Genomic DNA, 70,783 nt, shown 5'->3' on the forward strand with positions numbered 1-70,783 from the left:
CTGAGCTCCCTGTTTCTGACTCACAAAGACATGAGGAGCTGCCATCCTCCTGCCTCTACGAACTCCACTATGCTTAACCCACTTTGTCTTCTCCACTGTGATGGACTGAGATCCCCTAAACTGTGAGCCAGAACAACTTCCATCGATCTGAAGCTTCTCTGTAAGGTATTTTGTTGGTGATGAGAAAAGAAACTAATTCAACAGAGTATGTCTCCTCCTCCTCCTCCTCCTCCTTCTTCTTCTTCTTCAAATTTTAAATTTTTATGTATATGAGTGCTCTATCTCCATGTACACCTGCATACCAGAAGAGGACATCAGAGGACATTATAGATGGTTGTGAGCCACCATGTGGTTGCTAGAAATTGAAAGAACAGACAGTGCTCTTAACCACTAAGCCATCTCTCTCACCCAGCACTTACTCTAGACTAAGGAACCTGAAGAACCAGGCTAAGTGCAGGTCATGATCATTGAGCAGAATCCTGAGAAAATGATGTGTAATTGCTTTCAACCGATTCAACAACGTGCATGCATCTACATACATGTACATACATATGCACTATATGTGTGCATATAATATACACATATATACATACATACATACAAAGTGTGTGTGTGACAAATTGTTAATGACTGGTGACTCTTGATGACAGGTGTTTGAGTGTTGTAGCATCTGGGGAGAAAGCTCATTCAGGAGGAAGGTGCTTTCTGCGTCCTGAGTTTGATCTCTAGCAACCAGGTAAAAAAAGGCTGGATGTGGTGGCACACACTTGTCATCTCAGCACTGGGGAGGTGGAAATGACACAAGTGGATCCCCGGAGTTCACTGGACAACCAGTCTAGCCTACGTGGTGAGTTTCAGGCCAGGCTCTGCCTCAAAACACAAGGTGGACAGCTCCTGAGAAACAGTATCTAAGGTTGTTGTAACTCCGGAAGGCAGTTGTAGTCAACACTACACCACCAACAAAGGTTATACTCTGGTAACACACACACACACACACACACACACACACACACACACAGTACATAAATAACTTTTAAAATGCATGCTAGGCATGTACTTTATCACAGAGGTTTATCAGCCACCTAAACTTCTTTTCAAAATGATGAGTTGGAGGAAAAATAACCCCTTGCCTCTTTATTTGAGCTCCAAGGTGACCAGTGTTTCTGTTAACCCCACTCCTTGGCCTCAACCTGAAGGGATGTGTCCCCTTTCGTCGTCCTGTTACTGACAACTCAGAGCTCTTTTGCAGGTTCCCAGTGTTGCAGATTAAAAAAAAAAAAAAGCCTTAAAATGGACTCAAAGAAATTCAAGGACAATATTGTTGGTATTTGACAGTGAGAACAGCAGAGTTGAGAGTTGCCAGGGAGGGAGATGGATAAAAGAAAGAGAGTTAGACGTTCTGAGTCAGAGGCAAAGAAAGGCACAGCCATAGCAGTGGAAGTCTGTGAGCGGCTGCATGGGGGTAGAAAGGTAAGAGATGGGGGTGGGAACAGGAAAGAGGAGGGTTGGGAAGGGGGGAGGAGGAGGGAGAGAAAGTCCAGCATGTTAGGGCAAGAGATTTAGGATTTCAGCAGTGTCGGGAAAGTGGGGGATGGAAAAGAAAGGAGAGGGGGAAAGGTGCATTTCATGAGTTAGAAGGCATGAAGTCTTAACAGCCAGAATCTGTCCACAATACCTCAGGCTGCTGAGGCTGTATTAACACACACTCCCGGCTTCTTCTTCTTCTTCTTCTTCTTCTTCTTCTTCTTCTTCTTCTTCTTCTTCTTCTTCTTCTTCTTCTTTCTTCTTCTTCTTCTTTTTCTTCTTCTCTCTTCTTCTTCGTCTTCTTCTCTTCTTCTTTCTTCTTCTTCTTCTTCTTCTTTTTCTTCTTCTTCTTCTCTCCTTCTTTCTTCTTCTTCTTCTTCTTTTCTTTTTCTTCTTCTTCTCTTTTCTTCTTCTTCTTTTCTTCTTCTTCTTCGTCTTCCTCTTCTTCTCTTCTTCTTCTTCTTCTCGCTTCTTCTTTTCTCTTCTCTTCTTCTCTTCTCCTCCTCCTCTCCTCCTTTCTTCTCCTTCCTTCTTCTCTTTCCTCTCTTCCTCTTCCTTCCTCCTCCTCCTTCTTCTTCTTCTTCTTCTCCTCCTCCTCCTCCTCCTTCTTCTTCTTCTCCTTCTTCCTCCTCCTCCCCTTCCTCCCCCTCCTCTTCTTCTTCTTCCTCCTCCTCCACCCCATCTTCCTCCTCCTCCTCCTCTTCTTCTTCCTCCTCTTCCTTCTCCTCCTCCTCCTCCTCCTCCTCCTCTTCTTCTTCTTCTTCTTTGTCTTCCTCTTTTTTTAAGCGAGGATCTCTCTACATACCCCTGGCTGGCCTAACCTGGAACTCACAGAGTTCCACTTGCCTCTGCTTCCTGAGTGCTGAGATTGAAGGTGTGTGCCACTGTGTCTGGTAACTCCCATGTTCTTATATATTCAGATGTGGCATGCCGTTTCTCCATGTTATGGCTCAATGCTGATCCTCTTTGGTTTGTAAAACCTAATTCCTCCCCCTCCCTTCCTCCTCCTCTTCCTCCTCCTCCTCCTCCTTCTCCACAGTAAGGTTCTGTCCTTGCCTGGACATAGGTAACTCCTGCTGCCTATACCCAAGGGTACCATTGGCCAAACTGTAAAGGTATTACTGACCATCAACCTTGCTCTTTGTGTCAGAGGATGTTACCAAGTTGGTATTCATATACTGCAAAGGAGCATCCAACATGGGAGGCTGCAGCATTCATATTGGAAAGGATACTTTTGGCCATGGATCATGCACAATGTCTTAAATGGTGCCTGGCAAGGATCTGGCTGCAAATGGGTCTTTATAGATTCCCTGTCTGCCCCGGTCCCCCACCCCATCACATCCATCTACTTGTATCACCTGACTCAAGTTGTCCTAGAACCAGACAGCTTTTGTTGTGCCTGTTCCATCCACAGGCAATGAATACCTGGAGGGCAGTGACCGCAGAGACTTCAGGGCATAGACAGAGTGTAAAGTAAGCACTGCCACGTCTGGGCTTGGCTTGAGGTCAACCCTCTTACCTTTGGCCTGACCTCCAAGCCCCAGGGTAAGGTCTTTCCCTCTCCAAACGAAAGAGTAACAGTTCCAGAGAGGAATCTGTTTCAAGTTTGTCTCAGGGTCCAATTGGGGAGTCAGATCACTTTGAGTATTTTAGTAGGGTTGCCCATACATATAAAATATACATTACGTATACATATCCAATATTACAAAATTCATCAAACTATCAATGTTATGACTGGCCTTCCCATGTATCCCTCCTCCTATAGACTAGTATTATGGTTTAGGTGTGAAAGGATCCATAAAGGGGAGAAATTTTAAACTGTGTGTGTGTGTGTGTGTGTGTGTGTGTGTGTGTGTGTGTGTGTACATAGTCCTGTACATATTTGAGGTCAGAAAACAACCGTGTGAGAGTTGAGTCTCTCCTTTCACAAAGTGGATTCTCAGAACTGAACTCAGGTGTTTGGTGCCAAGCACCCTTACCTGCTGAGCCATCTCTCACTGAGGCCAAGAATGGATGTTTGTTTGTTTGCTTGCTTGCCTGCTTTTGCTGGAAGCTGGACTCACTCATCAGACAGTCTCGGTAAGGCCTCTGACACTGAGCTACATACACCACCCTCGTCCAGCAAAGACAGTTTTAAGGATTTGGCTCACGTGTCTGTGGCATCTCAACAAATCCATTCTGTAGAGAAGGCCAGCTGGTAGCACTACTTCAATATTCGGAGACCAAAATCAACACAGCTTTTTCTAAGATTTTAGGTGGTTTTTTTTTTTGTTTGTTTGTTTTTTCATTTCTTTTTTAGTTTTTGGTTTCTTAAGACAAGGTCTCACTAGATAGACCAGGCTGGTCTGGAATTCACAGAGATCTGCCTGTCTCTGCCTTCTGAATGTTGTGATTAAATGTGTGTACCACCACACCTGGCTCTATTTTTTATTTTGAATTTTTGGGGGGTAGTGGGGGGTGCACATGAATGGGAGTGCCCTCCGAGGCCAGAAGGGAGTGTCAGATCCTCTGAAACAGTTGTGAGTTGCCTGATGTCCATGCTGGGACCCAAAGGCTGGTCCTCCAAGAGCACTGTGCACTCTTAAACACAGAGTGTCACTTCTAGTCCCCAGATCAGCATATCTTATGTTACATGACAAAAGGATAAAAAACAAGAAGAGAAGGAGGGGCTGGACAGATGGCTCAGCAGTTAAGAGCACTGGCTGCTCTTCCGGAGGACCCAGGTTCAATTCCCAGCAGGCACATGGCAGCTCACAGCTGTGTGTAACTCTGGTTCTAAGGGATCTGCCATCCTCATAGAGATATACATGCACCAATGCACAAGAGATAAAGATAAATAATTTTTAAAAAAGAATCAGATGGAAACATAGGTATCATTATGCACAAACATAATGGACTACAAACCCATTACAACTACAGACTCGTCACTGGTCACGTGGTGGTGGCTGCCATTTACGACTCATTTACTATGGTTTCGTGTCCCCTTTGGCCTCAGGAAGCACCTGGGCTGAGGTGACTGAGCCTCCTTTTCTGAAGAGACCAACCTAGGTCACTAATTTAACCCAGCCTCACTTTCCACTGTGTTTAGTCACTTGAATCTTAGTGTGGCAGGACTAAGACATGCGCCCCCCCCACTCCCCCCCACCCCCCCACTCCCCCACCCCTCACTCCCCCACCCTCCACCCTGGCAAGGAATTCCCAGAATGCCAGGCATCCTCTTCCTTTCCCTGTGACACTCAAAGGGTATAATTTTGGCCCAACCTCCCTGCAAATGACCCTGTGCAAAGCTCCTGAAACCTTTAAAAATGCTTCCGGGATTGTACTTCCTGGTTGTACTCAAGGGGCCCTGGCTAGTTCTTACTCTGCTCAGCATAGTTCCTGCGCTGCTGACCTGTGTCCACATATGCCTGGCACGTGACCTCAATATGGAGCCAACTAGAGATGTCCTTTGCCATCTGTGGTGTGTGTGTGTGTGTGTGTGTGTGTCCCTTAGCGGCAGCATCTATCCTTGATCCCTGTTTGCCAGAGGGTCAAATTCATAGACATTTTAAGCTTAAAACAAACAGTAGCAGAGCTGAACTTTGCCCAGTCAATGACAAACACGCAGACATCCAGAAGCTTAGTGCAGTGTTTTAGCATTAGGTGGCTTTCCTGTCACACCTGTGTGGGAAGTTTTACTCCCAGGTAAATCTGCAGGCAATACATCAAGCGTGGACAAGATTTTCCTGGGCAGTTATTATACCCTGCTGGGGAGTAAGAGGGTTCCGGGTCATCTGGAGGTCGCTGTCTGGAGGGGGCTCCTGACGTGCATGCGCTGGTAGTGCTGTGGGACCTTGCTGCTGGCTAAGGTAAGTCAAGGCTGACCCTGGGAGCTGTCTGCAGAAGGAAATAAATGTCCCCGAATGTCCAGGGATGCTTAGAAGAGGGGAACAGGGCTGGGGACAAGTAAAGATGCTTTTAGAAAGAGGTCCTGGAAACTCCAAAAGAAAGACTCAGTAGCTTTGCAATCTGATAGATGAAAAATAAATAAATAAATAAAAACTAGGTTCTAATTCTGAAACCAAAAGGCAGAAATGAATGTGCACTCATTTAGGAAAAAATTAATTGAAATGAACATACACATTTGTACCTTGATTTTTAAATTTTATTGCAATACATTCAATATGCTTTAAAATATAGCCTTAGGTGTACAGAAATTTAAATCAAGTTTAATCATTGAGAATTGTGTCTCATGGACTGTAATTTAAGGTTTCTATAGGCCAGATGTGGTGGTATACACCTTTGGTTCCCGAAATCAGAAGGCTGAAGCCACTGGGGACTGTAAATTTAGGGGCAGCTTGTAGGACTCAGTTCAATCTTGTCTCAAAAACAAAAACCCAGTTAATATGATAATTTAGGTCAGTTACTACCAAAGTGGCTTCTCACTGAGGGAATAAGACATTGGCTGCCATATCAGAGCCACTGTAAGACATTTCCACGTAACCATGCAACTATAGAGACAAAGCCCAGCTTGTCATAGAAAAATCTTTAATCCAAAGTCCTCATAAATTGGGGTTATAGGGTTGAGGTAGGGGTCAGTAGTAGTGTGCACTCAGCATGCACAAGGTCTTGAGTTCAATACCCAGCAGCCTCCTTCCTCACTCCCCGAAAAACTGAAACTAGGGTGTATGTGTTTTGTGTGTGTGTGTGTGTGTGAACACATAACACATTGTACTGCAGAACAGGCCTCATATTGCTTTCAGGATGATGGCAAGATTGAGGGATATGATGTGCAGTAGTTGGTACAGTGATAGACCACTAATTGCTATTGTTTATTCAAAATGTTAAGTGTAAACTGGGCAGTGATGGTGCATGCCTTTAATCCCAGCACTTGGGAGGCAGAGGCAGGCAGATTGCTGTGAGTTCAAGGCCAGCCTATTTTACAAAGTGAGTCCAGGACAGCCAGAGGCTTTTTTAACACACACACAACACACCACACCACAAACCACACACCACACAGAGGAACAGAGAGAGAGAGAGAGAGAGAGAGAGAGAGAGAGAGAGAGAGAGAGAGAAAGCCAAGTTTTTGGAAAACAAAAAAAGCCAAATGTTATTGAAAGCAGGTTTTCCTCACCAGTTTATCAAATTTCAAAAAACAGCATAAGTCTGAGGGCATAAGAACTCAGCGTCTGTAAACTGAAGAGTGCAATGGGAGCATCTCAGAAGACAACTGCTTTTATTATCTGCCTGTTCTCTTCAAAGATTCCAATAAGCCCTGGTAGGATGGCACACCGCTGTAATCCCAGCACCCAGGAGACTAGAAGGAAAATAAAAAATAAAAAAGAATGCTGTTTGCAGGCTAGCTTGGGTTCTAGAATGAGTCAGAACTCAAAAAAAGAAAAAGAAAAATCCAATGACTCCAAAAGAACTTTGCTTAGGTTTAAAGACTATCCAGTACCTCCCCAAAACGCTAGTCAGGAGGCAGGAAAAGGCTGAGGCCATATCTCAGTGGACCAGTGCTTGCCTAATGTGCACAAGGCCTTGGGCTCAATTTCCAGAACTGAAATCCTTAACAAGCCCAGCTATCCGCACCTGAGACAGAAATGAGGTGGGTGGGTGTGTACCTTGCCTGAGTCTACCCCTCCCCCTCCCCGTCAATCAAACAGCTTGCTCTGTCCTGCCTGTTCATTGTGGGGACTAGGAAGTGCCCTCCAGTTCTCTTTGATGTGCAGTCACATTAGGATCAACTTTCTAGGTTGGCCCCCAACACACCACCTGCTGAGCCCCACAACTGGATTCAGAAGCAGATTTATTGAGTTTTTTGTTTTCACTACCAATTGTAGAACAAACTATTGATACTTGTAAAATTCCTAAGATTAAAAGTCTCTTTTTTTCTCTCCCCTTCCCCTACCCCGTGTGTGTGTGTGTGTGTGTGTGTGTGTGTGTGTGTGTGTGTGTGTGTATGTACACTTGTATGGGGGTCAAAGGCCAACTTTCCGGAATCTGTTCTCACAGTCCACTGTGAGGTAGGGTCTTTATTTTGTTTCTAAGCAGCATATTCCAGCCTAGCTGGTCCACGAGCTTCTGGGAAATTCTCCTGTCTCCGCCTTCCAACTTGATAAAGAATGCTGGGATTACAGATGTTCAACCACATTTGACTTTTTATGTGAGGTTTAAACTTGGTCATCAGGTTTGCGTGGCTTTACCACCACCCCACCCCACCCCACCCCCCACGCCACCTCCCCAAGCTTCCAGTTAAAAAACACCCAATTGCATCAAAACAAAAAGTCCGTGGCATCTGGGCTAGCGGGTGGTACCACTGTCTTCTAGACCCGTCGGTCCTCATCACGGAGTACCTGCCACACACTCGGGTTGTTAGGAACTTGCAGGTGGCTAAGAGTGGGGTTTAGTCTGCCGCAGCCTTTTCTGAGAATCTTTCAGAAAGCTGATTCTTCTAGGTAACGTTTCCTGAGCGCCCCACTCCCTACTCCCACCTCACCGTTTCTGCCCCTCTTTCAGAAGACTTACTGTAGGGTTCCTGATGACTCACTTAGCTTTGGCTCGCGTCTCTCTTGGCAAAGATTGTTTCCCAAACCTATGCTGGGTATTTGTAACAGCGCCCTCTGGCGGTTCAGATGAAATGTACAGGTGCTAAAGCGCCTTCTGCCTGGGCAGTGAGGTGCAGGAGGGAGATGGAATCTTGGCACGTTTCTTGTTTAGAGTGACCTTGTTCCCACAGGTTTCTGTTTTATTTGTTCAGACTCATAGCCAGGCCTTTTCTCCGGTTCTCAAACTGGCAGACAGACTGTACCGGGAACAGAATGACTTGAGATGGGGCTGGGCCCAATTATGTCTGTTCTCAGTCAATGACTTTCTCCTGGGAGTCGCCATTTTCTGACTCTCTCTCAGCTGTTAGCGATGCCCTCCAGAGAAGAGCATTTGGGAAATGAAGGCACGAAGTCTCAAACCCAACAAACCAGTTCTTCATTAGCAGGGGTGGGAACAGTCCGTTGAAAGAGCCTGAAGTAAGGGCTGGAATGCCTCTTTGGAGCTATCGTTGCCTTCACCTGGATCCCACCACCCGCCTAAATGGAAACAGAGGAAGACATGTATATAGACTAATTTTGGGAGTGAATCTCCTTTATATGGTTAACAAGGTGACAAGAGATTCCGAAAGGCATGGTGGGGGAGGGTCCCTGCTTCCTAGATGGCAGTGTCCTGGTGGATGAGGCTCCTCAGACTGGCCTTGCTGGTGACCTGTCCATGGGTACATCATCTTGCGGGTTCTCTGTGGCTTGGGAGCCAGTAGGTGAGCTTGATAACTCAATGCATGTGCTCTGATAACGTGTTAGGGGGAACATTCTCTCTGGGAAGAGGACTCCTTTGCATGTCATTGTCACAGCAAAACAAGATACCTAGTCAGCCACTGCCTAAGAAACCTCTGGGAGAGGTGGCTTAGTGGTTAAGAGTACCAGCTGCTCATCCAGAGGTCCTGAGTTCAATTCCCAGCAACCACAAAGTGGCTCACAAGCATCTATAATGTGATCTGGTGCCTTCTTCTGGCCTGCAAACTCTATGTGCAGATAGAGTATACATAAAATAAATAAATCTTTAAAAAAGAAAGAGAAAGAAAGAAAGAAAGAAAGAAAGAAAGAAAGAGAAACCTCCAGAAACAGGAGTGGCTGGCTGTAGTCAAATGGAGAGGATGGAGTTAGAAACGGTGTGCTGTGGAGTTGGGGGGGGGGGCTCTGTCTGCCACTACCACAGACCCCATGGGTATTGTCATTTCAGGATGTACACTAGACTCGCTTCAGCACTGCTGAGGGGAATAGGGACAGAGTGGCCGACTTGCATCTCAAGGGGGTAATATTGGCCAGAGAGAGTCCCAGTGGTGTTGGCTCCTTCACACTAGCAGGAGTACTCGGTGTCAGAAAGCAATGACAGGGTCGCTGCAGGGTCCTGGGATGCTATGGTAGGGACAGTTGAGGCAGGGGCTTCTCGGGTTACATCTGCAAAGTTGCACTGGAAAGAAGCCAGCTGAGCAAGGCTTGTCTAAGGTGACGGTGACGTCAAAGAGCTCAACTAATTATCTAAGTCTTCTATAAATCTTTACACACAATTATTAGTCCCAAGTCCCAAGTTAGAATCTATGGCTTTCCTAGGTGAGAAGATTAGCTCTCTTCCAGCATGACATAATCCTCAAGTGTAATGTGGTGACGCATTATACTGATTAGGATCTTTACTTGTTTGTTTGTTTTTTTTTTTTTTTTTTTTGGTTTTGTGTGGTTTTTTTTTTTTTTTTTTTTTTTTTTTTTTGAGACAGGATTTCTCTGTGCAGACCAAGCTAGCATCAAACTCACAGCGATCCGCATGCCTCTGACCCCCAAGTGCTAGGATTAAAGGCGTGCACCACCACACCCAGTTTACAGTATTGAGATTTATTGTTATGGGTTATGGCACCCACCTACCGAGCGACATTCTGAGTCGTTGAAGCAAGAAGTCTGGCTTGAGTCTGTGGAACGGGCACATATTCTCCCGGTCTTCAGTCCTCTGGGTGGCAGAAACGGGGGAGCAGGGGCATTAAAAAAAAAAAAAGGGTGGTGGAGAGGGAACACGTAGCATCAGCCCTCAAGAAGATCCAGAGCCTGGCTGGCAGGTTTCTCTCAAGCCTCGGTGCTTGTCGATCGGCACTTTCCTGGGGCATTAATCTTTCTAGTCCTTTTCTACGCAGTCCTTATGCAATTTATCTAAACGTATCTCCATCACCGATAGGTCCTGGTGCCTCTCCTCAGCCTGAATTTCATCCTGGAAACAGGCGTCTGGGATTTGAGAGGAGTTCACTTATGGCTGGCTGTCCCCGCAGATAAGTAGACGTACTATAGGTGAAACGCTGGGAAGCTGCGATACGTTAAAGACCCTCAGGATAAAAAAATTTTAAAATGGCATTTGGTTACATGGCATTTAAAAGTTAACTAACCACTTAGCCCCGGTAAGCTTTAAAGACAGCAAACGCACAAAAAACCTGAAAGGAGTCTTGTCCTCTGCAGGTTTGTTTGTTTGTTTGTTTGTTTTTCTCTCTTCCCTCTGCCTGGAGCGGCACCTTCTCTCCAGTTTGGGGGGTGGGGTGGGGTGGAAGCTGACACCTTGCACCGTCTGCCTCCCCGGCACAGGGTCCAGGAAGCGAAGATCAGATGGCAGCGGGCATCTGTTCAAGGCTAGGATCGGGATGGATGGCAGAGAGCAGGCTTACCTCCGGGGTGCCTAGAGACTAGGGGCACCCTCGACTGGAACAGTGCCAGGCCCGGATAAGGAGGGCTATGGAGGCTGCGCCTGAGCACTCCCCGCCTCCGCGCTGTCTGCCGTCGGGCCCCGCCCGGCGCAGCACTAACGCACGCACCGGAGTGTGTAAGACACATCCGGGTGTCAGAGGCTGGAGGCCGCGTTGTTAGGGGTGGGAGAGGGTCTTGAGAAACTGAGGCAGTGCGCCAACTCCAAGCCAGAAGCGCGAGCACCTGCATAGCACCAGGTTGAGACAGGCGCGCCGGTCCAGCCCTCGTCGCGGAGCCCCCTGCCCGGTCGCTTTAGGGTAAGAGGGAGGGTCTTCATCCCAGCTCCGGTGCTGCTCGACAGCGCCATCTGCTCGGTTTGGGTTAGCCAGGCAAGGTTACTAAGCCGGGTCCTTGGAATACCGGTGGGGAAGGGGACATCGTGTCCTCTAGACAGCCCTGCAGCCGAAGAGGAACCATAGATGGACTGATTGATCTCCCAGCCTGGGCCTCAGGTGGTCTGCACACGCCATCCTCGGCTAGCCTCCGTGCGCGCCTCCAGGAACAAAGTCCTTTATTAACGCAACGGGAGGCCCGGGGTTGATCACGCGGCCTCGTGGGCCCTAGGTGGAAACCTTCCTCACTCATCGTTCACTGCCGGCGCAGTTTCACAGAGGGGAACTGAGGCCCCTGGAGTGGAGGGAACTAGCCCAAGGTCACTTCGTAGTCCAAGGCCGAGCCTGGGTCCAAGTCATTCATCCAGCCTTCCAGCTTTGGAAGGCGTTGCAAGGTTCCGACCCATCTCCCGACCTTGCTCTACGTCTGTTCCCCCTCTTCCCGTGGCCTTCACTGGGCTCTGTTCTGGGGTTCTTGGCAGCGTCTCCGTGCCTGCTACGCTCCGAAAGGATGCTGGACAGCGGTGAGGCCGCAGGTCCAGCCACTTGAGCGGAGCCTGGGTTGGTAGAGACTGAATGGGCCTCGGTACTGGGGGAGGAGGAGGAGGAGGAGGAGGAGGTCTGGACAAGGTGGCGGCGCCGCGGGGGTCGGCTGGGGAAGCCCGAGTGGCGGGGGCCAGGCAGGGCCAGGCCGGCGGCCTCCCCAGCGCCACGGCTGGAGGACAGTGCAGCTTTGTCTAGGTGGTGCCGCCTCAGCCAATGGGAACGCGGCCTTGGCCGAGCCCCCTTGGTCCCCGCCCTCTTGCCGGTTGGAAGGGACCGCGGCTCTGGGATTGGCTGCGCAGTCCAAAGCGACGTCAGGCGCGGCTTGGAGGAGGAGGTGCCTGTGCGACTTCATCGTACCCCTTGCTTGCTGGAGGGCGCCCGGATTGCGTGGGTCCGCACATCTGGGTGGGGCCCCGATGTCCTTTTCCTTACCCATGTGGCCCCCCCTTCCAAGAGGAGGCGGCATAACACCCACCGCGTGTTTTTCCAGCCAGTGAGCCAAAGTCGGCCCATAATCAGCAGGTGCAGAGTCACTGTCTAGCCCAGAGGTTCCCATTTGGAAGAGTTGCGGAGGCTTCCTCTTGCCAGGATCCTTTGTGACGCAGCAGATGCCTTTCTTTCGACATCAGATTCGTCCTGAAACGCTGAGCATATACACCCTAGGAGGCCAGGAAGCCGAACGGAGCGGAGACATTTATGTATCGTTCATGATTTCTAAACAATACATATAGAGGAAGCATAGAAGTCAGTGATTGACCTCACTTCTATTTGTGGCGTGTTCACAGTGCGGGTGGGAAAGGTGCTTAGATAGGGCTTGTGAGCGGTTATGAATAGACAGACATAGCTCCAAAATACCCGACTGGGTGACTGTAATTACAAAGGTCCAGAGGGAGACTGGGCAGAGAGGGAGAGGGTAGGGTTTTTTTGTTTGTGAGAAGGGTTGAAACTAAGGCTTCACGCACAATATATAAGTGCCACTGAGTTCATCCTGAACCTGATTTTTATTGAGTCGATGTCCCACTAAATTACCTAGGCTGACCTTGGATTTATAGCCCAAGAAGGCTTTGACCTTCCTGCCTCGACTCCCCGAGTAGCTGGGATTACAGTTCCCCATTGAGAGACCGGTATTTGGTGTAGGCAATGAGAAAAGGTAGCTTGGAGGAGGTGGCATTTGTACCAGTTGGATGTGAAATAAATCAGACTGGGTATAGGATAAGGGAGACCACAGAAGTTAAGAGTGATGGCATAGTAAACAGTTGGTAAGAGTTGCTAAGGGCACAGACACCTGTGGACTGTCTACAGAAGATTCAGTTCCTTCAAAGTCAGGCATGGATAGAGGAGGAGCTCAGGGGCCCCTACCCCTCACAGGCGAAGCATTTGGTCCTGATTCAGGGAGAGAAGGAGTCGCTGTCTAAAACTGGGTATTCACTCTGATGGACAGTTCCGACGTAGTGGTCACTCAGCTAGCCCTGGTTAAACCGAGTGGGTCAAAGAACAAAGCCAAAAGTCAGGAATCTGAGAAATGCCTCCTGAGTGCTGGGATTAAAGGCTACCACGCCTGGCTTACAACCCTCTTAGTCACTCAGCTGGGCGTCTTCAGTGCGCGGGGCACTGCTGTAGGGCTCCCCTTTACCCCAGGAGCTTGCAGTTGAGTAAGAGTCAAAGATGGAAATAAGATAAAAGTAATGTGCAGAAGGTTGCAGCGAGCTGAGTACCAAGAAAGAGAGCAGGAAAATGGAAGCAAGGAGAGAGACAGAGAACGTGACAGGCTGGGGCGGGGCATAGGAGGGAAGAACCATAGATGCGGCTAACTTGTGAAGAGTTTCCAGGCAGAGGGACGAGAAAAGCAATGACTCTGAAGCTGCAGTGTGCCAGGAAATGTTCCAGTAATAGTGAGAAGGCCACTGTGGCTGAGACACAGGGAACAGAGATGAGGTTAAAAGGATGCTGGGGCCAAGAGCATGGAAGGTTTTGGGCAGCTTGTACAAATTGGGGGCTTTAACAGTCACAGGAATTAGATGCAAGACTGTGTCTTTTGCAGGCTTGAACCACCCACTTGGAGACCTTGATGGACTCAGAGCCTGCTCTGGAAGCTGTTGCTGTAATCCAGGCAGTGAGGGATGAAGGCTGAGATGGCAGAGGGGGCAGAGGATCCTAGCTAGCTTGTGGAGGTGAGGCCAGTAAGAGCTGCCAACAGCTGGGCCGTGGAATGTGCAGGGAATCAGAACACAAGCACACTTTGGAGAAGTTAAATGACATATATACCCAATAAAACCTTCAAAGGGACAGTTGTACACCTAAGGCTAGAGCTTGAGACAAAGGCTGAGCTGGAAATAAACCTTAGTGTTGTAATAACACGTAAATAATATATGTTAACTATATTATGTCGATAACATGTTAATTCATAACAATAATAGCATATAAACAATACATCTATGAAAGCTCACTGTATGGTAAGAACAGACCAGAAATGGAACTCTGGGACAGCATGAGTAAGTTGGCCTTGGCAACTGTTCTCCTAGGCATGGAATGTTCTCTTGGTCTGGCAATTGTAATTATAGTGATTTTGACAGCTCTGCTAACATTTCTTTTGGGGAAGCACAGAAGAGTGATGGAGTGAGGGAGGCATATGTCTTCCTGTCATTATAAGGTCAGCAAGGAGGCATTCTCTGAGTGTGAGGCAGATGAATTAATGACAGCATCCAGCAGACTCTGCCTCTGGCTACCTACCCTCAGCAGCTTAGGTCTCCAGCTTACAGAGACCTGTTTTCATTCTTTCCTGGGGGTCATCTTGGGTCATCTAAATCCTCCAGGGACAATGACAGCTCTGGAGACTGTGGGCTGGAGGAGCCTGGGGGAAAAAAGAGGTGAGGAGTTTACGGAATACCCTCACGGCAGTGACTACGTACAGTAATTCATCTGTGACCAGGGTCTCTGGGCAGATCAAGAAGCCAGCGTAGGTGTGTCTCTGCAGAACTGGGCTGTACAGCTAAATCCTTGGCTTTATTGACCTCATTGCAATTAGTTATGACTTACTGTGCACTTGTGATTGAAGTAACGGTGAGAATGTAATGTGTGTCCTCTGACGTCCTGTGCACACCCTTTAGGCTTCCTTTCCAGACGATTCCCTCTCAAAGGGCATCTCGATAGAAGGTTTTTAAAAACGTGTTTGCCATCCCGTCGGCATGACTTCTGGGACATGCTCATTATCCACAGCCTGACCAAACAAAACTGCTAAATGATTTGAAGGAAACTGTTCAGAGCCTAATTTGTGCCTTTTTGCTTCCAAATCCTATAACTCAGATTCCTATGGTATCCAGGCAAACTCAAAAGGCAAAAATTGTACCCTTTTAAGGTAGAAGTTGAGAAATGTTTTTACTGGGTTCAAGCAAAGCTCACCTACCTCACTGTGTTAACTTTTCAAATACTAAGCTGGCCTAAGAGGGCGTGGCTCGGTAATAGAGCATGCGCAATAGCATGTGCCAGGCCCTAGGTTCAGTCTCTAATACCCCAAAATGAAACGAAACACAGCAAACCGCTGGACTGAAGCAAATAATAAAAATAAAATGCAAGGGAAGCTGAAAGTCCGAGTTGGCCAAATTCAGCGGTGGGCTGCCACTTTTGGACGTTAGCGTTTGACAGATATTCGTTGTCTTGGGTACTTCAATGTGGGGAACCTGCAGAGGGCGCAGCTTGCGCTCCTGAGTGGGACAGGGCTCTCCTCTCCCATGTTGCAGGGCTACATCCTCCCCAGAACAGTGAGACCTTTCCTGCCAAACCCCCGTCTCCAGTATTCCTGTCGGTGCAGGTGCCCTTCTTCTTCTGAGAATGACTTACTCTAACGAGGTTAGGACAGACCTAGCTACTGACACACTAGACAGCGGCCAGCTACGGCCTCTTACTTTACAGTGTCGCATGGCTGGCCCTGTAGCCGGTTCTTGCTTAGCTGCCCTCTCCTGGTGAAGAGAAACGGGGTTCATCTTGGCCTCCCCTCTGATTATGCACAGATTATGCATTTATCTCGGAGGGAGGAGCTCTTGAGAGGAGACTCAAGTTTTCCCCACATTTTTGCTGTCTGACAACATCCTCTGGATTTGGTCCTTCCAAGTCAAACCCCTGTGCCTTTGTACTTTGAGGCATGAGTTTCAAGGCTGAAGGAAGCTCTGGCCCTTGAGAGCTCTTCTTTTTTTTTTTTCCTGGCACCCACCTGTTTCCTGTAACCATTTCTGTTTCCAAAGCTGTAGGCAAGTCCAAGAACTTCTTGTTCTTTTACAGAGTGAAGTCCTGCCAGAGCCATTAAGATAGCTACCGTAACCTAGAAAAGTCCTTAGGTGTGCCAGTGTAGACGCATGTTCCATAAACCTAGTCAGGCCTTGGGGAGTAGCTCAGTATGAGGCCCCGCTTTCAGATGTAAATGCTACTTTGTGTATGAGAGACCATGTTGTAAATAGGCATAATTCAAAAGCCCCCATTTTTCATGCACTATAAGCTACTTTGACTATAGCACTTTACATTTTGCTGACTCTAAGGAAAACTAAGTTGAAAGCAACCCTCTATTTGGAGATTATATTGAGGCATTTTCTTGCCTGGGCAGTGAGCCAAGGGATGGGGAAGGTCTTTAATTACAGCATGCATTTGAAATCACCCAGCTTCAGTTGTGGTGGGAGGAGGTGGAGATTGTGTGTGTGTGTGTGTGTGTGTGTGTATGTGTGTGTGTGTGTGTGTGTGTGTGTCTGTGGGTGTCTATGTGGGTGTGCCTGTGTGTGTGTTTGTGTGTGTATATGTGTGCCTGTGTGTGTGTGTCTGTGTATCTGTGGGTGTCTATGTATCTGTGTATCTGTGGGTGTCTATGTATCTGTGTGTGTGTGTGTCTGTGTGTTTGTGTCTGTGTGTCTATGGATGTCTGTGTGTGTGTGTGTGTGTGAGAGAGAGAGAGAGAGAGAGAGAGAGAGAGAGAGAGAGAGAGAGAGAGAGCTGGCTATTTAGCACAAGGCATCCTGTAAAGAATGAGACCTCCTCTGGCTTGGGTCTTCCCCAAGGGCCAAGTCAGGTTCTGCTCTGCTGCTGCCTGCAGGGACCTGCCACAGAACCTGACTGTAGGTCACAGAGCCTTCCTCCCCTCAAGGCACTCCCTGGCTAGTCTGCATTCACTCAACAGAGACTTGCTTGTGCCGCCTCTGGTTGTTGGGTGGGCGGGGCATTGATAGTAACTGAAAGTGGCCAACAAGATGGGCAAGGCCTCTAAGGTTTTGTCTCATAGAGGAAGATTAAAGAAATGAAGGGTAGAGCTGGGATCAAAGGAAGTGGACCTACAGGGTCATGCTGTGTGTTGCTTCAGAGCTCCTTAAAAAGAGAGAGTGACCTTGCCTGGTTCTTTTGCCGACAGAATACCTGACATTGATACCTTTGAAAGAAAAAGAGGTTTATTTTGATTCGTGGTTCTGGAGCCCTGGAAATCCTAAGCACAGCTTCTGAGTGAGGGTCCCATGCTGTTCATAGCACAAGAGATGGGCACTGGTTTGAAGGTGGCAGAAGGCAACAGACAGCAGACAGATTGTTTCATAATGACCCCGTCTTAACAGTAACTCATCCAGCCCCAGGAGAGTGACATCTCCTTGGGGACAGTCACTACTTCCTCCTATTACCAAATCACTTTTTTTTTTTTTTTTTTTTTAAGTCAAGGAGAAGGCCCAGGCTGGTTGGTCTCAAATGTGTGTTCCTCCTGCCTCAGCCTCCCAAGTGTTGAGATGCTAGGTCCTACCATGCTTGGCTCCTGTTCACCTCTGCTTCCTTGCTTCTGTTTGGTCTTATTTTCTTATATAATCTCATGCAGTCCAAGCTGCCCTTGAGTTCTGTCTGTAGCTGAAGGTGATTTTGAACGCCTGATCCACCTGCCACTGTGCCCAGGTCCTAAGGACCCTATGTCTCAACACTGCCACAATGACAGTCAGATGCTGGTCTGATTGACTTGGGGGTGAGGGAGGATAGCTCAGGAGAAGAACATTTGCTTAAATGCATGGAGTCCCTCATCCTCATCCCCACTACAGAGAGTGAAGGACAGAAGACCACTGAGAGAGAGAGAGAGAGAGAGAGAGAGAGAGAGAGAGAGAGAGAGAGAGAGGAGAGGGCGCAAAGGCTCTGGGGCTGTCAAGAACTGCCTCACCAGACATGCACGAGACACTGTTGAAAAGTGAGCAAACTGGGCAGAGAGGAAAGGGAAGTATAGCTAGGTGGTGGTGGTGCATGCCTTTAATCCCAGCATTCGGGAAGCAGAGGTGGGCAGGTTTCTGTGAGTTCAAGGCCAGCCTGGTCTACAGAGTGAATTCCAGGACAGCCAGGGCTACCCAGAGAAATCCCATCTTGAAAAATATCATCATCATCATTTAATAAAATAATAATAATAATAGTAATAAACTTATAAAACCCAACAGAGCAGGCTTGGGAAAGCAGGGCAGAAAGCATGACCTGCCTTCCAGCTGCTGGAAAGATCTTTCTGGCTGAAGTTCTCAGAATGGTAGTGGTTCATAGGAGCAAGAATGCAAAAGAGATCAATTCCAAGTTCAAGAACAGTTAATAACACAAGTCAAAGGGGCCCTGTCTGCCTGCCCTGAGGATTCAACAGCTGAATACCTCTGCCTGCCCCACCCGGGTGAGCAAGGTCTAGGCTGGCCTAAGGCTACCATGATCTAGATATGCTTTAAGTCTTGGCTCTGAATTTGAAGCTTGAAGTGGGTAGACATTTAACCGGCTGCCCTTATTCATTATGGAAATTAGTAAACGTTTGCCTTCCTGCATGTCTTTTCACCACATCCAGGCCTGGGGCCTGGAAGCGTCAGCAGAAGGGTTCTTCTTCTTCTCTGCACTTGGAGTTAGCTGCCCTGTGGTGCTGGGAATCGAACCTGGGTCCTCTGAAAGAGCAGCCAGTGGTCTTAACCACTGAGCCACCAGCTCTTCAGATCCTAAGTAAACTATTTGTCACCTGCAGAGGAGGGGCCTTTGGTTGCTGATCCAGGTTAGATAATGTCATCAAGGTGGGGCTCCTGAGTTGAATCTTGGTGGCTTTATAAGAAGTCTGTGTGTCACATGTCTCACGTGACATGCCTTTAATCCCAACACTCATAGACGGAGGTGGATCTTTAAGAGTTCAAGGCCAGCCAAGGCTATGCTGACTCAACAAAGAAAGAGAGATAGTCAGAGAGCAGTATAGTTGTTGTTACTGACTTTTGACTTACAATGTCTCGTGACAGTTTGATACTCTGCCAGCAGGAAGCCCATAATGTGTCCTTTTTCTTTTCTTTTCTTTTCTTTTCTTTTTTTTTTTTTTTTTTTTTTTTTTTTTTGTCTTTTGAGACAAGGTTTCTCTGTGTAGCCTTGACTGGACTCCTTGTAGACCAGGCTGACCTTGAACTCACAGCGATCCACCTGCCTCTGCCTCTGCCTCCCGAGTGCTGGGATTAAAGGCGTGCGCCACCACACCCATAGCTAGATGTGTACTTCTAACTTTAGAATAGAAGTGTGGGCTAAACAAAAACAACAACAAGACCCCCCAAAAAACTCAACCTGTTTTCTTTATAAAGTTCCCCAGTATCTAGTATTTATTGATAGTAATAGGACATTGACTAATATACTGGCCTCATGGCCTAGAGATCCCTCCCTGTGGGGACCCTATCGCTAACGGGATGGGTGTGACAAAGTCCCCAGTCCCCTGGACTCCAGCCTTGAGGGCCACCTCCTCCTAGCCCTTCAGCCAGAAGATGTCACTGTTTACCAGAACAGGAAAGCAGGGGCATTCTTGCTGACCAACACTTAGTTACTAATGGAAACAAGCCGCAAGCTGAGGGACTTCTTAGTCAGCCATCTTATCACTGGCCTGGTTGTCGCATGTGACATTTAATCACCATGATGCTAGCCGACCTGAGAGGACACCAAGAAATGTGTGACCTAGTTGCAGTGGTTTGATTTTTACCTTAAACGGGTAAGAATGAGAGTGTTTGCATGGCCTTTGTTTTCTCTTTGTGTGCAGTTTTGTTGTTTGTTTGCTTGAATTTTTGGCAGAGTCTTATAGCCCAGCCTGGTGGGGAACTTGCCGTACAGTCTAGGCTGACTTCCAACTTGCAATTCTCCTGCCTCAGCCGTCTGAGTGCATGTACTACCCTGCCTGGAATAGTGTGTGTGTCTGTGTGTGTGTGTGTGTGTGTGTGTGTGTGTGTGTGTGTGTGTGTTTTAATCTTTTAAATGTCTCATCTCTCATCTTGTAGCTCCAGACTTCACGCTCTAGGCCCTAGAGTCTAATGGTTGCTGATGAATTCAATCTGGCAGCCTCAAGTTTGCTGGAGTAAGAGGGAGGAGGAGTACTGAGGCAGGTGGTGTGTGGTACAGGGCTGCAAACGCCACCTCCAGAGGGCGGGGCTACACTGTGAGTGAAGGCTGGGGTCCTGACCATCAAGATGGATGTTTTGCTTGGTATCAGACAGCTGGATGAGGGAACAGGGCTCACTCAGTTAGGAGCCTCCCCCCTACTCCCTGCCTCTCCTGCCCCCTACCCCCTGCCCCCACCCCATTCAGGAGGTTCAGTGGTTAAGTGCTGCTCTCACAGGTAGGTCAGACCTCTGGCCTGCAGGTCATGCACAACTGAGGACAGCTACAAATGTGAGCCAACACAAAGCCATAAGCTCACTTAAAGTGTTACAGTCTCTTGTGACTTTCAAACCTCAACAGTTGCTGAGCGTTAGCCTTTTGCAGATGATATCACAAGGTTAGGTAAACTTTTATCTGGTCACGTCGCCAAGTCGGTTCCCCCAGGAGCTGCTGCACAGCCAGATTTGAGGGACACTGGTCTACTTCTGGGCTGTCTGTCACACATGGGTGGCTGCTCATCCATGGTTGCCCTGTGAGCTGCGGGTATACCTTGGCTCCTGATTTTCCATCTCATGAGGCTGCAGTTTGAGCAGGGCCCAGTTGCTTAACTTTAATAACCTGGAGAAAATGGCCACTCCTGACCAAACTCCCAAATGCGAGACGCTGACCGTCCATTTTGTGTCTCAGAACCACCAGAAGGAAGCAGATCGTCCTACAACTTGCTGTCGTGATGCTGGCTGCCCGTCTCTCCAGACCCCTGTCCCAGCTCCCAGGAAAAACCCTAAGTGTCTGTGACAGAGAAAATGGCACAAGGTAAGCAACCAAAGGGAGAGGTGGCCTTGAAGACCCAGACCGGGCGCTGAATGCCCTCGCTCCCTGCCAGACCCCAACGATGTCAGCCTTGAGTGCTCGGAAGTCCAGCCTTCCCAGGGCTCCCAGGGCAAAGAGGAAAAGCTTCCCAATGGTTTTCTAAACCCTTTGCATGCGCTGGGGCCGTAGCTCAGGGAAAGAGCGTGTGCCTTGGGTACACATAGTCCCTAGTGACTGCAAAACTAAACAAATCCCTTTATCTGAATTGTTGTTTTTTGTTTTTTGAGACAGGGTTCATTTCGCCATGTAGAGCCCCCTGGCTGTCCTGAAACTCACTCTGTAGACCAGGCTGTCCTCAAACTCACAGAGATCCTCCTGCCTCTGCCTCCCAAGTGCTGGGACCAAAGGTGTGCGCCACCACCATGCAGCTCAGAGATGCTTTTAGACTTATGTAAAAACTGCAAAAACAAAGGGCACCTCAGTCAACTTCCTTGGCCATTCGCATCATGTAAAGTCATAGTGTAGTGATGAGCACTGGGAAATTGTAGTGATTATGACACTGGTGACCGAGCTACAGACCTTATATGGCCCGTGGTGAATCTCTTACACAACACACAATTTCTCCCTTGCCACCGCCGTTGCATTTAGTTGACGTGACTCCTTAGCCTTTTCCCATCGGGAACAAGTCTTCTTCACCATTGATCATAGTCTTGACACTGGAAGACCACTTGCCAGCTCTTCTCAGGAATGTCTCTGCTGATGTAGGGTGTGTATATGTGTGTGCACATTAGTAAGGAGTTTGCAGAAGCGAGGTGTGCCTTTCTTAGCTTATCACCAATGTCCGTGTGACTCTTTTCTTTGGTCTTTTTACACTTATACTTTTAAGTAAGTGGCCTAGACATCCCTGGACTGCTCGTGTGATTTAGAAGAAATACTAAATAGGTACAGACTAAATAAGCAGATCTTTGGTTGTTTGGAGACGGCATCTTAGCAATGTTGCCCACCTAACTCCTTGGTTCAAGAGTCCTCCCACATTAGCCTGTGAGCGGTGGGTCTAGGTGTGTGTGGCTTCACCTAGTAGATCTCGCCTGTCCAAAGGGGGATTCTTCGGGCAAGTAAGAGGTACTTCTCCTGGTTATATTTGAAGGATGAGAAACAGAGTGTCAGAGCTTAAGTGTTAAGCCCCCGGAGCAAGAAAATTGGCTTTTCCTATGCTAGTACATTTCTTTAGAACATACATTGTGCATTTCCTCAGCATTTGCTAAAAGCCATTTGTATGGGATCCAGAGAAAGAAGCGGTGCTGGAAATTGGACCTCAGCTCTCCACTGTTGTCACGTGCGGGATTTAAAATTCACCCCCAGGCAGAGCGCTGTCCACTGTAGGAAGGAGACATGGATCCTGGCTGTTGAAGGCTTTTGGGAAAAAGTGACTTTCTTTTTTTTCTTTTTTACCCTTCTTTCTTTTCTCTTTTTTGGGGGGTTGCTTAGTTGTTTTGTTCCTAAATTTTATTTATGAATTAATACAAAACATTCCAGACCAACTTGTCTTAATCCTCATTCTCCTCCTCCTCACCCTGGTTAATCTGGAAGTGACGCAACTCAGAACCCTCGTTGTGGTTGGCGACAACACGCAACCACTCTTGGGGTTTGCTCTTCTTCATGTTTGTTTGTTTGTTTTTTATTTTTTGGTTTTTTGGGGGGTTTTTTTGTGAGCTATTTCAGGCACCTTTTGGAAAAAGCCACCTCGGAAGTGATAGTAATCTTGCTTTTGTGCCTTTCTATTCGCCTTGATTCTCTCCCAAAGAAACTGTTCAGCATTGGCAGCATCCTGATTCCATGTTCTGCAGGCTGGGTGCAGTCATGGGTGAACTTAAAAACCCACTTCTTTCTGCTCCCCTTCACCACAAGCTTTCTCCCCGTGGCATGGCAACAGAGGAGGCAGAACTTGTCTTTTTCTTTTTAATCCATTCGTGTTTGTTTATTTATTTTGTTCAAATCCTTGAGTGTTTCAACATCAGGAATTCTGTGGCCAGTGGCCAGGAAGGTTGCCAGGGAGCCTGGCGGGAACCGTGCCACTGTTTGCATGGGCACAACATACCCTTCTTAGGTCACTGCTTTTGTGCAGCTTGCTGTCAGGGCTGTGCATGGTTCTGCTTTGTTGCCCATGACTGCAACCCTTGCCCAAGGAGAAGTCACCTCTGGCTCTGGTATCAGTGCTGTGCATTCAGGAAGAGCTGTGTTCCCTCTGCGGATCATGCCTCATGCTTGCTGCCAGGGAAAATGGCTTGTAGCACAAGCTCTGGGCTTTCTTATCTTTAGATGCCCTGTCCCAGCAGGCCAGGATACCCCATTCTTCAGACGTCAGAGACCTAGCACCTCCGTGGCGCCTCCCTCCTGTCTTCTTTCCTTCTGGAATCTATAAAAACCACTGGCCAGAAGAGTGTCCATGCTGGACTGGTGCCTTGCTGAGGGGGAGCTACCCAGTTATTGGTCCACTTCTATTTTTTTTTTAAGCAAGTGATTCATAAAAATAGAAAAACCTGGGCCTGGAGACATGGCTCAGTGCTGAAGAGGACTGCCTGCTCTTCCAGAGGACCTGGAGGCTCCCGGGGAAGCCTCCACATGGCACCTTACAAAGGTCTACCTCCAGCTGGAGGGGACCTGATGTTCTCATCCGGCCTCTGCAGGCACTGCACATACATGGTGCACATGCATATGTACAGGCAAACATTCATACACATAAAATTAAAACAGAAGCCAGGTGTGCTAGCGCATGCCTTTAATCCCAGGACTCGAGAGGCAGAGGCAGGCAGATCTCTGTGAGTTTGAGGCCAGCCTGGTCTACAAAGTGAGTCCAGGACACCCAGGGCTACACAGAGAAACCCTGTCTCAAAAAACCAGAAAGAAGAAAGAAAGAAGGAAAGAAGGAAAGAAAGAAAACATGTTATAAGGACATTCTCCTATCTGATTACGCGAAGAGTTACCTGGTTATTTCAAGGAGCACTGAGGGGAGAGGGGGCTGAGTCAATGCGTTGCATGCCCCCAGGTTATGGTATTAGTAGAGGCCCAGAGGGACAGCAGGTCCAAAGGAAAGCTAGCACAGAGGGTGACCTGTGCTGAGAACCAGACGCGGGGTCTGTAGGAAAAATCAGTTTGCTTGAGTCTTGGTTGCCAAGGGCTTCAGGCTCCAGTGCACCCTGCTGTTCTCCCAGCATCCTTGAAGAGTGACCTTCCAGCCTTGGTGCATTTGAATGTGTCCATTGATGGGAATGTGTCCCGTGTGTCCATTGGTGTCATTACCTCGCACCGCAAGCCTCGTGCCTTTGGACAGCTCTCTCTATAGTCCTTTATAGTGAGTGGAACTTATTTCTCCTGTAAATGCCAGCCTTTGTTCACAGTCACATGTCTCGTTGGACACCGTGCCACCCAGTACCCATCCACTTGTCACCTTTTATTCCATCTGTATGCTTCCCTCCCTAGTGGGCTTTCCTTGGCCTGTGTTCCTTCTTAAGGTCTCATGTGCAGTCAGCACTGCCACCCAGGTCTCAGGCCTCAGGCCTCAGGTGGGGTCCCACAGGACACATTCAGGTGAGAACTTCCCAAGGAGTGGCTGGCTATGGTCCCTGCCATGAGACCTGGTAGTCTGCTCCACGTAATGGTCCCCGTAGCCTTTGGGTTTAGGAGTACATAGCTGTGCCAGAAGACACTGGTGCCTCTGGCAGACAGCTTATTGATGTGTTCCCACCAGGACACTACCACCTATACCCTGCACTTGTGATCTGCCCAGGCAGGCAGGAGACACAACTGCCCATGGCTCCGATCCAGCAGTGTAGACGTGGGTGTTTTCACCTGCCCACCCTGGGTTCAAATACCTACTTTTGGCAGTTATGTGGCACTGGAGAGGACTAACAGAATCGCCCTGCCTCCCCCACCCCCACTCCCACCCCCGCCCTGTCCTTGTCCCTGATCCCCCCCCCCCACCCTACCAGAGGCCATTGTGAGACTGTGTTTCTCCCAAGCTGCACTTGGTGGGTAATTCTATGCAATCTTCTAAAATGATCTTAATTAGATTCATCCCACTACGCTGACTTGTGGCTCCCCTTGGCGGAAATTCGAATTACTGGTCATCGATGCTGGGTCACAATGGCAGCTATAACACCGCTAGAAACTCTGACCAGTAAGAAAGGGTAGAAGCCAGAGCAAATGCCTCCCTGGGTTGTCCCAGAAGGCCTCTCCTTATACGGTCTGGAGTTTCTGGATGCACGTGTTCAGATGAGCAGCGCATCAGCCACAGGCTGTGCTTGTGTCTGCCTCACCCTGGGGGGTCTGCTTTAACTGGGGTTGAGCAAGAGCCCCTCCTCAACGAGAAACCGCCCTAGGCCAGGGATCTCACACAGGTGTAGGAAGTCTAGAAAGACATAAAATTGACATTGGAGCAGATGAAGCTCGGCTGGCAGGGGTGAGAGGAGGTGGCAGGGAGCCAGGCAGAGCCCAGCAGGACACCCATGCCAGCTGGAGCTGTCCGCCTGCACAGAGGCTGAATCGCCATCTGTAAGGCTCTGCCTTTCTGGGTTGAGTGCAGAGGGTTTGAGCCTGTGAGTTCTTTGCAAATGTAAAACTGTGCCACCAACAGGTGTGGATGGTAGAGCCCAGTGTCACATACTGGGCAGGACACAGGGAGTTTGACCAGCTCCAGTGAATGGATATAGATAGATAGATAGATAGATAGATAGATAGATAGATAGATAGACAGATAGATAGATATAGATAGATAGATAGATAGATAGATAGATAGATAGATAGATCAAATACATAACAAATTGGACTTGGGTTTGTGTTGTTTGTTTTGTTTAGTTGTTTTTTAATTTTAGTTTTTAAATTTTCTTAGTGAGGGCTAGGGGTGGACATGGAAGGCCTGGGAAATGTGTGTGATCAGGGTGCATGATGTGAAATTCCCAAAGAATCACTAAAAGTATTATGTTGTGGGGGAAAAAAAAACACAAAAAGGAGGATGTTATAGACTAACAGAAAAGATTTTTATGCTACATGGGTCACATCTAAAGGGTTTTCAAAATTCACCAGTGAAAAAAGAGAGTCCCACATAGCACGTGGGCAAACACAGGATGTGTGTACCCCGTGCCGTAGTCTGAATGCTTGTGTAATCTCCAAAGGCATATGCTGAATTCTGCTCACCAGGATTGTATTGTATTGTATTGCTGCATTGTGATTCTGGGAGGACTTAAGAAAGGGCCTATTAGATTGGCTTACACAGTAGAGGCCAGCCAGTCTCAACAGTGCCTGTGTACACACCATGGAGCTAGAGACCCCAGGAACCACTCAGACCATAAATCTGGGTGCCTCGGCAGTCTCAAACCAGTGCTGGAGGCCTGGAAGACCCCTGGATCACCACTGGCTTTCAGTCTACGTTGGAAGGCAGAGGAAGCTGGCATCGGATAGCACAGCTCAGGATAAGCGAGGGCAGGCGGACAGATGTGCTTTCCTCTCATGCTTCTTTGCCCGTGAGCCCTCCATTAGACACTGCCACTGGCTTGAGGATGCTTCTCTGACCCTGAATGAATCCTCTCTGGAAGCGCCCTCACAGACAGAGCTTGTGTCTCTTGGGTCGCTTCCAAATCCTGTCAAGTTGACAGTTCAAAGCCACCCACCATGCCAGCTGGGGTAAGAAGGTCAGGCCTTAGGAGGTATTGTGTTATAGAGGCCACTTTCATCAGCGGGTTGGTGCTGTTGTGCCAGATGACTAAGACACACCCACAATCCCCTTCTGCCAAGTAAAGTCACAATAAAAACTGTCAGCCTAGGAAGGGGCCTCACATCTGCCAACACCTTGATTTCTAGCTTCCTAGCTCTCCAAACTGTTAAGTTTTCACCCTTTATAATCCACTGTGTTGTTTACAAGTCACACTTACTATGGTCTGGCCTGAGACAGGTGGTAGAGAAACAATAGAAGAGATGTTCAACGTCATTAGTTATTAGAGAATTGAGAATTAAACCCATGGTAAGATAATCATGCATGGTTTTCAACACGGCTAACATTATAAAGCTGTGGCCCGGCATGAAATCACATGCCTGAAATCGCAGCACTTGGGGTGCTGAGACAGGAGGATGCTGGCCAGTTTGAGTTAGGCTGATTTACATAACAAGTTTCATGCTAGCCTGGCCTGCATGAGATCCTATCTCAAAACAAAAACCAAACCAAAACAAACCAAAACAAACAAACAAACAAACAAAAAACCCAAACCAATAACAAATAAATAGAATTTTTAAAAATAGGGATAACATCAAATTCTGGGGAGTATGTGGAGAAACTGGGTGCTCATACATTTCTGCTGCGGATGCAGTATGCTGCCATGGCTCTAGGACTATAAACAGTGCCCCAGTTTCTTTAAAAATCAAATATTCACCTTCCATATGACCCAATGATTGCACTCCTGGGATCTTATCCAAGTGAAGTGTGTTTATACAAAATCCTGCCCAGGAATCTTCATAGAAGCTTTATTCACAATAAATCTAAACTGGAAACGACCCAGATGACCTCCAGAAAGTAAATAGTTTCCCTATTGCCCAATTTGAGGAGCTCGACTTAAACACAAAAGGAAAGCCTGTCTCCAACAGTCTGGACGGGTTTCCAGAGAGCAACACTGAGTGTGGAAAGCCAGACCCAGAAGGCTATGCACTACACGATCCATTTTATAACATTCTCTTTGGTCTTTTTGTTTGTTTCTTTTGTTTTGTTTTTCGAGACAGGGTTTCTCTGTGTAGCCTTGGCTGTTCTGGACTCACTTTGTAGACCAGGCTGGCCTCGAACTCACAGCGATCCACCAGCTTCTGCCTCCCAAATGCCGGGATTAAAGGCATGCGCCACCGTGCCAGGCTCATTCTTTTTGTTCTTACTGTTTTGTGTTTTTGAGTCAGGATTGTACTCTGTGGCCCAGGCTGGCCAGGAACTCCCAGGGTCTTCCTGCATCAGCCACCTGAGTATTGGGTTGCAGATTAAGAAACCATGCCTGGCTTAGCATTGTTGGAAAGCTAGTTGTAGTGGTAGGGAGCAGAGGAAAGGGAGTGTGTGGGTGGGTGTGGGGTGTGTAGATGTGGCTCTAAATCAGGTAAAGAGAAGGATGCAAGAAGCGCTGGAAACGCTCTGCATTGTTGCTGTATCTTTGTCAGTGTCCTGGCTATGATATTGCACAGTTGTGCAATGCTACCATTAATGGACACTGGGCAAGTGGTACCCAACATTTCTCTGCTTGCTTGCTTTTCTTTTCTCTTCCCTCTCCTCATCCTTCCCCTGACCTCCTTTCTCTCCCTTCTCTCTCCTCCGGCTCCCCCTCCCTCTTTCCCTAGTACTGGGGTTCAACTCTAGGGTTTTGCCTGTGATAGGAAAGCACTAGACCATTGAATTGCATCCGCAGCCCTACTTTTACTTTTTATGATAAGGCAGGGTCCCACCAAGCTGCCCAGGATGGCCTTGAACTTGCGATCCTCCTGATTTACGTGCCTGCCTCCCCCAAGCCCAGCTCTGCACATTGTATCTTAACAGTGTGTATATCTGTAATTATCTCCAAATAAAAATCAATTATCAGGAAGCACCATTGACCTTATGGAGAGTTAAAACATTGAGGTTTTACTTTTACTTAGAGAGAGAGAGAGAGAGAGAGAGAGAGAGAGAGAGAGAGAGAGAGAGAAGAGAAGAGGAGAGGAGAGGAGAGGAGAGGAGAGGAGAGGAGAGGAGAGGAGAGGAGAGGAGAGGAGAGGAGAGGAGAGAGAGCACACGTATGGAGATCAGAGGACAATTTGCAGAAATCAGTTCTCTCTCTTAGCATCCCACACCTGGCAGGCTTGGCAGCAATAACCTTTACCCTCTAAGGCATCTCAGCAGCCTGCAGAAGGCTCTTTTCTGAAAGCATATGCACACTGTGATGACCCCGGATCACTGATTGTCTCTGTACCCTGGGAAGCAGAGAATGAACATTACTGGAGTAGGCCACGGGCCAGTCAAATTTTGACGTGGCCTCTAAGAAAAGGAGCCTTTGGGTTGCCTTTCTCAGGAAGGCATCTCCTGTATCGCGGCTGAGATGGCTGCTGCAGTGGCTAGCTGCTGGTGGAGAGGGGTCTCTATGCAGGACAGCAGTCCCCAGAGCCTGGAGTGGAGAGAACACCAGTGCTTCCTTAGCCTGGATGGTGGTTTAAAGTGTTTCAAGGTGCTTCTGCCCAGGAGTGGGGTCTGGAGAGGGACGAGGACCTTGCATTCATGGTTTGCTGTTTTCTTACAGACACACACTGTTGTTTTATCCAGTCACCCCTGTCACCCGCCGGACTTACGCCAGTCAGGCAGATGTGGTGAGTGGCAGCTAGCTCCCTAGGAGTGGGTTGGGGTGGGCCGTGTGGGACCTTAGGCCTCAAGCTATGCTCTGAACCCTGTTCTTACTTACCCCTCCTGTGAGGCCCTCCGTCAGTAGGGAGGCCCTCTCCCCATACATAGGGGAGCAGTAATGGCATACTCTAACCCTCCCAGTCAGGGAGTTTGTGGAAGGCCTGCTGGGAAGCAGAGATCTGGGGGTTCAGAGTAAGGCTCTGGAGTCTTCTGCTTCAGTCCTGTATCAACTATAGTGAACACTTTGAAAGCATCTCTGTTTCCTTCTTTTGGGGTCAACCGACCTTTTCATAGGAATCCCCTAAGGCCATCAGAAAATGTATATATTTACATAATTATTCAGAACAGTAGCAAAATTACAGTTAGGAAGTAGCGACAAAAATGATTTTATGGTTCAGGGGGGCGGGGGAGGTCACCACAACATGAGGAACCATATGAAAGGGTCACGGTTGAGAACTACAGATCTATGGGGTTATGGTTGGGGGGTGGGGAGCAATATGAAGAGAGCACCGTACACTCAGGAAGCCTAGCTTTGATGAAGGTGACAAGGACAGTGAGCATCAGGGTGACTGTAGAAGACGACACTGAAGTCCTCAGAGTAGGAGTCATTTCCCCAAGGCAGCATTGGTGGCAGCGACTCCAGGTTGGATTTTGGCTTCCTGACGCTGAGTCCCAGAACACCTTGGTGCTTGCAGTTCTCCAGACAGCAAAAACCAATAGGAGGATGAGGCCTGGTCACCCAGAGTGTGTTAATATTACTACCCAGAGGGGTCTGGGGAGGGCTGGCTACTCCACTGCAGGATCTGGGGTTCCTAACATGAGTCTAACCATCTAAAACAGGGCACCGGCAAAGCTGTCCTGGTTACAGGTTGTGACTCTGGATTCGGGTTCTCTTTGGCCAAACATCTGCACTCAAAAGGCTTCCTTGTATTTGCTGGCTGCTTGATGAAGGTAAGACTGGGGCCATTTTCTTCACCATTGTCCGAGCACAGTTACTGTGTGTGTGTGTGTGTGTGTGTGTGTGTGTGTGTGTGTGTGTGTGTGTGTGTGTGTTTCTAACACCTGTTGCTAAAATGGCCTACACCTTTTCCACTTCAGTCTTATTTGTTTTACATAATCTTTTACATGTGTGCATGTATGCATCCATCCATCCATCCATCCATCCATCCATCCATCCATCCATGACTCCTTATGTCCATCCATCCACTGCTCCGCCATTTATTCACTTGCCAGATGATAACAATGGGCCTGACACTTTGCTACATGTTCTGGAATAAGACTGGTCCAAGATCCAGTATCTTAGTTAGGGTTAGTATCGTTGTGATAAACACGATGACCAAAAGCAAGTTGGGGAGTAAAGCCTTTATTTTGCTTACACTTCCTGCATCACAGTTCTTCAGAGAAGGCAGTGAGGGCAGGAACTCAAACAGGGCAGGAACCTGGAGGCAGAAGCTGTTGCAGAGGCCACGGAAGGGTGCTGCCTCCTGGCTTGCTCCTCATGGCTTACTCAGCCTGCCTTTTGATAGAACCCAGGACCTCCAGCCCAGGGGACTCATCCCTACCATATCAATCACTGATTATGAATATTCCCTGCAGCTTCCCTACGGCTTGATCTTTCGGAGGCATTTTCTCGGTTGTGATTCCCTCCCCTCAGATGACTCCAGCTTGGATCAAGTTGACATAAAACTAGCCAGTGCACCCAGGGAGCTCTCTGTACAGTGTGGAGGACACGGTGCATAGACACAGCTGGGGAGCTAGGATGAAAGTGTCTCAAGCTTGTTCAAGTTTGCTCAGGGAGAATGCAGGGAAAGGAAGGGGTTGGCTCTGATTGACAGGGGAGGTGACGTTTGTTCAGGGCTGTGGGGAATATAAGTAAATATTGCTGTCATAGGTGGAGACGTGGAGCGATGACCTGACAGACAAGAAGGGACGGCCCAAGCTTGGAAATGTAGAGCTCGCTGCTTCAGGACGTCAGGTGGCATTTAGGGTACAGGAAGGGAAGTACTAGGACATGTGACTGCAGATATAAGTAGGGGACTATCCCCCAGTTCAGAGAGCTATGTGGCCCCCACGGTTCACTTTTAGAACATTCCTTGGCTCAGTATTTTTCTTTTTGGTTCTTTTTAGTTATCCTCCAGCGCACGCGCGCGCGCGCGCACACACACACACACACACACACACACACACACACCCCTCAAGCTTTGGGCAGCCACTAATTTCCATCCCCCAGACTTGTCTTTTCTGGTGGTTTCTCACATTACACTCAAGGTTGCTGCGATTATTTATTTTGCTTTTTAAGATATGTGTCTTTCATGGAGCACAATGTTTTGTTTGTTTGGTTTTAAACAGAGTTTCACTGTGTAGCTCTGGTTGGCCTGAAACTCACAGAGATCCCTTTGTCTCTTCCTTCTAAGTGCTGGGATTAAGGTGTGCCCCGCCACACCTGGCTTTAGCATGGTTTTGAGAGTCACCTATACTGCAGTACGTGTCTTATAGTTAATTTCTTTTTCTAAAGAATATTACTTGATTATATGGATAGACTACAGTATACTTTTGCTCATTTGTACAATAGATCAACTAGATAAAATCCTTAGAGGTTTTGTTTTTTTTTTTTATGTGTATGGATGTTTTGTCTGAATATATCACATGTATGCGTGCTGCCCCCAGAGGCCATAAGAGATGTCAGATCCCCTGGTTGTGAGCCACATGTAAGTGCTGGGAACTGAAGCCAAGTCTTCTGCCAGAGCAGCAAGAGCTCTTAATTGCTGAGCTATCTTTCCAGCCCCAAAATGTATTTTAAAGGCTTCCATAAAAATAAACCTTCATTCATGATATTTATTTAAAAAAAAAAAACTAGATGGAGTTTGGCTGTTTTGAATAAAGTCACATGCATGTGTTAGTGTAAGCCTCAGGCTTTGCAAGGGATTGGAGTCACTCCCTACCTGGGCTGGGTCCTCAGTTCAGAGCCCGCCCCAGTGTGGGACAGACAGAGGTGACTGCATCCCTGTCTCCCCCTAGGACAAAGGTGATGCTGGGGTCAAGGAGCTGGACAGCTTGAAGAGTGACCGACTGAGGACCGTCCAGCTCAATGTCTGCAACGTTGAAGAGATAGAGAAAGCAGTGGAGACCGTCCGCTCCGGCCTGAAGGACCCCGAGAAGGGTAAGAGCCTCCTGAGACTGCTGGGTTGGTATGTGGCGCTATTCTGGGGTTCCCGCCCAACGCTGCCCTCCATTTGCTGGCACCGTGGCGAAAAGGCTTCTCTTTTTGTCCTTTAAACTCTTCCTCCTCAGTAAAAGGAAGTGGGTTAAATTAAACATGCCTGTGCAACAGGGCAATAAAGCATAGCCAGAGGCAAGTCTAAAATCTGTAGAGTGACAGAAGGGCATACTGGTTCAGGCCAGTCCATCCAGTGCTCTTTGTGTCCACTTTGGGCAGGCACTGGGCTGAGTGGTGGGGACACAAAGATAGCTAAAACACCCTCTGTCCCTGGGGACTGTACAGGTCAGTGAGTGGATTGATTTCTCTATCAGGGAGCATGGCATGGACGGGGTAGAGCAGGGAGAGGGGGCTGAGTCCAGTGCCAGGGTTATGGCGTGGATGGGCAGTGTGGTAAAGAGTTAGGGAGGTCATGCTGGAAGGAGGGCCGAGCATGTACAATGATGGGAGCAGCCATGGTGTGCTGGAGTGTGGGAGGTGGCCCCATCCCATGGTGTGCTGGGGTGTGGGAGGTGATCCCAGCCCGTGGTGCGCTGAGGTGTGGCAGGTGGTCCCAGCCCATGGTGTGCTAGGGTGTGGCAGGTGGCCCCAGCCCATGGTGTGCTAGGGTGTGGCAGGTGGCCCCAGCCTATGGTGTGCTGGGGTGTGGCAAGTGGCCCCAGCCCATGGTGTGCTAGGGTGTGGCAGCTGGCCCCAGTCCATGGTGTGCTGGGGTGTGGGAGATGGTCCCAGGCCATGGTATGCTGGGGTGTGGCAGGTGGCCCCAGTCCATGGTGTGCTGGGGTGTGGGAGATGGTCCCAGGCCATGGTGTGCTGGGGTGTGGCAGGTGGCCCCAGTCCATGGTGTGCTGGGGTGTGGGAGATGGTCCCAGGCCATGGTGTGCTGGGGTGTGGCAGGTGGCCTCAGCCCATGGTGTGCTGGGGTGTAGGATATGGTCCCAGGCCGTGGTGTGCTGGGGTGTGGCAGGTGGTCCTATCATCAGGTTAAGATTGGTGGTGGCAGTAAATGAGGTAGGGGACTGTCTGATTTGCAGAAGGTGCCAGAGAGTAAAGGAACTGTCCTGAGCCTGAGATAATGGCCTGGTTGGACTTGTGAAGCGCTCTCTCTCTCTCTCTCTCTCTCTCTCTCTCTCTCTCTCTCTCTCTGAAGCCTGCATCTGGGTGGGGACAGGTGGGTTTAAGAGGAATATAGGTGCTGCAGTCCTGAACATAGTAGCAGGCAGAGCTTGCTAGCCGTGCTGAGAGAACAAAGCTGGCAGGCTTGATTTGAATGTGGGGATGATGAAGAGGCAAGAGGTGTCTTTTTGTCCTGCATAGCCAGTGTCCACAACTGCAAAAACAAGATGAGGAGTGAGAAGACATGGAGGTGCTCATGGGACACTGTGGGGGAAGGCGGTGTCCAGAGGGGAGGTAAGCAGTTAGGTCCAGGGGACACTGTGGGGGAGGGAGGTGTCCAGAGGGGAGGTAAGCAGTTAGGTCCAGGGAGGATGGAGACAGGTGCTACAGAGGTTGGCTACAGTGCCTGAAGGCTAAAGGCATAGAAAAGCTGGTGGTCAAAAGATCTAACATTACAGAGGCTCCCTGAGGCCTGAGTATCTTGTATCTTCCTCTAGTTCTGGGGTACCATTCAAGTGGAACCCTGTGGAAGGGCCAGTCTGTGTTGTTGATCTTAGAGCCCCTTGGCAGGCCAGGAAAAGAGGGAAGCTCCCTGCCCACAGCTGCTGAGTGGGGGTACCTGTGCTATGCGGCTGACCAAAATTTGCCAGGCTGAAAAATGTCACCATCTCTGGGAAGGGCCTGTTCCACGTGGCTGTTTGTTTGTTAGGGAGCCTGTCACTGGTGTCACCTCAGCAGTTCTGTGCTGTGTTCTTCAGGAACAGCCTGTGTGTCGTGGACCCACTAAGCATCTCTGTTTAACAATTAGCAAGGATAGTTGGTGTTCCTGGAAAAAGGCAGCTTGGGTCCCAGTGGGATGATTGCCAGCCACATAGCCTGCCATTCTTCCTCCCAGCATGCACCCAGAGCAGCTAGGGTGTTACCTTCACACACTCAGAGGTAGGAAAGTAAGCAGCAGCACCAAAAGGCCCCCAGAGCCACAGCTTTGGGACTTGTGATTGACAGATCACAGCTGGGATCTGTAGCCACTGCTCTGCCACTCATCATATCCCGCCTTAACCGTACTGCAATTTGCAGGGGAAAGATTTGGAATGTTCAGGTTCTGAGCCAGAAAATAAAAGTCAGGCAGCATTTGCGTGCCTGCTTCTTGCCACTCTTTCCCATCATCTCAGTCTACCTCCTCCCGCCGAGCAGTGCTGACTTTGACCTCCAGGTGGCGCCCTACCAGAACTTCCCAGCAGTTGTGTTTAACTTCCCACCCAGACAGGATAAGGACAGGTGTGCTAGTCAGGCACACGCCTTTAATCCCAGCACTTGGGAGGCAGAGGCAGGCGTATCTCTGTGAGCTTGAGGCCAGCCTGGTCTACAAAGAGAGTCCAGGACAGCCAAGGCTATCACAGAGAAACCCTATCTCAAAAAACAAAACAAACCAAACAAATAAAAGGACAGGTGTGCTCCTATCTTGGGCACATTTTGATACTGATTTTTATTCTGGCTCCGTAGAACAGTCTGGAAGCCAGCCTCAGGCACTGAGGTAAAGGGGACTCTCTGCTTACAGTGCCCCGCCGTCTTCCATTTGTCCCACCTACCCTGCTTTGTAGGACTCCAAGGGCCTGGACATCTGGAGCTTTGGCCAGCTCAACCCACTCCAGAAAAACATGTTCACACATGCTGAGAGGCTGAGAGGCTGGAATCATTGTTTACCAATCAGTAAGCATTTATTGAGTCCCTGCTGTCTACTTGGGTCTATGCTTGGTGCCTGGAGGGCTCTGACCTGTGAGGAGGAGCTTGGAGCTGGACACCAACCTCGTGGCAGTTATGCTGTGGGCAGGAAATACCTCACATTGAGCATGTCCCTTGGTCTGGGACGGGGAAGATTATTTACCCAGATCTTCGCCTCTCCAGAGAAGTGTGACTTGGGTGTGAACCAGGTCCTGTGTGGGCTTCAGTTTGTCCATCTGTGAAATGGAAACGTACGTCTAGTCATCCCTTGACTGGTCTAGACCTCACCACTGGCACCTGTGGCAAGGGGCCACAGGAATGGGAGGTACTAGAAGGAGAAGGGACTAGCCTGGCCACAGGTCCACAGCAGAGGTGAAGGATAAAGGCTGAGGCAGGGAGACCTGTAGGGGTCTTCTCTGACGGCATGATGCTGAGGTAAAAGAGGACATGAGCTAATACAGGAGGAAACAGAACTGACTCTTTGCCACAGGACAGAAAACCGACAGCTATGTGAGGCTAAGTATGGGGGCTTGTCCTCAGACCTGGGTCCAAGTCACACCTCTCTCACCAGGTCCCTGGTGACACTGAGCACAGGCCAGCCACTCGAAGCTTCAGGTGCCTCATTCAGCTATGCGCTGGATTAGCACATACTGTGTAAGTTAGTCATGAGGGCCAGGTGACATCAACAAGTGGCACTTTGGGACCTGGTAGTTGTCCTTTTGAGCATCAGCCACTTTCCCAGTCCTGGGTGACGACGCATTGGGTAGGAGGAGTGTATGCGATAGCCCAAATGGGGAACAGAACAGACCTGGAGACTCAGTGTGTCACTTGGGTTTAGGGTGAGTTAGCACTATGGCGCTCAGATGGGAGGGGCTGGAGGAGGAGGGGTGGGTGGATTCATGCCTCCCGAGGGCACAGGGGAGGTGATGTTGAGGCCCTTCTGGGAAAGCAGCTGCGCTGTTGTGGTTTGTTTAGGACACTGACCGGCTGGGGATTCTGGAGAGCTCCTAGGTCGACCCCTGCTACTTGTCAAGTCAGCAGGCCTATCACGCAGTGTACTTTCACAGGTCACATTTAATTAATCTTTATTGGATAGTGGTGCCGGGTAAAATTGTTCTTTTTAGGTAGAGCATGCACGCAGGCGTTTTTATAGGTCAAGTGATACTGCCCCATCTGAATCAAACTCGGTGCCGATGGAAAATTCCATAAACATGAGGTAGAAGAGGAGATTGTCCCAACATTCAGGAGAGCAGAGAATGGAGATGGGGACAGGGCCATAGAAGAACAGGGTGAGCAGTGGATAGAGGTTGGAGTCCAGAGTGGCGTCACGGGGTAGAGAGGGTAGGGTGGCCTTGATCTTGCTGGGTTTTTCCTTTGATGAGTATGAAGTGTCCTTCCTCGCCTCTTTTGATTAAGTTTGGCTGACATTCTATTTTATTAGCTACTGGGATGGTTCCTCCAGGTTTCTCCTTGGTAGGGTGGTCTCGCGGGAGCTCGGTTTAAAGAAGGTTCACAGTTTTTCTGTGTCGCCCAGGCTGTCCTGGAAGTCACTCTGTAGATCAGGCTGGCCTCAATCAAACTCAGAGATCTGCCTGCCTCTGTCTCCCGGGTGCTGGGATTACAGGTGTGTGCTTTGCCGCCACGGTGGCTTGAAGACGGCTCGTTAGGACATGGGGATGCCATATTTGTAGACATTCACTCTGGTTTCAGCTCCTAATGTAGACTGTTGAAAGGCGGCTTCTGGGGCAGGGGACAAGTTGCAGCTGCATAAAACAAGAAGGGCGGACAGCTGTGGTTGGGGGGGAGGGGTTGGGGCTGGGGCCTAAGACTCTTAGGCGGTGGCTGCTAGAGAGGCTTCGGGCTCTGGGAAGCCAGAAGATAGACCTGGGAGTGTGGAGTTTTCTCATATGCCTCGGGTTGTGCCTCGGGGTCACAACTTCAGCATGATGAGCTGCAGGCAGGAAGCCCCAGCAGGCAGGAGGCGGCAGGAGGATGCTCTTTGGACACTTAGTTGAACCAGCAATTTCCTCTCCTTAATAAATGCCCTTAATTCCCCATAATTGAAGGAGAAGGCACCAGAGGTCAGCTGACCAAGCTTTAATTTGGGCAAGACGGAAGGAAAGCAACTTGGAGGCCAATTATTTGGTCACTTACACACTCATTCCCATGATGCCCTGGGAGAGTGAGGCTTGGGCCTCACAGGCAGTGAGCAGTCACTGTGTCTGCTGGAGGCCCTGCAAGGAGCACTGGGCTTTTAGTGACAGGAGATCAAAGACAGGATCTCCACAACAAAGGTTCAGGACCCCACTCTGCCCTGAGGCTCTGGCCCATCCACTTTTTACACCCCCCAAAACCAACTCAAAACAGGCCCTGAAAAAAAAAAAAAAGACCATATTCCTTTGGCTCAGGTTCAGCTCTGCCTCTGACTTAATAATGAGACTTAAAAATCTGTCTTTTCCCTTGACAGCTTTGGTTTCCCTTCCTGCAAAAATAGTTTACAGACAAAATAAACTCTAAGAACTTTCCAGAACCAACACTGTCTGAGGCTACAAAAGCCAGCTGTCCCTTAGTGGCTCTTGTGTAAAACAGTCAAGTGCAGAATGCTGGGAGAATAGGTATCCTCTCAGAGCCTGGAGGAAGAGAGGCACCCACAGAGTTGGGGTGGGGGGGCAGTGTTAAATATGTGACCACCAGCAAACAGCCACAGGCTCAGAGAAGAACAGTATTGTTAAGAGTCCAGAGGCAGAATGGGGTGGGGCAGGGCCTGGTCATGAACAAGGCTTGCCAGCAGAGCCCATAACTTAGTGGGTGACCTTGACAGTTCGTGCCCTTCTGTGAACTTGGCTTGGAAAATTCCCGAGGTTTCCCTGGCTGCTGGCAAAGGAGGGACAGCAGAAACAACAGCAGAGTCGAATGAGTAGACGAGGGGTGTAGACTTGAGGTCATAAGGAGAGGGCGATGCCTACCTTCGTGACTTCTCTCTTGCCGTGACAAGCACCGTGACCATCGGGAGGGAAGGGTTTGTTTGCCATATAAACTTAAACATCCCAGTTCATCGCTGAAGGAAGTCAGGGCAGGAACTCAAAACAGGAGCCTAGAGGGAAGAACAGAATCAGAAGGCATGGAGGAGTGCTGTTTACTGGCTTGCTCTATGTGGCTTGCTCAGTTTGCTTCCTTATGAACCCCAGAACCACCTGGCAAGTCATTGTATCATCCAGGGAGGTCTGGGCCCTTCCTAATAGAAAACACCCTATAGACTTGCCTACAAGCTGACCTTATGGAGGCATTTTTTTTTCCCCAATTAATATTACCTCTTTTCAGAATTGTTTAGGTTTGTGTCACGTTGACAAAAAAAAAAAAAAAAAAAAAAAAAAAAAACCCAGCCAGTACAGTGTTGGAGTGATGCAAGACACAGGCTCAGTGACGAAGGGCTGAGAATTGATTCAGCCAGTGGTGACGTGAAGCCTGCATGTTCTACCGCAGGGACATTCTATGCGCGTGGCCAGGGTGTTGGGTGTCTCTCACCTTTAATTCTTTGGTTAACTCTAGAAATGTTTTCTGAGAGCCTTGTGCAAGAGGCTGGGTAGCCATGGAGAAAGAGATGGAAGCAGAAAGGCGGCAGCAGGCTGGTGGCTGGCATTGGAGCCCACATGGTGACAAGCTGTGTCCTCTCTTGTCCAGGAATGTGGGGCCTGGTTAACAACGCAGGCATCTCCACCTTTGGGGAGGTGGAGTTCACCAGCATGGAGACCTATAAGGAGGTGGCCGAAGTGAACCTTTGGGGAACAGTGCGCACCACAAAAGCCTTCCTCCCCCTTCTCCGAAGGGCCAAAGGTGAGTTGGGAAGACTGTACCTGCCAACACGCATAATAATAGCGAGTCTCAGAGCCATGGTGGGCTTGGGAACGATGGTAGGCTGAAGCACACGGCCAGGTAGGGGAGAGGGGTCTGGAGCTCTCAGAAGTGGAGCGGATGAACTGGGCCTGTTGGTGTATGTCTGTAAACCCACGTGGGAGACCGAGGCAGGAAGATCTTAAGGCTAAGGTCCATCTGAGCTAATAGTGAGACCCTGTCTTATAAGTGTGCGCGCGCGCACACACACACACACACACACACACACACACACACACACACAAGCTTTGGCTGTCCTGGACTTGACGTGGCACATACCTTTAATCCCAGCACTGGGGAGGCAGAGGCAGATGGATCTCTGTGAGTTCGAGACCCACCTGGTCTACAAAATGAATCCTGGACAGCCAGGGCTACACAGAGAAGCCCTGTCTCAAACCGCACCCCACACCCCACCAACACCAACAAACACACACACACACACACACACACACACACACACACACACACACACACACTGCACACTTACTTAGGCCTTGGGGACAGCAGCAGCTTCCCCTCTAAGAATCATTCTAGGGACAAGGTGACCTGTGCTCCAGATATGTCTGTGTGCTGTTAAACACATTTTAGCTTAAAAAAAAAAAGAGAGACATTGTGCTGTTCAGTCCAAACACGAGACAAGAAATTTGGAGGACTGACAGCCTGCCCGAATCATATAAGATAGCCAACTATGATCAAAACAGCCTTGAAAGTCATAAGGTCCAGATTTTCTCCCTGGAGCAGCAAGCTGCTGTGACAACAGGGACCCGATCCCCAGACCTGGCTCAAGGTCTTGGCGGCACAGGAATGAACAGGGTGCTGCGGCCTGTAGTCTTTAATAGGCAGTTCAGCTTTTCAGTGACGTCACGCTTAGTAGTGCATGTTTCTTCCTGGGGACACACCTTAAACAGGCTGGTCTCAGGTCAACCTGGACTGAACTCCAGCTATGGCCAGAATAGGAGAAGTTGCGATGGGCCCCTGCACTCCCAGGCTGGGCCCGTGACAGAACACTTTTGAAGTCCCCATTCTCTCTATGCCTGAGTCAGTCAATGGCCCCTCATGTCCAGCTTTGAAATCAGCCTTGGAAAACATGTCCCTGCCTCTCCCCCGTACCCCCCAACTTCCCTCCTGGCCCTCTGCCTCCCCTGCCCCTGCCCCTACCTCCCCTGCTTCCCTCCCCCACCCCTCTGCCCCTGGTCCAGCCCACTTCTTTCCAGATCTGGTATTGGAATGAGCCCACCAACCCAAGTCTTCCTCTATTCTGGGGCATTCTAGACCCCCTCTCATCAGCCTCGTCCTGAGCCCTCTGGCTTCTGCCCTCTATCTCTGCCCCTGGCCATGGCAGCAGTCAGTAACCACCTGGACTCAGCGTCTTCCTTCTCTGTGTGTCTGACTGAGGAAGCTGAACTTTAAGTTCCCCAAGAGGGAGGAGGAGTGGTTTGTGTTTCTACCTGACCAGCATCAGCCTCTGCTTAGGATGAACATACAGGTCACATGGCCATGACCACACCATCGCCCACATGCTGCCATGCTCCCATGCTCTCAGTGTGTGTGTACACCATGGTATTATCACAAGGCAGGCTGTGGCGAGTTATCAGTTAGCTGTGTGCTGCCTATTTCACTCCCCAACCCCACTCTGCCCCAGCACACAGGTTTGTTTCCCCTTCCCTCCTCCTGCCTGGCATAGCAGAGGCCTTGAGAAACATAACACTGACTAGCTGGGTGGTCCAAAAAGGTTCCCCATGCCTCTGGATCTAAAGCTGTCCCTGCCGAGCCCAGGGCAGTGCTACCTGAGCAGACAATTGCTGTCTTCTTCTATAGGCCGTGTGGTTAACATCAGCAGCATGATGGGCCGCATGGCCAACCCAGCCCGCTCGCCTTACTGCATCACCAAGTTTGGGGTAGAGGCTTTCTCCGACTGCCTGCGCTATGAGATGCACCCTCTGGGTGTGAAGGTCAGTGTGGTGGAGCCTGGCAACTTCATCGCTGCCACCAGTCTCTACAGTCCCGAGCGGTTCCAGGCCATTGCCCAGAAGATGTGGGACGAGCTGCCTGAGATTGTCCGCAAAGACTACGGCAGGAAGTACTTTGACGAGAAGATTGCCAAGATGAAGACCTACTGCGACAGCGGCTCCACGGACACATCCCCTGTCATCGATGCTGTCACACATGCCCTGACCGCCGCCACCCCTTATACCCGCTACCATCCCATGGACTACTACTGGTGGCTGCGAATGCAGATCATGACCCATTTTCCAGGCGCCATCTCTGACATGATCTATATACACTGAAGAGCCAAGGGGCCCCTGTGGCCTCGGCCGGGGCACCTGGTGGGAGGGAGAGGGATGAGGGTAGGGAGTTCATACAGTTACCTTTTCATTAAACACTGTGGATTATCCACTGTCTTAGGAAGACCTATTTTAGCATTAACCTTACTTGTTTAACTTAGTGAATGGTTTGGGCCTTCACAAACGTGGGGGCACAGGTGGGGGTGGCCCCTAACTTCAGGGCCAACATGTGCTCCAATCTATTGAGTTGATTTTATACAAGGATTTGTGGGTAATATCTTTATATTAAAAACAGATTATTAGAATAGAATACAAAAATCATATTTAAGCCAAAACATCCATTCAAAGTATTTATCCCATTTGATCCCTAAGCAAGCCTCATGAGTAAAAAGAACAGATTTTTTTTTCCTGTGTGCATGAAAGAATTTTCAGGTTACAGAGGCCATACAAAATACCTCTTTCATTGTGTCCAAGGCGTCCCACTCGCACTCTGTCATGGCTGTAAAAGCTCAACACATTTGTGTTCCAGGGACACTTTGGACCCATCAGTCCAGGAACCCTCTGACCAACTCTGTGTCTTCTCTTGAGCCAGTCAGTCACACCAGGTGCCACTGTGTTTCTCTGCACACCTATGGCACTGTGTTATTGGTGGGCTGAAGCCAGTCACTCTCAGCTGGCTGGGGGTGGGAGATCTAGAGATTTCCAGCTGAGGTTTCAACACTCTTTTTAAAGACTCAGGTTAACCCTGGGTGGAGATGCTCTCTGGCCAAGAGTGCAGTTTGATTTCACCTAGGACAGGATTTGTGCTACACTTGGGTCTGCAGACCCAATGGTGCCAAGGCTGGGGCACTGAGACACTTCCTCAGCAGTGGGTCTAGATGCCTGTTTGTCTTGTGTGCTCATGTGGTGCTCCGGAGACACACACCTGCTCCACAGGAGTTCAAGGTGGTCACCTCTCCTCTCTACCGTGAACTTCTTTTTAATTAAGCTGAGCCACTGCTAGGCAGCTTGTTGTCGCCAATCAAGAAACTTTTAAATTTGAAAGCTGCTTGTACCTGAAGTTGCCCAGGGTCTGGGTATTTGAACCCGAACCAGATTCCAACGTGTTCCAGGTAGCAGCAAGCCTTGGGCAGGGTGTTCAGTGCCAGCTTTATGCATCTAAACAATCATTTGTGCCTCTTGTTGCAAAGTCTAGGCCTGCCACTAGAGGGAACTCTGCCTCCTCACCTAGAGCCTGCTGGGCTCCGGAGTTTTCAGTCACACAAGCTTGAGGTCTTTCCAAGAGTGTTTGACCACCTACTTGGATGCTTCCTGGGAACAAAGAGAGGAGCGAAGCCCCCTTGGAAACTGATCCCACACTCCTAGCAGCTGTCTAGCCTCAACCTGGAGCCTGGAGAAAGCAAAAGAATCTGGGCAGCTACAACAACAGGCTGTAGGGTGCAGGCAGTGGCGAGGCAAAGAGAGTCTCACAGAGAGTGATTTCAGCCAGCCTTTTGGGCTTTTTGACCGCTCTGGATTCAAACGGGGGGAGAGGGAGGGGCTGTTCTAGCTCCTTGTCTTTAGGGCAAGGAAGATAGTGCCTGAGAGGGAAACAAAGATGGAGGCATGGCCCCAGGGATCACAGTGTTTACCTACAGCGGGGTGGTTTTGAACCCCAGCTGGAGCCTTTCTGGGGGCGTTTTTTTGTTTTTTTGTTTTTTTTTAACATCTTGGGAGAATGTGTTTTCATGCTTAATAAAGAGATTGCTTGTAACACTTGGAGAGTGGCTTGGAGTTACACTCGTGCAGCCGTCCATCACTGAGTACTGGAAGGGGTTGGGCGTGACACATACTTGAGCCCTGAGTAGCAACAAACTGAATGCCAGAGAATCCACATTGGGCTCTGTAGCTGCAAAAGAGGACCGCAGGGTCAGGCTGTTATGATTTATTTTTATTTGTGATTCTGCCGACTATCTTGCTGGCCCTGATTTTTAATCTTTTTTTTTTTTTTTTCTAGTAACTGAAAAGCCCAAGGTTGCTGGGCGTGGCAGCACACTCATTTAATCCCAGTACTTCCTAGGCAGAGGCAGGCAGATCTCCATGAGTTCGAGGTCAGTCTGGTCTACATAGTGAGTTCCAAGCCAGCCTGGACAGTAAGACCCTGTCTATTAAAAGAAAAGAAAAGAAAAGAAAAAAAAAAAAAAAAAAAAAAAAAAAGCCCAAGATACCGTCTCTTCAAATGATCTCAATGTTAATTCAAACCTCCCACTTAAACCTTTACATGTTGCAACTATCAGCCTGCTTGGACACAGAAACTACCTTTGATCTTTACGAGGCAGGTGAGGTCAGCAGATCACAGGTTGTACCCATTTTATAGGTCGTGTAACTGAGGCCCAAAAGAGGACAGCGACTCAGCCAGCATCAGTGGGTGGGGGCAGAAGTCTCCAGAGTTAATGTGAGCAGGTAGTTTGTATTTCATTGCTTAATCCACCCATGGCAAGTTGTTATAACTGACCAGTATAGCCAGGAGCATTCTTTGTCTTACTGACTCCTACTCCTTCCCTGTGGCGCACTGGCTGCCACCTGGTTGCACCCTTAAGTCTCAGTTGGTTCCACTGGCAAGATGAAGCAAAGCACTGAGGACAAACCTTTGAGAAGGGTGGGGGGGGTGTGGAGTGGGGGTAGGGGTTGCACAGGGTGAGGTGGGCGGAGGGCTGGGTTTACCCTGGGCCTAGGGCTTCAGTTGGGACCTCCGGCCTGCTGCAGCTAGCATGACCCCATCCTCAGATGGCTGGAAATGGACATGACTCTTATGTTTGATAAAGCCATATTTTCTGAGCTTTATATTGCACCCCAAGGCCATGAGGCTGTGGTGAGCAGGTGACAGGACAGCCTGGCTCAGCCTGTCACAAGCTGCTAGGGCTCTGGCCCTGCCACCTATCTTATGGCAAGGAGTCTTGAGACTCCTGCTGTGAGGTCTGCTCACTTCCTGCTTTGCAAATCCATGAGCACTCTCCTGGGACAGGTGAGCAGGCCAGACTCTCCCAGCTTGGAGAACCGGGGAACAGCAGCAGCATCGGACACACTTCCCCAGCAAGTTACACCTCCCCTCACATGATCCTCCCAGCTGCCCTGACAGGTAGGGAGGGTGTGGCCAAGATCTATTTTACAGATATGAAAACAGGCTTTCCCTGAGTCTCTCGTCACATCACGTGAGGGACAGAGCCGACTAGCCAAGCCTGAGCTCACCTCCAGCCCAGAGGCAGTGATGCGTGAAAAGCAAGGCAGATGGTACCAGGATCTAAAATAAGGAGGGGGAAAAAATACCTCGATTATGTAACAAGCAAGAGGAATCTTTAAGCTCAAGCACAGTCACAGTCACAGTGCATGGCCACACAAACCAGCTCTCCCCTCCCACCCCCTTTGGCATTCTGAGCATGGCTCCCTGGGAGACCGTGTGGTGGCAGGCAGCCTGCTAGTGTAGGGGCTACTATGCCCATCGGGCATTTCAGAGGACAGATTTTTATTTTATTTTATTTTATTTTTATTTTTTATTTTTTTAGAAACACTTGGGCCCACACCTCCAGGGGCTGGAGAGGCACGGAAATAGAGCTTGGGACAGTTAGTCTCAGTTTTACTCAAAGAGCTTGAACAAAGAGAGACAGGAGGCACTTGCACACCGTCACAGCCCAGTTGTCCCCCATTCATCTTCCGTGGCGAGCAAGTTATAAGCGGTGGGGGACCAGTCTGCTCCTTCGGCAGATAAAGGAACCAGAGCCTCAGGGAGGCAGCATGATTGATGGGAGATAATAGCCAGAAAAGGAGAAGGCCAAGACAAACCCAGCATCCTAGTTTCTGTCTCTAGGAAACCTCCTAGCCCTCAGTCTCCCCAAAAGGACCCTAGATCTGAGCTAGACTTAATGATGGAAATATGGACAAGGTGGTAGCATTAAGTGCAAGTTGTTTTTCAATTTATTCACTTTGCATCCTGATTGCAGCCCCCTCCCTCATCTCCTCCCAGTCCCATCCTCCCTCCATCATCCAATCCCCCTCACCCCCTTCCTTGGTCACCAGAAAGTGGGAGCCCTCCTCTCCTATTATCTGACCCCAGCCTATCAAGTCTCATCTGGACTGCCTGCATCCTTTTCCTCAGTGACCTGGCAAGGCTGCCCCACCAGGGAGAAGTGATCAACAAATGGGTACCAGAGTCCATGTCAGAGGCAGCCCCTACTCCCCATATTAGGGGACCCACAAGGAGACTGTGCTGCCCATCGACTGCATCTGAGCAGAGGGTCTAGGGCCTCACCACGTGTGGTCCTTGCTTGGTGCACCAGTCTCTGCAGCCCTGGCTCCAGACTTAATAAGGCCATAGTTTTTTGTTTGTTTGTTTATTTTGGTTTTTTGAGACAGAGTTTCTCTGTGTAGCCTTGGCTGTCCTGGACTCACTTTGTAGGCCAGGCTGGCCTCGAACTCAGTGATCCGCCTGCCTCTGCTTCCGGAGTGCTGGGATTAAAGGCGTGCGCCAGAAGGCAGAGTGGGAAAGAGGCGCATCCATTGCCATGTCCAAGGTATCGCTGAGTAGCTCTGGTCCTGATGTGAGGGCTGTGAAAGCAGGGGCAGGAAAAATTCCAAGGTGGGGCTCAGGGCCACTGATATGCATCAGAAAGAAGAAAAGGAGGGAGGGAGGGAGAGGGAGAGAGAGGGAGGGAGGGAGGGAGAGAGAGAGAGAGAGAGAGAGAGAGAGAGAGAGAGAGAGAGAGAGAGAGAGAGAGAGTATGAATGAGAATCCCAGAGATGCTGCGGGCCCAGAATACTCCCTGCTGTTCTCAGTGAGATTTAATTACTCGCTCACATGTCAGGCTACTCTGCCTTATCAAATTAGAGGTGAACTTAATTACTGCCCCTGGATAACCACACGGAGCTGCTCAGAGGTAGAGTGGACTGGCTGCCTTTCTCAGTTTCCGCTGAAGTCAGACCTGGGCGTCCCTGTCCCTCCTTTTGTTGTGCTCTGCAGAAAAGTTTTGGTTCAGAATGTCTGGTCAATGTTGTGCCAAAGGGATGCAAGACCTGCTGTAAAAAATAGAGACCTGCCCGATCTTGCCTGATCTTGGGAGCTAAGCACAGTCGGACTTTGTTAGCACTTGGGAAGAAAACCAAAGACGGAAGCCAGGCTCTGTGCTGCGTAGCTGCAGTCCTAGCAGAAAGGTATCAGGAGTTCAAGGCCAGCCTGGGCTACAAAGCAAGACACCCCCACCCCAGCAAGGGAAGAAAAGAGCAGGCATGATGCTACCCAAGAAAACACAAGAGTTATGGAGACAGAGGTTATCTTCCAGGAAAGAGGGTAAAGAGCAAGCCCCACCCTGTCTCTTCTCAAACACTCAGGGGGACAGGTAGAATTAAGAGCTACCTGTCATCAGACTACAGGAGACCCTGGGTGAGATTTTATTCCCAGACTAAGGAGTTCCTAGTCATGTGGGCTGAGGTGGTGGTGGGGTGGGGCTCAAGACAGCCAGGTTGCTACAATGCCACCAAGAGTGTGGAAGTACCTGGGGAGGAGAGGGCAGATCAGACCGAGGAGACCACAGATGCTCCCGCTGAGAGGCTGGATTTCCAGAGGGCCCAGCCTGTCTGGTCAAGGGCTGGAACTTGGGGAGATAGCATCTTTGAAAGAAAAGAGCAATAGGGAGTCTTGAAGAATTACAAGACCATCAATAATTAGAAGCAGATGAGATACCCAAGGGTTGTTTGGTTTAAGTAGGATCTCAAAAGCCATCTGGCCCCTGGGTCCAAGACTAACTGTGTGCAGATCTCCCAGGAAATGGGTTCAAACAACAAAGAAACAAACCAAACCAAAAATAACAGAGTCATGGCCAGGGATGTGGCTTGGTGGCTGAGCACTTGCCCAGCATTCAAGAAACCCTGGCTCCCACAGCAGTACCACAGAGCACAAAGAAATAAGCAAACACCCAGAGTCAGTAAGTAGAGTGGGCCTAGGACTTTAGTTCTTCAAGGTAGCGCCAAAGCACAGCAAGAAAGCAAAGGTTGGGGGATAAAGGGGGGGCTGTGGTGTGTCACTGCAGTGCGTTTGGATGGGATGGAGGTGACATTCAAACCCAACCCTTGTCTGCCCTTTGTGTGCCGGAGACTTCTCTCATGCTTGAGGGCAGTCCAAGGCTACAAAGCTGCCTATTCCCTGGAACATCCCTGGGGTTTGGCAGTGGAGGGACAGAGTGTGGACTTCTGTCTTAGTTATTGCTCTGTTTGCCATAACCAAGGCCACCGTTATAAAGGAAAACATTTACCTGAAGCCTCTCTTGCAGTTTTAGAGAGTTCCTTCATGGTCGTTATGGTGAAAAGCAGCTGGACATGGCGCTGCAACAGTAGCTGAGAGCGTTGTGTACCCATCTGCAGGCAGCAGGCAGAGAGGACGACACCAGGTCTGCTGTGGGCTTTGGAAATGTCAGAGCCCACCCTCAGTGACACACCTCCTTCAACAAGGCACACCTCCTTTTAAAAAAGTTTTATTTAATTAATTTATTCAGATTACATCTCAATTGTTATCCCATACCTTGTATCCTCCCATTCCTCCCTCCCTCCCGCTTTCACCCTATTCCCCTCCCCTATGTCTGTGACCGAGGGGGACCTCCTCCCTCACTATATGGTCAAAGGCTATCAAATCTCATCTTGATAGCCTGATTATCCTTTCTCTGAGTGTCACCAGGCCTCCCCACCATGGGGAAGTGGTCAAATATGGGACACCAGAGTTCATGTCCGAGACAGTCTTCGATCTCCAATCAACTGTGGAGAATGTTCTGTCCATTGGCTAGATCTGAGAAGGGGCTCGGTGTTTACTGCAAGTATTGTCCTTGGTTGGTACAGTAGTTTGAGCTGAACCCCAGGGCCCAGATCCACCCATCATGATGTTCTTGTTGTAGGTTTCTAGGGCCCTCTGGATCCTTCTATTTCCCCATCTCCCATACTTCCCTCACTTAGAGTCCCAAAAGGATGACCTCACAACCATTCCAATCTCCTGGTAAGTGAAGACTTTCATGGGACATTCCTCTTGGGCTAGTGACCAATTATAAGTGAGTATATACCATGTGAGTCTTTCTGCTTCTGGGTTAACTCACTCAGTATGATCATTTCTAGTTTCCTCCATTTCTCCACAAATTTTGGAATTTCCTTATTTTTTTATAGCTGAGTAGTATTCCATAGTATAAATGTACCATATTTTTTAAATCCATTCTTCAACTGAGGGGCATTTAGGATGTTTCCAGGTTCTGGCTATTATGAATAAGGCTGCTATGAACATGGTTGAGCATATGTCCTTGTTGTGTGGTGGAGCATCTTCTAGGTATATTCCAAGGAGTGGAATAGCTGGGTCTTGAGGAAGCCCTATTCCAAGTTTTCTGAGAAAGCCCCAGATAGATTTCCAAAGTGGTTGTACTAGTTTGCATTCCCACCAGCATTGAATGAGTGTTTCCCTTTCTCCACATCCTCCACATCCAGCATGTGCTGTCACTTGAATTTTTGATCTTAGCCATTCTGGGTGTAAGATGGAATCTCAGAGTCGTTTTGATTTGCATTTCTCTGATGACTAACGACGCTGAGCATTTCTTTAAGTGTTTCTCCACCATTCGACATTCCTCTGTTGAGAATTCTCTGTTTAGTTCTGAGCACCATTTCTTAATAGGCAGGTTGACCAATGGAATCTAACCGACAACCCAGAAATGAATTCACACACATATGGGCACCTGATTTTTGACAAAGAAGCCAAATCTATTCAATGGAAAAAGGAAAGCATCTTCAACAAATGGTGCTGGTCTAACTGCATGTCTACATGTAGAAAAATGTAATTAGATCCATAGTTATCACCATGCACAAAACTCAAGTCTAGATGGATTAAAGACCTCAACATAAAACCAGAGACACTAATCGGTTAGAAGAAAACGTGAGGAAGAACCTGGAACACATTGGCACAGGAGACAACTTCCTGAACAGAACACCAACAGCCCAACCCTTAGCATCAACAATCAATAAATGGGACCTCACGAGGCTGAGAAGCTTCTGTAAGGCAGAAGAAGACACTGTCAACAGAACAAAGCGACAGCCCACAGACTGGGAAAAGATCTTCACCCACCCTACATCTGACAGAGATCTAATATCCAAAATATATAAAGAACTCACGAAAAGGCCACACCTCCTAATCCTTCCCAAACAGTTCTACCATCTAGGGACCAAAGCATTCAGATGTGTGAGTCTATGGGAGCCACTCCCAGTTAAACTTCTACATCTCTGAACGGAAGGAATGTGGTACCTTGTCACCTGCCACCTGGGTTTGAAACTAAGGGCTCAATGAGAACTTCTCAGAACCACAACTGAACGTCCAAAAAACTCCTGCATGTTTTCTTGGTCTGTGAACTTCCTAGGTCAACAACAACAACAACCAAGGAGATTGGGGAGGAGAGAGCATTTTGTTCCTCAGGGCCAGGTGGTACAGGTTCCAGCCCCGTCTCTGCCAAAAGCTCACCCACCCATCAGCGACTCCACAAGCCATGAGCCTCCCTGTCAACCTTTGATTTTCAGTTCTACAGGTTTTGGGGAGCCAGATAAACCGGAGGCAAATTGTCTTCCCTGCCTGGCACTTGCTGAGGTGATGTGAGACCTTAGTAGGGTTTGCTGTGGTGAAACACCATGACCAAAAAACAAGTTGTGGAGGAAAGGATTTGTCTGGCTTATACTCCCACATTGTAGTCTTGACTGAAGGAATTCAGGACAGGAACTCAAACAAGGTGGAAACTGATGTCAGGAGCTGATGCAGAGGCCATGGAGGGGGTGTTGCTTACTGGCTTGCTCCTCATGGCTTGCTCAGCCTGCTTTCTTATAGAACTCAGGGCCCACCAGCCCAAGGTGACACCACCCACCATGGGCTGGGCCTTCCCCCCATCAATCACTGATTTTTAAAAATGTTCTACAGGCTTGCCAGACGGAAGCGTTTTCTTAACTGAGGTCCCCTCCTTTCAGGTAACTTTAGCTTGTGTCAGGTTGACCTAAAACTAGCCAGCACCAATGACTGAGGAAAAGATAAAGTCTTGGGTGCCTCTTGGCTTTTTTTTTTCTCTTGTGTATGCTGTACAAACATTCAATTACCCGGCAGCCAGATCACTCAGAATCCCCAAAAATCTTTCTGGCTTGGGGCTCATGCAAGGGCTTGTGTCCATGGCTGGGAACCAGCTGGAGGCTTCTGTGAGAATGGGCAGTCTCTCATTTAGCCGCTACCACCATCTGGCTGACTGGGCTCTCAGGAGCCATGAAGGAAGCCTGGGACCTAGACAGCCAGAAGAAACTTGCAGAGGTTCGATTTCGCCTCACCCACTTGGTTTTTCAGCTAGCGTGTTTTTTTTCCCCATGCCTCAAAAAACACCCTGTCAGCCGGGTGTGGTGGTGCACGCCTTTAATCCCAGCACTCGGGAGGCAGAGGCAGGCGGATTGCTGTGAGTTCGAGGCCAGCCTGGTTGACAAAGTGAGTCCAGGATGGCCAAGGCTACACAGAGAAACCCTGTCTCGGAAAAAAAAAAAATACCCTGTCATTCCCTCATGACATCTCATTTCCAATGAAGCCTCCTCCTGAGATTCAACAACGTCATAAACTGTCCCATTTCCGCCCCCCGCCCCCACCGGGGGCCTGTCCTGAGGGTGTGTAAATGAGCCCCATCCCGAAGCAGCCTCTGCCTTGTGTCTGAGGCAAGTGTTCCGTGGCCCCCTCGCTGAGGGGGATGACCTGGCTTTGAAGTGTTTTCTCATTTGTCTTAGGCACTGATTTATTGTGTAGCTTTGGTCACATTCCATCTGTCCCCTCTCTGACCTTTGTTTTACTGCGCACACAATAAATCAGTGGCTCTTTTGTGATTGCTCAGATGCGCCTGATAAGAAGTTCATTTATGTTGAAGAAAGGGCTCCACTTTAAAAAGAAGATGGGGGGGGCAGGAGGAGGAAGAAGAGAAGCAGAGGAGGAGGAGGGAAAGAGGAGGAGGAGGAGGAGGAGGAGGAGGAGGAGGAGGAGGAGGAGGAGGAGCTGTTTAAAAACCATTGGCCTAGCCTAAATGGCTTCACAACTGTGTCCGAATTCTTATGAGTCTCCAACTAAAACTCATCTTAAGGTTCAGCCACCACAATGTCTCCCCGCCCCCCCCCGACCCCGCCCCTCCTCCCGCGCCCCGCCCCACCCGCCCTCAGTCTGATGACTCCTGGCTTTTCAGTCTACACCTGAGGGAGGGGGAAGGGGAACCATGGGCATCTTCCTTGTAACAGCGCCAGCAAGGGGTTAAGTCACTCCTCAGAGCTCCCCTGCCTCCTGGAGTTGGAGCCATCTCTGCTATCTCCTCCCAGTGCTTTTGCAGGCCTCCCATGTCCTGACACACAGGAGACTTTGTTAAGGAACTTTCGAGAGTAACGAGCCCCTGCGCCACACCCCCGCCCACCCCCACCGGCCCCCCACCCCCCACCCCCTCCCCTGCTCATTCAACATAGCCAACAGCATGGAGGACTGGGCAGGAACTATTCTTCCCACTTTACAGATGAAAGAACCTGCTCAAAGAGATGAAAGGACTTGGGCCGGGTTTTAGCATGTGTTTTTGACAGAATGATACCCAGCTAAGGCCCTAGCAACCTCTGTGGCCAAGACAAGAGCGGCATACCCATCTTTAGTTCTGATATTCTCCAAGACATTCTTACAGTGAAAGGAATGTCCTGTTCTAGTTTGCTTTGTATTGATGCAATAAACACCATGACCAAAAACAACCTAGGAAGAGAACAGTTTATTTTGCTTCCACTTACACAGCACAGTTCTATCACTGAAGGAAGATTTACAGCAGGAATTAAAGACAGGACTCTGGAAGCAGGAACTGAACCCGAGGCCATGGAGGAATGCTAATTATTGGCTTGCTCCTTGTGGCTTGCACAGTCTGTTTTTTTTACTTTTGGTTTTTGTTTTGTTTTTATTTGATTTGTATGTTTATTTATTGTTTTGTGGACAATGTTTTCTCACTATGTGGCTCTGGCTATCCTGGCACCAGGCTGGCATTGAACTCACAGAGAGCTGCCCACTGTGCTTCCCAAGTGCTGGGAATAAAGGTGTGTGCCACTATGCCAGCCTCAGCCTTCTTCCTTACCACCTGGGACAAACTGCCAAAGAATGGCACTGTTCATTGTGGGCTGGGCCCTCTCACATCAATCGTTAATAATAATAATAATAATAACAACAACAACAACAACAATAACAACAACGATAATAACAATAATAATTCTAATGATTAAACATTAAGATGCAGACAACATATATGATATGGAGAAGTTTATTATAGCATGGGAGAGCTGGAAAGTGGGTGGGGCATCCCAGAGAGAAAGAGAGACAGAGATAGAGACAGCAAGAGAGGAAGAGAAGACCAAGATAGGAACAAGGGGGAGAGAGAAGGGGGTGGGGTGGGTTTGCTCTTTCTGTAATCTTGGGGAGGGGCACACCTAGTGGCAGGCAGGTAATGATGTCATAGGTTGCTAGGCAGACTAGAGGCAGTATGCTATCAATGATGATGATGATGATGATGATGATGATGATGTGCCCACAAGCCAATCTGATTGAGGAAATTTCTCAATTGTGGGTCCCTCTTTCCAGGTAACACCAGTTTGTATTACGTTAACAACAACAACAATAACAAATATCAACCAGCACAGATAACAAAAAGTCACATTATTGCTTGGGAACAAAATACCCCCTGTGACTCCTGGGCACCCCAGATCCTCAGGAGAAGCAGGAGTCCAAGAAGGCTGAGTTAGCGTCTGGCCAAGCAACCGCTTCACTGCTGAGGCTGAGGCAGGCAGGGCAGTCCTTGGTCAGGAAAATATTCCTTTTGAAGACTCAGTTTCCTCTTCAGTGAGATGTGGTGAAGGATGAAAAGCCCCTATTCTTGAAAAACACCTATTAGGCTCACCAGGGAATGTGCGTAAACTCTAGATCCTGGGGCTTCACCCCAGGTCCAGGGATCAGCTCTGGGGGTTGAGAAACCGTGGGAACCATGCTGGTAAGTTTTTCCCTGTGGTCCATTGATGTCTGAGACCAAAAGACAAGAGACAAAATGGCCCGAGTGTCTTTCCTGTTCTGTCATTCTCTCTGAGGCCTCAGGAAGCATGGCGGGCGCACTCTGACTCTCGTGATTTCCTCTCGGGCTTTGTGCCTTAGTGTACATCCCTGGAGGTGGGAAACCGCTCAAACAGATCACAGCGCGCAACTCCTTTAGGAAAAGCACGAGTACCGGGAGGCGCAAGGCCACGAACCGAGCCCTCGGTTGGGGTGAATTCGGTGACCTACGACTCTACGACATATCCCAACAAAAGGGTGGTTTATCTAGCGGGGCCACCACACAGTCATATTTGCAAAGTTCAACTGCCAAACACACCTGCCTCTTCTCATTTCGACGGAGACTCTAGCTTCCTGGATTTCAGAGTGGTCGCCCGTGGATATTTGCCTGCCTGGCGCTCCTGCGTCTGGTACCCACGTGCCTGATACCAGCTTAGCCACGTGGAATCGGCTGCCGCCCCCGCCCCCGCACCGCCTCCCCGCCCCACCCCCACCCCCCATTAAGCAGCAGGAACCAATTCTGGCCGACCTAAGCAGAGAAGGAAGTCATTTATTGGAGAACATTGGTAGCCTTAGGACTAATGATTAGGGAATCAAACAGTTCTGGGTGCCCTCGTGTCATGGGGATTCCCCAAAAGTAAAGCAGTGGGTCTGTCTGGCAAAGCGATAAGTGTCTGCTCACATGGAGGAAATCTACATCCCAGAGAAATGTTGGCAGATTTTGGGATGGCGGATGCCAAGAACTGCATTTTCTGGCTTTTCTAGAGTAGTTCCCACTGTGTCTATGTCTCATCTGAGACCCTCTCTTTTCTTCATAAGGCTACCATTGAGCTTTCTGGATGGAGCCAGTAGGTCTGTTAGAGTCTGCCACTAATTGCAGACCATGCTTAACCCCTGCACCCCTCCTCTGCTCTCACACTGACACTCCATCCCATATTTCCCTAGTCCACTCAAGGGGGCATTTGGCATTCAAACCATCCACCGGAAGTGCATTTCATTCCTCTCATCGCTTTCCTCCCTCGTTCTAGTGACTGACAGATTCTTCAGCAGGTATCTACTACCATGTATCACTGGGTATGCCAGGTGCCAAGGGATGGGAAAACACCTTCCTAGGGCTTAGAGCATGGTGCAGGACACAGCCTCAGTCAAGGAATTAGACAACTGTCTCATTTGCTGACTGTGACTGACACTATAGAGGAAAATGTTTTTTAAAAATTATTGAGCAATTTAGATAGGGGGACCTGGTAGGATCTAAAAGGATTCCTTGGAAAGTTGGTGTTTGGGTTAAAACATGAAATATGAGCAAGAGTAAAAGGGAGGAGGAAGGGAGAAAAGAAGGAAGGAGAGATGGAGGAGGAAGAGAGGGAGGGTTCTGGGGAGATGCAGCAGTATGTGATTGGATTCTGAGGCAGGATGGAGCTAATTCCTCTAAGAAATCCAGGAAAGCAGGACGGTCGGAGTTTCTGACATGGGCTTCACAGGAATTATGTAATGGGGTCACGGCCTAGACGTCCGGACTGCTGGGCCCACAGCATAGCTTTTAACTTTTACCAAAGAGCAGCGAGCGACTGTTGACAGCAGCACTGTGAGGAAGAGCTGGGGTCTGCAGGTAGACAAGAGCTAGTGAGGAGCCCAAGTGAGAGATGACAGTGCTTGCTTGGACTAACAGCTAGCAGTCAAATCCCGGACCCAGAAAGCAGATTCGAAACATATTTAGGAAGTGAAATTGGCAGAATTTGAGAACAAGAGAAAACAAGCATCTCAGATGACTGAGGTTTGTCCCTTGGGCAACCATGTGGATGGAATTAGAGGAACTCTCAATGCTTACTCCTTACGTTTCCCCATGGAGCGACTCTTATTAAGTAACACCCGTGAGCTCCAGCTGTTTGTATGCTAGGAATGAGAGGCTGGGCTGAGGTGACTCAGGGCCTTCTGGGCCTTGTAGTCAGTCCCGACTGCTTGCTGCAGGCAGAGGGCTCATTGGGGCCAGCTTGCCTTTAGGGAGAGGCTTGTAGTCTAGGAGACAGTTAAGTTCAATATGGCATAATAGCCAGTCTGGCCAACCAGCCTCAAACTATGGTTTGGCTGGAAATAAAAAGGAGATGTCATCCTCCTGATCACCCTCAAGTCCAGAGGGAACATTTGGGAAAGATGGCTTTGAGGGAGAGATTATGAATTTTAACTTTGGACCCTTTCTCTTAGCTCATTTTTTTTTTAAACTTTGTCTTGCATGCCCCATTAAGTTAATAATTCACATAAATGAGACTGCCGATCAGTGGAGGCTGATTTCCTAAGTCACACTAGTACCTCCACAAACAAAATCATCCACGGAAGCAGCGACACACACACACGTGCACACACGCACACACGCACGTGCACACACACATGCAGGTGCCACAACACACACACAAAAAGGAAAGGAAAAAGAAGCAAAGATGGTTCAGAGGGCGAAGACTCTTGCCTCACCAAAGGTCTCTCAGACTTGGAGTGAAGCAAGTGACGAGTTATTATATTTGGGCCTGACAGGTTTAGGGTTCAGGGCTCAAGGGAAGATACTTAGCCCTTTGACATAAGAGCTTTACTGAGAGATGGTAACAGCAAGAGAGAAGCTGGAGGTAGTATGGTGGGGACGCTGGGGAGAGCTCAGGCCCAAATAGAAGAGTGGCAGTCCCTTCTCACAGGTGTTACGCAAAGGGGAAGTTTCCATAGCACACAACTGGTGAGTCCTTCATAGCATTGCTGGCAGCCTCTCTCTGATCTCCAGGAGGCAGGGAAGCAGGGAGGGGGTCTTGCATTGCCAGGGTGAGGGGAAGGAATGCTGTTAATGGGTGACTGAGAGAATGTGGGGGCAGTAGTAGTGAGGAAGGACACACGTAGTCAAGGTGGATCCAATGTATAGGTGGAGGATGTGGCAGCCATTGGCAGCCTTCTGATGAGTTAGAGCAGTGGTTCTCCACCTGTGGGTTACGACCACTTCGGGAGTTGAACGACCCTTCCACAGGGGCCACCGAAGACCATCAGAAAACACAGATGGTCACAGTGCAGTTCATAACAGTAGCAACTTACAGTTATGAAGTAGCACCAAAAAAAATTTTATGGTTAGGGGTCACCGCAACGTGAGGGGCTGTATTAAGGTGCTGCGACGTCAGGAAGGCTGAGGACCACTGTCTTAAGAGTCTAGTAGACTGACAGTGTCAGCTTCCTTGGGGAAGTGAGAATTAGGGATCTTGTTATTATCCCGGAATCCAGGCTATGTGGGATCTGTCAGAAGGCTCCAGGTTCACATACAGGCTTTTGTGGGGTCTGGAGGAGGCACCTCTTGTTACTTCCCGGCAGTTAAAGGAAAGGGACTGTGGCAGGTGCATGCATCCTGATGAGCTCCTAACCCTAAACCTAACAGGGGCATTAGCTATATCAAAGCTAAAATCTCTAAAATTTTACTTCACTCTAGTAGGTCAGCCAGGCTTACAAATCTGAGCAGATGGCGCCTCCTCAGAGAGGTGATGAGACTACACCTGTATTGGGGTACTACCAGCAGTAGTGGCCGTGACTGGGTTGGTAACATGTCCTTTGCTGTACTGAAACAACTAATGTTCATGGTGCCTTACTGGGAAAAGGACTGCTGTGGTTTGAATAAAATGGCCCCCGTAGTCCGTAGGGAGTGGCACTGTTAGGAGGCATGGCCTTGTTGGAGTGGGTGTGGCCTTGTTGGAGTAAGTGTGTCACTGTGGAGGCGGGCTTTGAGGTCTCCTATGCTCAAGCTATGATCAGGGTGGCACACAGTCTCCTTCTGCTGCCTGTGGATCAAGATGTAGAGCACTTGGCTCCTTCACCAGCACCGTGTCTGCCTGCGTGCTGCCATGCTTCCCCCCATGATGGTAACAAACTAAACCTCTGAAATTGCAAGCTAGCCTCAATTTTCCTTTTTAAGAATGGCTGTGGTTGCTGGGCGTTGGTGGCGCATGCCTTTAAATCCCAGCACTCAGGAGGCAGAGGCAGGTGGATCTCTGTAAGTTCGAGGCCAGCCTGGTCTACAAAGCGAGTCTAGGACAGCCAAGGCTACACAGACTCTGTCTCGACCAAAAAAAAAAAAAAAAAAGAATTGCTGAACTCTAAGGCAGCACCTTTTTTTTTCTTCCCGGTTTTCAAGAAACGGTTTCCCTTATAGTCCTAGCTGTCCTGGCTGTCCTGGACTCGCTTTGTAGACCAGGCTGTCCTGGAACTCACAGAGATCCGCCTACCTCTGCCTCCCAAGCACTTTTATTATTCTCACTTTACAGACTGGGAAATAACCTCTGTGACTGGGGCAAGAGAGAGGCCAGCCTGGGATCCCAAAGCTGTAGGAGAGGATGCGCCTGGAGGTTTTCACTACCTGTGAAAAGTAAGAAGCACAATTGTTGTGATATCAGCACCATGTCCGGTCCTCATCACGCAGGTCCTGTGAGCCTTCCCAGCATCCCCCTCGACTCCCTGCTTCTCTTTAGCCATTTTCCAGCCATTTGCTTCCTCTCCTCTGACACAGAGGCACCTGGAAAAGCCTCTTCAATCCAGCCTAGAATTACCTAGAAGAGTCTGGCAGGCAGGCAGGCAGGTCGAGATCTTTACTGAGGCCCTCCCATGAAAGATGCAGCGAGAACAGCTAGACCCACACTGTTCCTGAGGTTGCAGGAGCAGCGCGGGTCCCCCTGTGAGAGGCACACTGCTGTGCATTGTGAGGTTTCCCAGCTTTCTGCAGGGGAGGAAGGAAGGGAACAACGTGCCCAGCCGACCCCAGCAGGGTGGTCTCATCCCCTGCACCCCTGTGGGAAAGCAGAGGGTCCTGGGTGAGGGCAGCCACTGGTTACTGCGCGATCCCTTCTGTGTTTTTTTTTTGTTTTTGTTTTTGTTTTTTTTTTTGGTTTTTCGAGACAAGGTTTCTCTGTGTAGCCTTGGCCATCCTGGACTCACTTTGTAGACCAGGCTGGACTCGAACTCACAGCGATCTGCCTGCCTCTGCCTCCCGAGTGCTGGGATTAAAGGCGTGCGCCACGATCCCTTCTGTTTTAAAGGGGGAAAGGAAAATGCTTAGAAAGCAAACCCAGAATGTCCCCTGAAGAGCAGACAGAGGAGTGGATTCTATTGTAGCAACTGGCTTTAGTCTGAACACACCCCACAGAGATCAGAAGAATGCTCACAGTGTGTGTGTGTGTGTGTGTGTGTGTGTGTGTGTGTGTGTGTGTCTGTGTCTGTGTGTGTGCGTGCAGTTTACGCTCATGTGCACACATATGGAAGCCAGAGCAGGGTTTCAGGCGCCCTGCTTGATAACTCTTAGAGTTATTCTCTTGAAACAGGATCTCTCACTGAACCTTGTATTTACCATCCATCCATCATCTATCATCTCTATATTCATCTATCTATCTATCTATCCATATATGTCTGTATATATCTATCCATGTATGTATGTATGTATGTATGTATGTATGTATGTATGTATGTATCTATGTATCTATCGGTGTATGTATGTATCCATTTATCTATGTATCTATGCATGTATGTATGTATCTATTTGTCTATCTATACATCTATGTATGTATATGTATCTATGTATCAATCTATCCATATATGTATCTATGTAAGTATGTATCTATCTATCATCTATGTTTCTATCAATGTATGTAGGTTTGTATGATCTATCTGTCTGTCTGTCTATCTATCTATCTATCTATCTATCTATCTATCTATCTATCTGCTAGATTGCCTGAACAGCCAATCCCATGCATCCCCCTGTCTCTGCCCTCCACAGCCTTGCTGTTGGGTTGTGTTCCAGTCACACCCAACTTTTTATGTGGATTCTGGGGCTTGGAACTCAGATCTCTCCATTTTTGCACAGCAAAGACTGTTATTCACTAAGCCATCACCCCAACTCCAGTTTAGGACAGTTTGACTTGTTTTTTGTTTGGTTGGGTTTCTTTGTTTGTTTTTGTCTGTTTGGATAGTTGCCTGGTTTTTCGAGACAGGGTTTCTCTGTGTAGCCTTGGCTGTTCTGGGCTCACTTTGTAGACCAAGCTGGCCTCAAACTCACAGTGATCCACCTGCCTCTGCCTCGCTGGCTGAGTGCTGGGATTACAGGTGTGCGCCACCACGCCCAGCTCTTGACTTGTATTCTTAAATCAGCCAGAGCACTGAAAGTTAAGGGTTGGGACTGGCTCTTCTACCCCAGTGGAGGACCCCTTGGGCCTCTTCAGCTTTGATCACGTGAGTCAGGGCTTGTAGTTCTCTCTGGTTTGGCCCCTTCTCCTTCTGCTTCTTGCACACGCCCAGTTCCTGCTCCTCACTCATTCTCACAACACAGCTCCCGTTCCTGGCTTGTGCTCAAGCTGTTGGTCTCTAAGGTGGTTCAGGCATTTGGTTGCCTCATATTCTGCTCTAAACAGGCTAGAGGTTGCTTGAGGGTGGGCAGGCATAAGATGCTATAAGGCTAGCTTAGTTAGCCCGCCTATCTCTCTGTAAGGCCCTTGTTCACTGACACACTTATAGGATGCTCTTTCCATCCCTGTTGAGTTGGCCTATTTTTGGTTTGTTAGAAAAAAAAGCAGAAAGATGAAGTAAAAAACTGTGGGGTGTAGCATTTTGAATGAGAATGGGCCCCATACTGCTCATTTGAATGTTTGTCTCCAGTTGGAAGAACTGTTTGGAAAGGGTTAAGAGGCGTGGCCTTGTTGGGGTGGGTGTGTCTCTGGGGGTATCTCTCTGCCTCCTGCTGTGGATGAAGATGTGAGCTCTCATCTGTTCCTGCCACCAGCCTTTGCTCTGCCATCATGGAGTCTAATATTCTAGAACCATAAACCCAATTAACGTTTTCTTTTATAAGTTGGCTCAGTTATGGTGTTTTATCACACCAAAAGGAAAGTAACCAATACACAGGGCTATAAGCCCCACTCTACCCTGTACATATATTTAATGGATCAGACTGCTTCGTTTGAGTTTTTAAATACATACTTCATTGTACTGGCAATTATCACCTCTTACACATGGCGTTCCTTAGTTGTGATTCCAGCCTGTAGAATTCTGAGGAAGAAAAGTTCCAGAACAATGATAAGTCGAGGATGTCTGTGAGCACTGAGCCTCATTATGACAGTCTCGCACTGTTAGGGAGTGATACAGGGATCTCCACAGCAGAGATCAGAATAGCAACAGAACAGTAGTTATTAGAGTCAAACTTCCACCTACCTGTCAGGCCCCGTGTTAGACAGTAAAGATTTAAAATTAAAAGACTCGGGTTTCTGTACTCAGAGGATCCTGGCCTGGGACACTTTGTACCAAAAGCATGAATTGAAATCACTGTGTGTGTTTGTCTGTGTGAGAGTGTGTTTGTGTGTCTGAGAGAGCGTGTATGTCTCTGTCGGTGTGAGAGTGTTTGTGTCTGTGTATGTCTGAGAGTGTGTATGTGTGTGTCTATATGAGATATATATCTGTGTGAGAGTGTGTGTGTGTGTGTGTGTGTGTGTGTGTGTGTGTGTGTGTGTCTGTGCACCAGAGGTCAATCTCAGATCATTCCTAAGGACCCTCTCATGTTTTTGAGACAAGTCCTCTCACGTGGACCTGGAGTCATCGATTTGGTCAGCTGCTGGCTAGTAAATCTCAGGAAGCTTTTTTTTTTTTTTAAAGATTTATTTATTATGTATACAGTGTTCTACCTGCATGTATATCTGCACACCAGAAGAGGGCACCAGATCTCATTACAGATGGATGTGAACTACCATGTGGTTGCTGGGGATCGAACTCAGGACCTCTGGAAGAGTAGTCAGTGCTCTTAACCTCTGAGCCATCTCTCTAGCCCCCCAGGAAGCTTTTGTCTGCCTCCTCTGAACCAGGACTCGTCTTGTGCACCATCACACTTTGCTTTTTATGTGGCTGCAGGTTCTGAGCTACAGCTCCTATGCTTAGCAGTCACGTACTGACTGAGCCACTTCCCTCGGGCGCCTGAAATCGCTCTTTCCATCAGACTGGCCCCAAGCACCAGGCATCAGCACCATAAACACGGCCCGGAGTTGGCACAGATCAGATACCTTCCCCTTTCATTACTTCCTGATGCTGTGTGCCAGGCTTCACGTGCGTGATGTGCGTCTGCACAGCCTTTCCTATTTCACCCACAGGACTTCTGGAGTATGCTACTCAGCTGATTTCCCAAAGATGAAGAGGAAATGTGTTTATTCATTTAAATTGCTTCATGTAAGGATCCGCTCAGCTGAGCACCTGGGTTGTATTTTGATAATGATGATGTTGATGTTGAGAAAGCTTGATAATTCAATAACGATGTAATGCATCCTATTTTTAAAAGGAAACTTGGCCCAATCTCAGCTAAGTAAACAGAAAGGGTTTCTTTTAAGAAAAAATGGTAAAAAGGAACGAATTTGCAACCGACCAGATGCAAGAACAGCACTCCTCCTAGCAGTTGTCAGCATTTGGCACTTTCTAGGTCACCTCCAGGATGACACAGTGTCTCCCTGGGCCTCATTCCATCTGCTGTCAGTCATGGCCCTGGGGGGGCCCTTCACTCCTAACCCTTCCCTCCTGCCTCCCAGGCAGGACACGGCTTCCAGTGTGAGTGGCCTCAGGAGTAGCCATGCTCCATGCAGTGTTCCCATGTCTCAGGATAACATGTCACCCTGAGTGAGCCTTGGGGTCTGACCAGCAGCTACAGGAGGAAACTGCCTCATGGAGTTCTGGGCTGTCCTGAAAAAAAAAAAACCAGCAGTGGTACCTAAGGATGAGAACGCCGAAAGCAACCAGACACACAGCCTGAAATCTGTTGTTCACATCGGCATCGGCCTGTCAGTGATAACCCTGTAGCCTTTTGTGGTCGCTAAGCTAAAAGGTATTTGGCCAGGTGGCAGGGTAAAGCTGGTTCCATCCCGCCTGCTTCCATGGGCTGTCCCCTCGCTCCCTGGAGGAGGCCAGGGGTGTGTGGGAAGCAGTGACAGTTAGGGAAGGAGTCTTCAGATCTGGGTCCCATCAGAGGACTCCAGTGGCTCCTCTGGTCACGGTCCTGCCTCTCTGGCTTGTGATGCTCTCCAGCTGAACAATTCTGTGAGTGTTCTGGCAGCCTCTGCACCTGGAAAATGCCTTCCTTGGCCAGGGAACTAGAAATACTAGAGCTCATGGGAACTTGGGCTAGCCAAGACCATATGCAGATTTTGCACATGTAAGGCAAGGAGCTTGGGAGCCAAATCCTGAAGGAAAGCAACCAAAAGTGGTAGTAAACAGCCAAACATTGAAAAAAAAATTTTTTTTAAGCAGAGAGAAAAAAAAAAATGACCAACGCAGATGCATTATAATGGAGTAGAGAAAACTGCGATTGTTCCAAGAGTGCATTGAAAGGTTCCGGTTCTTGCTCAGGCCGAAACCCCATTACTACATTATGAAGGCATCTTGGATATGTCCAATATGGTAGATATGTTCTTCTTTCTTCACTGGGTTTCAGCCGAATAAACTGAGGAGAATGACTCGGGTGGGGACTGTGTGAGTAGAAAAACCATGTCAGTATGAAAGCAAAGTCTAAGGTCTGCAACTAATTATTTAAAAAAAAAAAAAAAAAAAAAAAAGATTTAAAAAATAGGGTGTAGATGAATGGTACAGCCCTTGCCTAACATGCTGGAAGCTGGATCCCCTCCCCTGCAACAAGAAAGGAAGAGAGGGAAGGGGGGAGAGGGAGACGCAGAAAGTGAGGGTGGGGTGGATTTTTAGCTAATGTCTGAGATTTGTCACCAGCCAGTTGTGACTGTCAAACTACCTAGAGTCTCCTAAGGGAAAGTCTTTAGAAGTCCACAGAACAGACGTAGGTTGGCAGCTGTCCTCACATAGCCTTGTGTTCCACGGTCCTCAGGTCCAGTGAAAGAAGACTCTAGATAGTCCTGCAGACTTCCCTGGACCAACACCTGGAGGGGCTTGAGTTTCACACCAGCTCAGTGCAAATGAGAGACAACGTTCTCTCTCTTTTATCTGATCCACTTGGACTCTTTGGACATGCTGGGAATAGACTGACAATTTCAGAGTGGTAGGCTGGCCCAGGTAGCTGAAGGGATGGAAATCTGGAACAGGAGCACCAAATCCACAGCGGCCACAGTGCAGACTGCCCTCAGCACAATTCAAGTCTCCATGTGTCACCAGCTCTTCCCTGCAGGTCACCTGCTGGCTGTGGCCTATCACAATGCCAAACCAGTGGGGACAGGGGGTAGCCTAAGATGCTGAGACATCACAGAGCAGCATTTGAATTGAGGCAGCCAGGATATCAGGACTAGAATGCCCTTGTTTGGCAAATAAGGGAGCCGAAGCCAGGCAGGAAAGATTCACAGCTTCAGGCTCACACTCTCCTTCCCCATTAGACTGCGGGGGGGGGGGGGGGGAAGACAGGCTTTTCCCCTCCTTCCTTTTGATGTGCGTGCATATGTATACATGTCCACACGCATGTGGGCGTATGTGTGGGCATGCAATGTGGAGGGCCAAGGCTGATGTTGGGAGTCATCTTGGATTGTCCTTCCATCTTTTTCCTTGAGGCAGGGTCTCTCAATGAAAGGATAGCTGGCCCATTTGCCTAGCCCTGTTGATCCCCTGTCTCCATCTTGTACACCTGGCATCTACATGGGACCAAACTTGGGGACTTATACTTGCAGGACAAGTGTCTCCATCACTAAATAATCTCTGAGCCCAATGATTATTTTTTGAGCTCCAGTGCTTAGCAGAGAATATGGCCCAAGGAAAATGTTCAGTAGACGTTGGAGAAAGGAGAACAGATAGGCACGGAGGGAGAGGGAGCTTCTAAGGCAAGTCCTGTGACTGTGTAGACCTCATCCCATGGCCTCTCCCCAGAATGTGTTGGCCACTGTCCCTCTCAGTGTTGCTGTCTCTAGACTGGCTCTCAGGGGGTGGGGTTTGCTGCCTCTATTGTCCAGAAAACATCCCTGACACCATCAGATCTCAAAGCATCCTCTACTCTGGGGCAGCATGTGGGTGGATCCCTGGTCTATATGAACAGTGTCAGAGGAGCCAAGAGGGTATTTGGTTTATATCCTCACTAAGGAGCTCAGGCAGGCCCCCACTCGGGCTAGGGTTTATGACTAAATAGGACTCTGGAATAAGACATCACCTCCATCCCCAGAGAGTAGATCCAAGGGGTCAAGCATAAGGTTCCATAGGGCCCCAGACCATCCAGCAAGACAGCCATTCTTGAAAAGTCAACAAGGCAGGACGAGAGAGAGAGAAAGAGAGAGAGAGAGAGAGAGAGGACGAGAGAGAGAGAGAGGAGAGAGGAGAGAGATAGAGAGAGAGAGAGAGAGAGAGAGAGAGAGAGAGAGAGAGAGAAGACTTGTTTGTTATGGTCAAAACTACGGCTTTATAGAGTCAGACCTCACTCCACAGCCTCCATTTTGCATATTCATGTATCTTCATACACACAACTAGCTGGCCTCTTAGAGGAGATAAAGTTGGACCTGAGTATTCCATATAGGGACAAGGGTTTGAAGTGAAGTCGCCATGACAAGGTCACAAAGGGCTTCACACCAGGACAGGTGGAAGAGCATTGTTGGGGTAGAGCCTCAGAGACACAGGTTAAAGTCAGTGGTGATCAAGGTTTGTTTTGTAATCAGAAGAATGCATCACCAGAAGAGGCCATGTTGGAATATACCAACCTGCCAACAGCACAGCCACTGTTTCCTCCCAGCTCCCTCGTCCCTGTGTGCTTTGCTCTCTACTGCTGTGATAAGCACCATGACCAAAAGCAACTTGGTGAGGAAAGGGAAAGACTCACATTCCTGTCTCTCAGTCCACCATTGAGTGGAGTCAGGGCAGGAACTCAAACAGGAACCTCTAAGCAGGAACTGAAGTAGAGATCATGGGAGGATGCTGCTTACTGCCTGGCTCCCCTATAGCCTTGCTCTGCTTGTTTTCTTATACAGCCCAGGACCACCTGCCCAGGGATGGCACTGTCCACAGTGGACTGGGCTCTCCCACATCAATGCTTAATCAAGAAAATACCCCCCCCCAAGACATGCCCACAGGCCAATATGATGGAGGCAGCGCCCCAGGTGAGGGTCCCTTTTCCTAGGTGACTTTAGTTTGTGTCAAGTTGACCAAAACTAACTAGCACATCCCTCTTATGCACGGGTTATCCCCACCCTAACCTCCAGGATGACTGGAGCCGTAGCACAATACTAATTCATTTGTCTTAATGGAGCAGCAGGGAAACTGAGGCACAAAAAACTCAAAGGATTATCTCAAGCTCATTTGCTATTGGTAGCAGAGCCAAGGTCACAGATTTTCCACTAGTTCTTAGAGAACAGAGCCAGTGTGGCGATTCCCAGGAGCCCTGGGTGTGTCTGGGCAAAGGCATGCTTCCGGGTGCTCCAGTCTGGTCCAGCCAGAGTTACCACCTCTTGGTGTTCTAGTCCCTTCAGTGAGAAGACTAGGGCATTTGAATCACTGAGATGCTATCTCCAGCAAGGTAGGACCCAAGAGCCTATTGTGTGGTCTAAGCAGGTAAAGATTTGGTAACTGCACCGACTGCCAGTGAAGGCAATCTGTGCTTGCTGAGTTATGGCCATTCATTCATTGTCCTAATGGTGTGTCTCTGGGGACGTGCAGAAGACTCCAAAGCCCTGGTTTTTTGCTCATAGATAATTTAGAGAACTGATTGACACTGGAAGCCAGACATGACTTTCTGCCTGTTTTCTCTGGGTTTGTCTTGGTTAGGGCTCTTTCTACCAGGCCTTTGCTGGTTCTCATGACAAATTTTACTTTAAGTCACTTTGTGACTGGAATGACATGGAACATCTAAAATGGACACAGCACATACGGTTATTTATTACCTATTTATAATCTATCTATTTACCTATTTATCATCTACCTATCTACCTATCTATCTATTTGTTTGTTTATTACTTTTCACCCCCTTCATACAACCAAAGGAAGAAATGCTTTTAAGAAAAAAGCTATTCCCAATGTCAGAGTCAAATCACCTTCGTTGTAGCTTCATTGTTTCCTCCAGGTTAAAAACTTTCCATCTTGGAAAAAGGCTTCTTGAGACACAGGATATAAAGAGAATATGAAAAATGAAACACATAAAACAGGGTATTTGAGCTGGGCATGGTGGTGCACATCTTTAATCCCAGCACTGGAGAGCTAGAGGCAGGTGGATCACTGTGAATTCAAGGCTAGCCTGGTCTACAAAGCAATCCCAGTACAGTAGTCAAGGCTACACAGAGAAATCCTGCCTTGAAAAACAAAACAAAACAAACAAACAAACAAACCCACAAACAAACAAAAACCAAAACAGTATTTTAGGATAGAATGTTACAACGAGGTGAAACAACAGGATGGTTAGGGGGAAATGAAACACTCCATCCTCCAGGGAAGCTGGAATGAGACAGGAACAGAACAACTCAAAATAGCTTAAGGAAGTTCCTGAAACTGAGCAGATTCAGTAGAACTCTGCCCACCACCACTAAGATTAAACAATGAAGACATCTGAGAGTCTCTCTCAGAAAAGCTAAACTGCAAAAAAGAAGCTGAGATCAGCCAAATTGCCAAACAAAACAAAACAAACCAAACAAACAAACAATCCTAAGACCAGCAGTGCCGCCTGGAAGAGATGTAGACCAGCTTGGACACCTGAAAAGAACATTCTTGAACATGTTGAACTGTGTGCAGGTTGTGTAGGCAGCTCCAGATTCCCTGTTTTTGTGAGCTGTCACCCATGCTTAGGGTAGGCTTTGATGATGCAGCTGTCTTTGAGTCATCTGCTACTGTGAGTAACCCCTCACCCATACTCCTGTAAGTAACATCAGTAAAATTAATTGATGCACCCCCCAGTTGGACTTCAGTAGTATTTGTACTTTATTCTGTTGTCAGCTCCCTATCTGGGGTGAGTGAACATGTGTGTTGGAAAAATATTGTCCCACAACACCTCTCTATAGTTAGCCAGCGCAGCTGCCCTCTTAGGCTCTGCTCCGCCAGCACCACTTATCCACTGAGCTTGTGCCATATTTTACAGTTTATAAAAGGCTTTTGAGTGTATGTTCTCAATTGATTCTCACCAAAATACCATGGAGCCGGCCAGGCAGGCATGGCCAGAGAGGCAGGACTCATGCCCAATGATGTCACTAGTTAGCATTTATTAAGTAAATATTTATTCACATGTATTTATGAGCGTTATCTCCTTCTTCAGTGCAAAGACAGTTTTGCTGACTTGGTTCCCAGGACTCTTGCAGACTACACCAGGCACTCTGTCCTAAGGCTGGAGATGAAAATGACTTTTCCACCAGTCTCAGGTCAAAAGACCTAATACAGAATAAACAATTTACAGCAACGCAGAGGGTCTTAAATGAGCCCTGTTTCACCTGAATAACAAACATTTAAAAATCATTCTTTTCTTTTTCTCTTTCTTTCTTTCTTTTTTTTTTTTTCCCGATACAGTGTTTCTCTATGTTACCTTGGTCGTCCTTGACTCCCTTTGTAGGCCAGGTTGGCCTTGAACTCACAGCAATCCGCCTGCCTCTGCCTCCCGAGTGCTGGGATTAAAGGCATGTGCCATCACACCTGGCTTTTAAAAATCATTCTTAAGTTCAGCTCTGGCATCTGGGCAATAGTGATGCTTGCCTTTACTCTGAGGGAGGCAGAGGCAGGAGGATCTCTGTGAGTTCGAGCCCAGCCTGGTCTACAAAGAGAGTCCAGGACAGCCAAGGCTACACAGAGAAACCCTGTCTTGGGAGAAAAAAGATAGGCTCTGGCTCAGATCATAGCTAAGTGGTAGAAGTACTTGCTGGGCACATGCTACGCCTTGCGTTCAATCCTACCAGCCCAAAGCAAAGCAGAAAAGATAAAGTCTTACAAAGCAGCTTAGTACAACAAACCTAAGGCCTTACTTACCTTTCTTGGATAATTTGTAAAATTTACTGCATAATTTATAGATTTATTTCCAACAGTCACGGAGGCTGGGAAGCCCAAGTCAAGGGGCCACATCTGCTAGGAGTCTTCTTGTTATGGGGATGCTACGGAGCCCCAAGATGGTACAGGGATCATATGGCTACATGCAGCATCCTGGAGAGGGCCCCCCACCTTATCAACGTGATTAGGGGAGATTTCAGTCCCAGTCCTGGTAGCATCTTCAGATGCTCCCTTTATTTATTGACGTGGAAACAGGCCCAGAGGCCCAGGGAGAGGCCACATGGAGATTGGGTAGCTGAGCAGAAGCGAGGTATTGCCACGGGAGGTCTCTTACCAAGAACGGGTTGTTTTTCCTAATTCACCCTTTGAACATGCACCTTCCACTCTTTTCCGCATTTCTAAGCTCACCCTGTGATTTCTCTGACCTTTCTCAAGCTGGTCGCTCCTTTCAGAAAGCATCTCCACTTGTGAAATTTGCAACCTAGAGGGTGTCTGCCCTCCTCAGGAAGCTCTCCGGATCACAAGCAGAGGGGCTTCACCAACTGCTGGTGATATCCAAGATGACCCGATTTCTTTTTAGAGCCATCTGTTGCTTAGCCCCACCCCTAAAGGCCACGCCCTAACGAAGGAGCATAGAAGTGAAAGAACAGTTCCAAAAAGGCATCGCTCCAAACTGTCATCCCATGTGGCCCGTGCACATGTACGCATGCGTGTATTTGAACCATTTCTTGCCATGTAGCCCAGGCTGGCTTTGAACCCACAGTCCTGCGGTCTTGGCCTCCTGAGCGGTAAGATTACTAGCGGTATAGCTTTGGACTGCCCTCCTGCTCCACGTCCACCGAGCAGGCTAAATATCAAAGTGGAATCATTCAGTGGTGAAGCTGAAACTGAGCTTTTTCTCTAACGTGAGAAATCAAGATTGGACACACGTGCTCAAGTTTCCCAACCATGCCAGCTGGAAGCGCCGTGAAATTAAGCTCCTCCTGCCTTAGCCCTTCTGCGGGTCACTAAAGGAGCCACTTGCCAACCAGTTGTCTTTCTGTTTCCTATATCTGTCCTCACCATACCAAAAATTTAAAAAAGCAACTTGGAAATGACCTATACTTTTTGGGTTGTTCTTGTTTTCTTTCAGCCATTTTGTGCCTATAAAACCAACTCCCTCAGCCTGGCATATTGGAATACTTGTTCCATTTGATGCAATATTTAGCAGATTCTAAAATTGAAAATAAAGCCAATTTAGATTGTTACATTGTAATTTTGTCATTTGACAAAGCAAAACAAACTTCCTCCTATCTTGTCCTCACCTTCTTGGTTTCTGGTTTGGTTTACTGTTTGTTTTTTGTTTTGTTTTTGACAAGGTTTTACCGTGTAGCCCTGGCTGGAATCAGCTCTCTTGGCAATCCTCCTGCCTTGGCCTTTTGAATTCTGGGATTAAGAGCATGAAGCACCACTCTTGGCCTGTTAGTTGCCGTCTTAACTGAGTGCTCACCACGTGCCTCACACGGGCACCATGTGTGACAGACCTTGGGCAGGTACCAAGTGCTGGCTGGCCAAGGAGTCACCGGCCCTGCTGCTCCTGGAGCTGCTGGTTTCCAGCTTGTATATGTGGCTGCTCCTCTCAGAGGAGCCAAAGGCAAGCCACAAGGAGAGGCATAGGCACACTTCATCCTGCCTGGTGGGCCTGCTTCCTGACGCCAATGGGAAGGCACTGTACCTTGGTGTTTAAGATCTTAAACAAATTTATGGGAGCTGGAGAGATGGCTCAGCGCTTAAGAGCACTGGTTGCTCTTCCAGAGATCCTGAATTCAATTCCTAGGACCCACATGGCATCTCACAACTGTCTGTAACTCCAGTTCTAAAGGATCCGACACCCTCTCACAGACATACATGCAGGCAAAACACCAATGCAAATTATATATATATATATATAAACAAATTTGAAACATTGAGTTTATCTGAATACTCTCTTCTCCTGAGTTGCTTTGGCATTAGATAGAGGTTTCCTTCTGTAGCGGTTCAGCCTGGTGTCCTGCACTTGCTGCCCTGGAACCAGCTCACTGCATTCTATTTGTTCTTATTGAACGTGCCCGAGCATCGCTTAAGCATTTTTATAGTTTAATCTGAAATGTCTCCCTCAGACTCAAGCTTTGAAAGCTTAATCTTCAGCTTGTAGGGTTATTTTGGAAGCTGTGACACCTTTAGGGGGGACTTCACTGGCAAAAGTAGACTACTAGGAATTGGGCCTTTTGGA

At 48.7% G+C, this 70,783-nt stretch overlaps 1 protein-coding gene and 1 pseudogene across 2 annotated transcripts; one reads left to right on the forward strand and one right to left on the reverse strand.

Annotated features, from left to right (window-relative positions):
• The first annotated feature begins 5,121 nt into the window (after nt 1–5,121).
• On the forward strand, nt 5,122–41,725 carry Bdh1 (3-hydroxybutyrate dehydrogenase 1). Of its 2 annotated transcripts, none has more exons than XM_051149732.1 (7): nt 5,122–5,372; nt 20,756–20,881; nt 29,170–29,236; nt 30,111–30,221; nt 32,289–32,430; nt 39,007–39,159; nt 41,035–41,725. In XM_051149732.1, the coding sequence occupies exons 2-7, from the start codon at nt 20,799–20,801 to the stop codon at nt 41,502–41,504; spliced, it is 1,026 nt and encodes a 341-aa protein (XP_051005689.1). In that variant the 5' UTR covers nt 5,122–5,372; nt 20,756–20,798; the 3' UTR covers nt 41,505–41,725. The 2 variants fall into 2 exon arrangements, with proteins under 2 accessions (XP_051005689.1, XP_051005690.1); XM_051149733.1 differs by lacking the exon at nt 5,122–5,372 and adding an exon at nt 10,875–11,089.
• LOC127193198 (60S ribosomal protein L22-like) lies at nt 22,426–23,024 on the reverse strand (annotated as a pseudogene).
• Nucleotides 41,726–70,783: the final 29,058 nt, after the last annotated feature.

The sequence above is a fragment of the Acomys russatus genome, chromosome 8 (genome assembly GCF_903995435.1).
Source record: "Acomys russatus chromosome 8, mAcoRus1.1, whole genome shotgun sequence".
Taxonomy (NCBI): domain Eukaryota; kingdom Metazoa; phylum Chordata; class Mammalia; order Rodentia; family Muridae; genus Acomys; species Acomys russatus.

What these genes read in the sequence shown, in the direction of transcription:
- Bdh1 (XM_051149732.1), top strand. Translation starts at nt 20,799, where the DNA reads ATGCTGGCTGCCCGTCTCTCCAGACCCCTGTCCCAGCTCCCAGGAAAA. An exon ending in GACAGAGAAAATGGCACAAG is followed by an intron (nt 20,882 to 29,169) that starts GTAAGCAACCAA and finishes GTTTTCTTACAG; the next exon opens with ACACACACTGTTGTTTTATC. An exon ending in TTGCTGGCTGCTTGATGAAG is followed by an intron (nt 30,222 to 32,288) that starts GTAAGACTGGGG and finishes GTCTCCCCCTAG; the next exon opens with GACAAAGGTGATGCTGGGGT.